The 70,722-nt window shown below is 42.5% G+C and overlaps 1 protein-coding gene across 21 annotated transcripts; it reads right to left on the reverse strand.

Annotated features, from left to right (window-relative positions):
* Positions 1 to 9,406: 9,406 nt before the first annotated feature.
* Positions 9,407 to 43,428, reverse strand: LOC127931170 (octapeptide-repeat protein T2-like). 21 transcript variants are annotated; one of them, XR_008140182.1, is made up of 9 exons: positions 34,128 to 34,163; positions 31,245 to 31,305; positions 30,908 to 30,937; positions 30,435 to 30,790; positions 14,598 to 14,812; positions 10,861 to 11,531; positions 10,295 to 10,830; positions 10,065 to 10,124; positions 9,407 to 9,942 (listed from the first exon to the last, which is right to left on the reverse strand). XR_008140182.1 is itself a non-coding variant. In XM_052522955.1 (6 exons), exons 2-5 carry the CDS (start codon positions 42,760 to 42,762, stop codon positions 38,762 to 38,764), a joined length of 999 nt encoding a protein of 332 aa, XP_052378915.1. In that variant the 5' UTR covers positions 42,763 to 42,770; positions 43,410 to 43,428; the 3' UTR covers positions 36,563 to 36,899; positions 38,729 to 38,761. The 21 variants fall into 21 exon arrangements, 4 of the variants coding, with proteins under 4 accessions (XP_052378915.1, XP_052378922.1, XP_052378931.1 ...); XR_008140173.1 differs by lacking the exons at positions 9,407 to 9,942; positions 10,065 to 10,124; positions 10,295 to 10,830; ... (4 more) ...; positions 31,245 to 31,305; positions 34,128 to 34,163 and adding exons at positions 36,563 to 36,989; positions 38,471 to 38,560; positions 38,609 to 38,668; ... (4 more) ...; positions 42,363 to 42,770; positions 43,410 to 43,428; XR_008140194.1 differs by lacking the exons at positions 30,908 to 30,937; positions 31,245 to 31,305; positions 34,128 to 34,163 and adding an exon at positions 33,200 to 33,222 and having other exon boundaries at positions 30,435 to 30,602; positions 30,729 to 30,790.
* Between the last annotated feature and the right edge of the window lie 27,294 nt (positions 43,429 to 70,722).

Raw genomic sequence — 70,722 nt, forward strand, 5'->3', positions numbered from 1 at the left:
ACAAAGCTGTGTATGCTTGGCTTTCCATCACAGCTCAATTGTAAATGGAATATTTTATTATAAACTGGGTGGTTCAAGCCCTGAATGCTGATTGGTTGACAGCCGTGGTATACCACGGGTATGACAAAACATTTATTTTTACTGATCTAATTCTGTTGGTAACCAGTTTATAATAGCAATAAGGCACATCGGGGGTTTGTGATATATGGCCAATATACCACACCCCCTCAGACATTATTGCTTACATATAGTGTGAGTACAGTGAAAGACTGTTAAAGTAAATGGAAATGTTGAAAAAATAATGTGGACTGAAATATGTTGTTGCAAAATGTTTTAACTGATTGCCCTGTATTGAACAATTCCCAGGTATGCAAAATAGTTACAGGTTTATGCATAGATTTTTGATGAGCGGCTCACATACACACATCTACAGTAAATTACTAGTAGTATCAGCAACCTTCTCTTAAGGATCAAACCGTTTTTCCCCCAATTTTCGCCTAAAATGACATACCCAAATCTAACTGCCTGTAGCTCAGGACCTGAAGCAAGGATATGCGTATTCTTGATACCATTTGAAAGGAAACACTTTGAAGTTTGTGGAAATGTAAAATGAATCTAGGAGACTATAACACATTAGAACAGGTAAAATAGATAATATAAAACCAAAAATGTGTTTTTCTTATTTTTTCCCCCGTCATCTTTGAAATGCAAGAGAAAGGCCATTATATGACTTAGAACTCTAGGCACAATTTAGATTTTGGCCACTAGATGGTAGCAGTGTATGTGCAACGTTTTAGACTGATCCAATGAACCATTGCACTACTGTTCAAAATGTTGTATCAAGTCTGCCCAAATGTGCCTAATTGGTTTATTGATAACAATTTTGTGACAAATTGTTAACAATTTATGCTTATTGTTTTAGTCAGGTGTATTGGATAATTTCTGTTGACTGTGTTGCTCACCTATGTTACCTCTCAGAGAGTTGACATGTATGAAAATATGCAGAAGAGGAGATGGTAAGCACATCGAAATGCACTGTCACTTTCAGGTGACTTACTGTAATAATAAACAATTATGAAATAATGTTAAAAAAACATCTGAATCTCAACTGAACTTCTACTCTACTAGTCAGTCATTTCAACTTTGGTCATTTAGTAAACAGATTGGATCTCTAATCCCTGAGACCAGACACATTATAGAAATATTCAAGATACTCAAAGTAAATTATATGATGAATTATCAAGAATCTTCAATTTCTTGACCATCCATTCCTGGTGGCTATATCAAGTAGTCTTAGACAGACCTAATGAAGTCATTGTGATTCAACTAAAATACTTTGGTAAGGCTTTACATGAAGGTATCCTATTTAGCAGGGTTTTATAAAGGGTTTTTAAGTAGTTTATAGACTGTTCGGATTGCCAGAGTGCTTCGGCTAGCACATCGCTGCATGTATCTGCTATAACGGTGTATTACTGATTTATAAACTATCTTTAAAGGATTCCTTCACCATTAATAAATATGAATAAACTCTACAAAACATATATAAACTCTTCATAAATCAAGTGGGACCAATACTAAGGCTCTTTTTTAAAGAAAACCTGGGTTAACAAGGGGAAACGTAAAAACGTGTTGAGTTGAGCACTCACTCCTCTCTCATCCTATGTCTCTCGATCTCTCTCTCTCAACCCAACCTCTCAGTTGGAGGTTTGGCGTGGTGGAGATGCTGAGTCATCATGCCTGTCAAGTTGTTGGCTCCTTGCAGTAGGCTGCCCCATGGGCAGGAGTTGTGCACACCGCAGGGAAAGCTAGGAGGTTGTATAGTTATCTCCCGGGGTGTAATTCTCAACTATACAACCTACTACCTCAGCCTGGAAGCAAGCAGTACCGCAGTCCTGGAGTCACTGGGTAGCAAGGGACAGCGATGACAGTGAGTTGCAAATTGTGGTCGCAATGGCTCAGTGGGTTGGAGCATGGTGCTGCTGGCAATGCCAGGTTTGTTGGTTCGATTCCTGCACGGCTCACAATAACGTGTACTAAATGTAGCCTACTGGGTCAATGTCACTTTAAGCTGCTATGGATACTGTAAGTGTCTGAATACAAATCTTCTAAATTGCCAATCTTTAAAAAGAGGAGAGACATTCCACCAATGTACTTCACCACCATACCTAATATTTTAGTGCCTGGAACTGTATATTATTTAAGAGTGATCTTAAGATACTATATCAAATCACATTTTATATGACATACCTGTCTCATTACAAAGGCATAGAGAAGAATGCCGTCTTATTGGTTAACACTAATACCTATGGTTTCAAGAGTGCAACAGTTTGGGTGAAGGTCAGCTGTATGGGCCACACAGACAGAGACCTATAGAATCAAGCTTGTGAGGTCAGTTAGCACAAGTTCGGATCTACGGGTTTGTGTCTGTGGGCAGGTTTCTTCCATCCATACGTTGGGTCAACAGTAAGGGGTCAAGAGTAGACAATACCTAATAACATGATGAAACCACTTATTATCTAAATAATATTCTCACAGATAAGCTTGATACGGTGACTAATCGTATCCACAAGGAGGAAATACCTTGCGGCAATAGTAATAACAACAACACAGGCTTACATACACCTTTATCAATGGCAAAAGGTGATATGCAAATTGTTTCATCATCCAATATTTTTTATTTATTTTTATTTTTAAATATGACGGAATTTATGAACCATTTATTAACTACTATTTAACATATAATCGTGCAGCAGTGTCATGGAAATTACAATAAATTATATTTGTAATTGTTATGAATGAGGTTGCTACAGTGACTTCAGTGAATATTAGTCTCCTCTCTAACTTTAAGAGAATACGAGGAAAATATCATGAAATAGATTGTCAGTGTTTCCAATGACAAGTTGATTGTGTCGTGTAGAAGATGTGTTAGGATACAGTCAGGCAGCCACATCGCCTGGAAAAAGAATTACTTTGAAAAGTCGAATCACACAAAATCCTATTTGATCCCAAAGTTACAGTCAATTCTAAGTAAACACTTATAGTACTCAATATCTCTTTGTCAATGCTGACTTTTTAACACATTTGCTTAAATTGAGGTTTTCATACTCGGTACATGTATAGTGAAAATACATTGCAATTCTAAAGAAATGACCTGCTTATTGCTCAAGTGTCACTCTGGGTTTACACATTGAGTGCTGAAAATGGAGTAAATCATAATAAAAAACTTGAGAGGATGTGTGATATTTGAATGGAGTTTCACCTCCAAAAAAATGTATGTACAGGAATTTCAAAAGTACCCCTTTCTGCTATGAATAGATTCTCAAAGCACTCCAAACCACTAATTCAGAAATAGATATTTTACGCAAATGTTTTAAAAACCCAATCCGCTAAAACATCATTCAGTCTTCTTCTTCAATTGCAAGTACACAGCTCAGTGTTATCACTAAGACTGATTCCAGATAGCACTAAGGCTTACAATCATTGCTTCAAACTATGTCCCTACTTGGGAAAGTGCAACTCTTCAAAAATCCAACCCTCCTCTGCTTGTAAAGACCGTTACTAGTTCATATTTCTAGCGATAGATTCTAATTGTCCGTTTTCATACAACAGTAAGACCGAAAGAAAATGTCTACATAAGATAACCACAAATCAGACTAATTGATCAAACATGTACTTGGGCATAGATGTACTCTCAAAAAGCCTCTTGTTCAGAACAGTGTCTTCCCAGAAAATCATGTCTAACCTAGCAATCAAAGTAACTCAATTCAATTGCATTGATAGCAATAAAACATGTAAAACAACAGAGTAACACGTCTCTCGTGAGGATTTACAACAAACACATTGCTTTTTTGGGAACTGATTAAATTGGACACTCCCAACCTAATATAAGCCTTAAACTATGCAGATTTGAGTTGTCCCCATCCTACATGGGCAGAGAATGAATTTAGTAAATCAACTCATTTGTTAATAATTGTAGCCTTTTGGGAAGTTGATCTTGACAAGTCGTTGTGATTGTGAACAAGGTGTCTTTGATGATTGTGTTTCATAATCATTTCCATCATTTGGGGATAATTAACATTGCCTTTCTAAAATGTATTGTTGTTAACTGAACTAAGTGGGGGAAGACAAATGAGCATTGCTGCGATCGAAAAACTCCTTTAAAGAGGTACCACTGTTTGTGTATTACTTACATTATATTTCAAAAAAGGCTAACTGCAGTCATCGCCAATATCCATATTTATGATATTTCATTACTTGTTCTTTAGACAAACCAGTCTGCTGTTTATTTTACCGGCCTGCTCACAGCAGTGAGAGCACATCCCCAGGAAACAGTTATTCATTAAATCACACGAACACTACAAAGCTTAAGTCTAAAATGCCTCACCCCAGGTGTATCAGTGTGTTGACCCGTTTTTCTACCACCTACACAAATCACAATGAAGAAATATACTGGAATCGTTGCTTGTACATAGTTAACAAACCAAAACAGGAATTCTTCAAGGTGCAACGTGAATTGAATAGACTTCAATGGATCCACATGGAATTGCTTCACGTCATGCATTGGTTTTCTACCGTTCTGAAATTGTTAAGATAATCCATCCACCTCTTCATAGATAACAAATACCATATGGAAAATATTTTATTGATCAATATGAGGATGTACGATATTTTAGCAGATAATTCTGTGTTACTGTGAAGTGACAAGCGGCCTAAAAGAAGAAGTCAATTTGAACTTTCAGAGCCCAAATTTGGTTTCTTTCTTGTTTCCCTCCACTTGAGTTGAAATCAACAGATTTGACTTTGAAGCTGCTGCCAAGTTCTTCAAACTGTGTTAGCGGGGCTGTGCCAAGAAGTTAAAAGACACCTTGAGAATAGTGGGACAAAAGGGGCAGCGGGGGCCAACCACACCCTAGAAGCCCAAGCATCAGACCCAGTGGAGCAGAGCCCCTCGCCCCTGCATGGGGGTGGAGAGGTTAAATGCACCAGGGTGTTACCGCGAACACACTCTCAGAGAGACAGAACAGAGCACAGAGCACAGACCCTGAGATCGCTACAGCCACCAGCACCGTCGCTCGACAGCAAGCAAACGCGACAACACTAAGACAATCTGAAACGCAGGGAGATTAAAAGAGAGGTCGGTACGCGACACGTCATCGAAATGCCTAGAAATGCAAACAAAACGTACAGCCAAGAACAGGTAGGCCCTATCGCTTCACTGAAACGTGGAAACACCACAAGAAGAGAAAGTCATAGCTACGGTTGAAACAGTGAGGTTGGAGAAACTATATGAGAGCGAGAGAGAGAGAGAAAGCTGGAAGACGAGGAAGAAGCACCAGCGAGCTTGAAAGCAGGTTAATAATGACTTACCGATTGTCTTTTTATTGTTTCCAAATGTTTTCTCTCTCTACTCAGGGCGCCTACAGCACTTGGCAGAAGGTCCACTGTGACCCACAAGGAAACAAAACACAAACATGCAACTAACGAACCCATCAAAAAGGCAATAGAAAAGAGAGAAAGAGTGAGACAAAGAAAAATAGGCAGAGAGAGAGGAAGGAAGAGGAAGGAAAGGAAAGCGGACAGAGAACTAAAAGGCAAAAAACTAAATAACAAAGATAGATTTCCCTGTTTATAAGAGTTCGATTTTCATCATGATAATGAAACGATAAATAAGAAAGAACATATATTTTCAGCCAGTAAAACCTCTGTGTTCTACTAACCGGGTGCCTGCTTAACGGCCAAATGACAGGCAACATCTGTTTGTAAGAAAGCCAAGATCGACTCTTAAAAAAATGGTCTTGATTCTCTCTTTCACTCTCTCCATCTCTCTCTCTCTCTCTCTCTCTCTCTCTCTCTCTCTATTGCGCTCTTTCACTGCCTCACTCTGTTGAATAAAAGCGAAAGAAAGAAGAGACTGTGGAAATTCATCGAAAGGGAAAATGGAGTTGTGCCCCAGCCCCTTCACCTCTTTAACCTCGCCCCTTCTGCTAAAGCTTCTCTTTCCCAGCTGGAGAGAGAGAGCCCAGGTACACCACAGTCCTCCCCCCAACACACACACCTCTGCCGTTCCCCCACACCTCCCAACAAACACACACACAAGCATAGACACGCACACAACCACATGGGCACAGACACATGCACACACACACACACACACACACACACACACACACACACACACACACACACACACACACACACACACACACACACACACACACACACACACACACACACACACACACACACACACACACACACACACACACACACACACTTGGAAGACTTCCCTGCACCAAAAATAAATACCCAATCTGCAGTTCGCTTTGGCCCCAGACTGATAGAAAAGAAGAAGTAATTTTGTCAGCTTGGCTATCATTACTGTAGCAGATCCCTTCACATAGATGCAAACCGTTCCCCCCACAGTCTGGAAGTAGCTCCAGATACAATATCACTGCTACTGCTAACCCATGTGTCCTCCTGCTATTCTGAACTAAACAAAACACATACTGCCGATATCCAAAACAATGATGGCATAAAGTATTAGTTGTCCTGAACTGTTATTGAGTGTGTGCTATCACTGTCAGTGTTCAGACAGCACAAACACGAGCATGGACACACACACACACACACACACACACACACACACACACACACACACACACACACACACACACACACACACACACACACACACACACACACACACACACACACACACACACAGCAATGCTTATTAACTTGTGTTATATCAAGGCATATCATGTCTTTCTATGTATCAATGTATTTCTACAATGGCTGGTATTTAGCCAGGATCATTATCAAATGATAATAAGACACTATAAGGGGGTTATGAAGGGAGTCTTGTAATGCATCACAACCATTACGACCATATCATAATGCATATAGGCGTTAAGTAAAGTGTTACCGACTTCTCTGAATCCTAGCCTCCGCTTCCCCTTCAATAACCTGACGCTGACACCCTGACATGGGCATAACCCCGGGCTGCCAGACAGCCAGCCAGCCAGCCAGCCAGCCAGCCAGCCAACCGGCACAGTGTTTACTTGAGGGGATTCACACACAGCTAGCAAATGGAGCACAACAACCAAAGAGGTCCTATTAAGATTCCTAATTCTATGACAACAACAGAACACACTGAAGAATACCCATTAGAAATAAACGTGAACCAGCAACCAGCATTCACAGTGTTCTGCATGCTCAATTCTAATGAAGGGTGGAGGGGAAATGGTGTTACATGTGCATTAAAATAAATAAGCAATGAGTGCATGCAGCCTATGAGTGATTGTCTTCATGTTCAATTACAGTAAGAAGACACTGTGTCCCACCCCTTCCAAATTTCCGCCCTCTCCCTCTTCTGCCCCTCTCGCTCTCTCTGATATTCCACTCACGCACTACTGCGGCAGCCCTCCACCAATGCCTTGCATTAATCCACACAGCAGCTCCAAAAGTTTTCCAAGCCACAATCGCTCACCCCAGCGATGTCAATTAGCATGAGTTGGCATTGATTAGTATAGTCTAAAATTCTCCTAATGAGTTTATGATTGTTATCTGGGATCGTCATCAGCGTCTGAGGAATGTGTCCGTCTGGCATTGGGACAGGACACCACTAAGAGGATCATAGGACTCCAGCCAAACTGGAGAGGGCCATATGAGCCAATGTATGGATGGATGCAGAGGGATGAAGTGTGCTTTTGTTCTCCAGTGACTGTGATATCTGTTCTATTGCCACTGCCTGGCTGTATGTCTGTCCAGCCCTGTGGCAAAGAGGACAGAAGAGCCAGAGGAAGACGCACACGCAAACACACAAATTCAGAACCAGGATCCTAACCTCCTTTCCTGCTCCTGCCTCTTCTACAGGGAGTCAGTCAGCTTTCCCTCTCTGCTCCCTCCCTCAGTGTCTCTTTACCTCTCCCTCTTCTTCTCTCTCTCCTCCCTCCTCTCTCTCTCTCTCTCTCTCTCTCCTCTTTCTTCTCTCTCTTCTCCCTCTTCTCTTCTCTCTCTTCTCTTCTCTTCTCTTCTCTCTCTCTCTCTCTCTCTCTGTCCCTCCCTCTCTGTGTGTCCCTAGATGACCTGGCCCAAATGAGCGTCAGTGCACAGTGGGAGAGGGCACAGCTGGTGTTGCGGGCGACTGCCACCGCTGACAGTCTGTCCTTTCACAGCCCTCCCTCTCTACTTAGCAAGCCCGGCATTAGCTGTAGTTGCCAGTCAGGAGAGAGAGAAAAAAAACCTCGCTGGCAACAAATGTTGTCAGCCATATTAGCTAGCTGCTAGGACCTATATCTAGGAGGAGGATGAGGAGGAAGAGGAGGAGACAGAGCATCAATGAGAGTAATGTAAAGTATCAGAAGTGTTATGGTCCAATATGGATTGACAGGTACAGTAGCAGAGGGCAACTGTAATGAGCTTTAGGTGTGTGTGTGTGTGTACAGAAACACAACAAAAATATATCCTGCCAATACAGTGGCCAACAGACTGTTAAATTGCCATCACTAGGCAGCTTCCACATGGTTACTTAACCCTGCACCGTAGAGGCTGCTGCCCCATATACATAGACTTGGAACACTAGTCACTTTAATAATGTTTACATACTGCTTTAGTCATCTCATATGTATATACAGTATTTATTCTACTGTATTTTAGTCTATGCCACTCGGACTTGTACATGGCAGTCGTCATCAGCTGTCACAAATAGTGTCGACCATATAATGTAGTAGCAACAGCTATTTGGAAAATTGGAAAAGAGACATTAATTGTCACACCCGAAACGGTCAATACCAAAACAAAGTTGTATTTGTTTGTGGTAGTGACGCTGTTGTGACACAAACTGCTCTCACACATATTGCATAGCAGCCCCTGATTGACACGTCAACATTATGAAGCGATGTGTGCATTTACATTGAAATCTAACAAACTAATTCCATTCCGTTTGAAGAGAAAGCAGCTATGCTTTTGGCAAGAGAGAAGGAACAGGGGAAACAAATCAATACTGACAGACAAGGTAGGTTCCTTTCTTTTCCTTCTGAACATCAGATTAGGTATAAAAGTACAAATTCAGTAAGCCCAAAAGCAATTCAAGGGCAAACAGTTCAAGCCGTTGGGATAAGAGCATCAGAACACACACAGATTCTTACAGTAGTCTTTTTATTTCTCTTTAACTCATTCTTCATCTCTCCTGCATAACAACCACTCTCAACCCTGAACAGGCTTTATTTTTTACTATACACAGCCCTTTTCCCACTATCTCAGTCCTCCTTTCTTTTTCTCTCTGCCTTTCTTAATCCCTTTACCTCTCTCTCACTGCCTTTCTTCATCCCTTTACCTCTCTCTCCCTGCCTTTCTTCATCCCTATTTCCTCTCTTTCTGCCTTTCTTCATCCCTTTACCTCTCTCTCTGCCTTTCTTCATCCCTACCTCTCTCTCTCTGCCTTTCTTCATCCCTTTACCTCTCTCTCTGCCTTTCTTCATCCCTTTACCTCTCTCTCACTGCCTTTCTTCACCCCTTTTACCTCTCTCCCTGCCTTTATTCATCCTTTCACCTCTCTCCCTGCCTTTCTTCATCCCTTTACCTCTCTCACTGCCTTTCTTCATCCTGCCTTTCTTCATACATAGAATGTATGCACACATGACTGTAAGTCGCTTTGGATAAAAGCGTCTGCTAAATGGCATATATTATTATATTATTATTATCCCTTTACCTCTCTCTCTGCCTTTCTTCATCCTTTTACCTCACTCTCTGCCTTTCTTCATCCCTGTATCTCTCTCTCTGCCTTTCTTCATCCCTGTACCTCTCTCTCTGCCTTTCTTCATCCCTTTACCTCTCATTCTGCCTTTCTCTCTCGCTCTCTGCATTTCTTCATCCCTTTACCTCTCTCTCTGCCTTTCTTCATCCTTTTAACTCTCTCCCTGCCTTTCCTCATCCCTTTACCTCTCTCCCTGCCTTTCTTCATCCCTTTACCTCCCTCACTGCCTTTCTTCATCCTTTTACCTCTCTCCCTGCCTTTCTTCATCCCTTTACCCCTCTCTCCCTGCCTTTATTAATCCTTTCACCTCTCTCCCTGCCTTTCTTCATCCCTTTACCTCTCTCACTGCCTTTCTTCATCCCTTTACCTCTCTCTCTGCCTTTCTTCATCCCTTTACCTCACTCTCTGCCTTTCTTCATCCCTGTATCTCTCTCTCTGCCTTTCTTCATCCCTGTACCTCTCTCTCTGCCTTTCTTCATCCCTTTACCTCTCATTCCGCCTTTCTCTCTCGCTCTCTGCATTTCTTCATCCCTTTACCTCTCTCCCTGCCTTTCTTCATCCCTTTACCTCTCTCTCTCTGCCTTTCTTCATCCTTTTTCCTCTATCCCTGCCTTTCTTCATCCCTTTACCTCTCTCCCTGTCTTTCTTCATCCCTTTACCTCCCTCACTGCCTTTCTTCATCCTTTTACCTCTCTCCCTGCCTTTCTTGATCCCTTTACCTCTCTCTCTCTGCCTTTCTTCATCCCTTTACCTCACTCTCTGCCTTTCTTCATCCCTTTATCTATCTCTCTGCCTTTCTTCATCCCTGTACCTCTCTCTCTGCCTTTCTCTCTCGCTCTCTGCATTTCTTCATCCCTTTACCTCTCTCTCTGCCTTTCTTCATCCTTTTAACTCTCTCCCTGCCTTTCTTCATCCCTTTACCTCTCTCCCTGCCTTTCTTCATCCCTTTACCTCCCTCACTGCCTTTCTTCATCCTTTTACCTCTCTCCCTGCCTTTCTTCATCCCTTTACCCCTCTCTCCCTGCCTTTATTCATCCTTTCACCTCTCTCCCTACCTTTCTTCATCCCTTTACCTCTCTCACTGCCTTTCTTCATCCCTTTACCTCTCTCCCTGCCTTTCTTCATCCCTTTACCTCTCTCTCCCTGCCTTTCTTCATCCCTTTACCTCTCTCCCTGCCTTTCTTCATCCCTTTACCTCCCTCACTGCCTTTCTTCATCCCTTTTACCTCTCTCTGCCTTTCTTTATCCCTTTACCTCTCTCACTGCCTTTCTTCATCCCTATTTCCTCTCTTTCTGCCTTTCTTCATCCCTTTACCTCTCTCTCTGCCTTTCTTCATCCCTTTACCTCTCTCTCTCTGCCTTTCGTCATCCCTTTACCTCTCTCTCTCTGCCTTTCTTCATCCCTTTACCTCTCTCTCTGCCTTTCTTCATCCCTTTACCTCTCTCCCTGCCTTTCTTCATCCCTTTACCTCTCTCTCTGCCTTTCTTCATCCCTTTACCTCACTCTCTGCCTTTCTTCATCCCTTTACCTCTCTCTCTGCCTTTCTTCATCCCTTTACCTCTCTCTCTGCCTTTCTTCATCCCTTTACCTCTCTCTCCCTGCCTTTCTTCATCCCTTTACCTCTCTCACTGCCTTTCTTCATCCCTTTACCTCACTCCCTGCCTTTCTTCATGCCTTTACCTCTCTCTCCCTGCCTTTCTTCATCCCTTTACCTCTCTCACTGCCTTTCTTCATCCTTTTACCTCTCTCTCTGCCTTTCTTCATCCCTTTTACCTCTCTCCCTGCCTTTCTTTATCCCTTTACCTCTCTCCCTGCCTTTCTTCATCCCTTTACCTCTCTCACTGCCTTTCTTCATCCTTTTACCTCTCTCCCTGCCTTTCTTCATCCCTTTTACCTCTCTCCCTGCCTTTCTTCATCCCTTTACCTCTCTCCCTGCCTTTCTTCATCCCTTTACCATCCCTTTACCTCTCCTCTGCTTTCTTCATCTTTTCATCCCATTTTACCTCTCTCTCTGCCTTTCTTCATCCTTTACCTCTCTCTCTGCCTTTCTTCATCCCTTTACCTCTCTCCCTGCCTTTCTTCATCCTTTACTCTCTCTCTGCCTTTCTTCATCCCTTTACCTCTCCCTGCCTTTCTTCATCCCTTTACCTCTCTCTCCTGCCTTTCTTCATCCTTTTCATCCTGCCTTTTTATCCCTCTCTCTGCCTTTCTTCATCCTTTACCTCTCTCCCTTTCTTTATCAATTTACCTCTCTCCCTGCCTTTCTTCATCCCTTTACATCTCTCTCCTGCCTTTCTTCATCCCTTTACTTCTCTCACTGCCTTTCTTCATCCTTTTACCTCTCTCCTGCCTTTCTTCATCCCTTTACCTCTCTCTCTGCCTTTCTTCATCCTTTACCTCTCTCCTGACTATTTATCCTTTTACCTCTCTCTCTCTTTCTGCCTTTCTTCATCCTTTATCCTCTCTCTCTGCCTTTCTTCATCCCTTTACCTCTCTCTCTGCCTTTCTTCATCCCTTTACCTTCTCTCTGCCTTTCTGCCTTTCTGATTATCTTTACCTCTCTCTGCCTTTCTTCATCCTTTTACTCTCTTCTTCTTTCTTCCCTTTACCTCTTCTCTCTGCCTTTCTTCATCCCTTTTTACTGCCTTTCTTCTCTTTTCTCTGCTTTCTTTCCCTTCTCTCCTCTGCCTTTCTTCATCCTTTTACTCTCTCTCTGCCTTTCTTCATCCTTTACCTCACTCTCTGCCTTTCTTCATCCTTTATCTATCTCTCTGCCTTTCTTCATCCCTTTACCTCTCTCTCTGCCTTTCTTCATCCCTTTACCTCTTTCTTCATTTTGCCTTTCCTCTGCCTTTCTCTCCTTTCTTCATCCTTTACCTCTCTCTCTGCCTTTCTTCATCCCTTTACCTCTCTGCTTTCTTCATCCTTTTCTTCATCCCTGCCTTTCTTCTCTCTCTCCTGCCTTTCTTCATCCTTTTACCTCTCTCTCTGCCTTTCTTCATCCCTTTACTCTCTCTCCCTGCCTTTCTTCATCCTTTACCTCTCTCCCTGCCTTTCTTCATCCTTTACCTCTCCCTGCCTTTTCTTTTCTTCATCCTTTACCTCTCCTGCCTTTCTTCATCCCTTACCTCTCTGCCTTTCTTCATCCTTTTTTCTCTGCCTTTCTTCATCCCTTTTACTCCTCTCTTTCTGCCTTTCTTCATCTTCATTTACCTCTCTCTCTGCCTTTCTTCATCCCTTTACCTCTCTCTCTGCTTTCTTCATCCTTTACCTCTCTCTCTGCCTTTCTTCATCCTTTACCTCTCTTCTGCCTTTCTTCATCCCTTTACCTCTTCCTGCCTTTCTTCATCCTTTACCTCTCTCTCTGCCTTTCTTCATCCCTTTACCCTCCTCTCCTTTTTCATCCCTTTACCTCTCTCTGCCTTTCTTCATCCCTTTACCTCTCTCTCTGCCTTTCTTCATCCCTTTACCTCTCTCTCTGCCTTTCTTCATCCTTTACCTCTCTCCTGCCTTTCTTCATCCCTTTACCTCTCCTGCCTTTCTTCATCCTTTTACCTCTCTCCCTGCCTTTCTTCATCCTTTACCTCTCTCACTGCCTTTCTTCATCCCTTTACCTCTCTCTCTGCCTTTCTTCATCCCTTTACCTCTCTCCTGCCTTTCTTCATCCTTTACCTCCTCACTGCCTTTCTTATCCCTTTTACATCTCTCTCCCTGCCTTTCTTCATCCCTTTACTTCTCTCTTTACCTTCTCTCTGCCTTTCTTCATCCTTTTACCTCTTCTGCCTTTCTTCATCTCTCTCTCTGCCTTTCTTCATCCCTTTACCTCTCTCTCTGCCTTTCTTCATCCTTTTACCTCTCTCCTGCCTTTCTTCATCCCTTTACCTCTCTCTCTGCCTTTCTTCATCCCTTTACCTCTCTCTGCCTTTTTCATCTCTCGCTCTCTGCTTTCTTCATCCTTTACCTCTCTCTCTCTGCCTTTCTTCATCCACTCTCTCTTCCCCTTTTTCCTCATCCCTTTACCTCTCTCCCTGCCTTTTCTTCATCCTTTCACCTCTCTCTCTGCCTTTCTTCATCCTTTACTCTCTCTCTGCCTTTCTTCATCCCTTTACCCTCTTCATCTCTGCCTTTCTTCATCCCTTTACCTCTCTCTCTCTCTGCCTTTTCTTCATCCTTTATTTCTCTGCCTTTCTTCATCCCTTTACCTCTCATTCTGCCTTTCTCTCTGCTCTCTGCTTTCTTCATCCCTCTTGCCTTTCTTCATCCTTTTAACTCTCTCTCCTGCCTTTCTCATCCTTTACTCTCTCCCTGCCTTTCTTCATCCTTTCACCTCTCTCCTGCCTTTCTTCATCCCTTTACTCTCTCACTGCCTTTCTTCATCCCTTTTCACTCTGCCTTTCTTCATCCCTGTATCTCTCTCTCTGCCTTTCTTCATCCCTGTACCTCTCTCTCTGCCTTTCTTCATCCTTTACCTCTCATTCTGCCTTTCTCTCTCGCTCTCTGCATTTCTTCATCCCTTTACCTCTCTCCTGCCTTTCTTCATCCCTTTACCTCTCTCTCTCTGCCTTTCTTCATCATTTTTCCTCTATCCCTGCCTTTCTTCATCCCTTTACCTCTCTCCCTGTCTTTCTTCATCCCTTTACCTCCCCTCCTGCCTTTCTTCATCCTTTTACCTCTCTCCCTGCCTTTCTTGATCCTTTACCTCTCTCTCTGCCTTTCTTCATCCCTTTACCTCACTCTCTGCCTTTCTTCATCCCTTTATCTATCTCTCTGCCTTTCTTCATCCCTGTACCTCTCTCTCTGCCTTTCTCTCTCGCTCTCTGCATTTCTTCATCCCTTTACCTCTCTCCCTGCCTTTCTTTATCCCTTTACCTCTCTCACTGCCTTTCTGTATCCCTTTTACATCTCTCTCCCTGCCTTTCTTCATCCCTTTACTTCTCTCACTGCGTTTCTTCATCCTTTTACCTCTCTCCCTGCCTTTCTTCATCCCTTTACCTCTCTCTCCCTGCCTTTCTTCATCCTTTTACCTCTCTCCCTGCCTTTCTTCATCCCTTTACCTCTCTCTCTCTGCCTTTCTTCATCCCTTTACCTCTCATTCTGCCTTTCTCTCTCGCTCTCTGCATTTCTTCATCCCTTTACCTCTCTCTCTGCCTTTCTTCATCCTTTTAACTCTCTCCCTGCCTTTCCTCATCCCTTTACCTCTCTCCCTGCCTTTCACCTCTCTCCCTGCCTTTCTTCATCCCTTTACCTCTCTCACTGCCTTTCTTCATCCCTTTACCTCACTCTCTGCCTTTCTTCATCCCTGTATCTCCCTCTCTGCCTTTCTTCATCCCTGTACCTCTCTCTCTGCCTTTCTTCATCCCTTTACCTCTCATTCTGCCTTTCTCTCTCGCTCTCTGCATTTCTTCATCCCTTTACCTCTCTCCCTGCCTTTCTTCATCCCTTTACCTCTCTCTCTCTGCCTTTCTTCATCCTTTTTCCTCTATCCCTGCCTTTCTTGATCCTTTACCTCTCTCTCTCTGCCTTTCTTCATCCCTTTACTTCTCTCCTGCCTTTCTTCATCCTTTATCTATCTCTCTGCCTTTCTTCATCCCTTTACCTCTCTCTCTGCCTTTCTTCATCTTTATCGCTCTCTGCATTTCTTCATCCTTTACCTCTCTCTCTGCCTTTCTTCATCCTTTTAATCCCTCTCTCTCCTGCCTTTCTTCATCCCTTTACCTCTCTCCTGCCTTTCTTCATCCTTTACCTCCTCCCTGCCTTTCTTCATCCTTTACCCTCTCTCCCTGCCTTTCTTCATCCTTTACCCCTCTCTCCTGCCTTTATTCATCCTTTCACCTCTCTCCTACCTTTCTTCATCCCTTTACCTCTCTCTGCCTTTCTTCATCCCTGTATCTCTCTCTGCCTTTCTCTCTCGCTCTCTGCATTTCTTCATCCTTTACCTCTCTCTCTGCCTTTCTTCATCCTTTTAACTCTCTCCTGCCTTTCTTCATCCTTTTTTACCTCTCTCCCTGCCTTTCTTCATCCCTTTACCTCCCTCAATGCCTTTCTTCATCCTCTCTCTCCTGCCTTTCTTCATCCCTTTACCCCTCTCTCCCTGCCTTTATTCATCCCTTTACCTCTCTCCTACCTTTCTTCATCCCTTTACCTCTCTCCCTGCCTTTCTTCATCCCTTTACCTCTCTCCCTGCCTTTCTTCATCCCTACTCTCTCCTGCCTTTCTTCATCCCTTTACCTCCCTCTGCCTTTCTTCATCCTTTTGCCTCTCTCTCTGCCTTTCTTTATCCTTTACCTCTCTCCTCCTTTCTTCATCCCCTATTTCCTCTCTTTCTGCCTTTTCTTCATCCCTTTACCTCTCTCTCTGCCTTTCTTCATCCCTTTACCTCTCTCTCTGCCTTTCAGTCATCCTTTCTCTCTCTCTCTCCTTTCTTCATCCCTTTATTTCTCTCTGCCTTTCTTCATCCTTTACCTCTCTCCCTGCCTTTTCTTTCCTTTATCCCTTTACCTCTGTTCTCTCTGCCTTTCTTCATCCCTTTACTCTCTCTCTGCCTTTCTTCATCCCTTTACCTCTCTCTGCCTTTCTTCATCCCTTTACCTCTCTCTCTGCCTTTCTTCATCCTTTTACATCTCTCTCCTGCCTTTCTTCATCCTTTACTTCTCTCACTGCCTTTCTTTATTCATCCCTTTTTACCTTTTCCTCCTGCCTTTCTTCATCCCTTTTTCTTCATGCCTTTACTTTTCTCTCTCCTGCCTTTCTTCATCCTTTACCTCTCCTGCCTTTCTTCATCCTTTTACCTCTCTCCTGCCTTTCTGTACCTCTCTCCTGCCTTTTACATCCTCTCCTGCCTTTCTTCATCCTTTACCTTCTCTCTCACTTGTTTCTTCATCCTTTACCTCTTCTGCCTTTCTTCATCCTTTGCCTCTCTCTCTGCCTTTCTTCATCCTTTTACCTCTCTCTCTGCTTTATCCTTTCTTCATCCTTTTTATCCCTGTTTCTCTCTCTCTGCCTTTCTTCATCCCTTTACCTCTTCTCATTCTCATCCTTTCTCTCTCTCTCTGCATTTCTTCATCCCTTTACCTCTCTCTCTGCCTTTCTTCATCCTTTACCTCTCTCTCCTGCCTTTCCTCATCCCTTTGCCTCTCTTTCTGCCTTTCTTCATCCTTTCACCTCTCTCCCTGCCTTTCTTCATCCTTTACCTCTCCTCCTCTCCTGCTTTTTCTTCATCCCTTTATCTCTCTCTCTGCCTTTCTTCATCCCTGTACCTCTCTCTGCCTTTCTTCATCCCTTTACCTCTCATTCTGCCTTTCTCTCTCGCTCTCTGTTTTTCTTCATCCCTTTACCTCTCTCCCTGCCTTTCTTCATCCTTTACCTCTCTCTCTCTGCCTTTCTTCATCCTTTTTCCTCTATCCCTGCCTTTCTTCATCCCTTTACCTCTCTCTGTCTTTCTTCATCCCTTTACCTCCTCCTGCCTTTCTTCATCCTTTTACCTCTCCCTGCCTTTCTTCATCCCTTTACCTCTCTCTCTCTGCCTTTCTTCATCCTTTACCTCTCTCTCTGCCTTTCTTCATCCCTTTATCTATCTCTCTGCCTTTCTTCATCCCTGTACCTCTCTCTCTGCCTTTCTTCTCTCGCTCTCTGCATTTCTTCATCCCTTTATCTCTCTCCTGCCTTTCTTTATCCCTTTACCTCTCTTTCTGCCTTTCTGTCATCCTTTACATCTCTCTCCTGCCTTTCTTCATCCCTTTACTTCTCTCTCTGCGTTTCTTCATCCTTTTTACCTCTCTCTCTCTGCCTTTCTTCATCCCTTTACCTCTCTCCCTGCCTTTCTTCATCCTTTTACCTCTCTCCTGCCTTTCTTCATCCCTTTACCTCTCTCTCTGTTTTTCTTCATCCTTTACCTCTCATTCTGCCTTTCTCTCTCGCTCTCTGCATCCTTTTTTTTGCCTTTCTTCATCCTTTACCTCTCTCTCTGCCTTTCTTCATCCTTTTACCTCTCTCTCCTTTTTCCTTATCCCTTTACCTCTCTCCTGCCTTTTGTCCCTCTCTCCCTGCCTTTCTTCATCCCTTTACCTCTCTCACTGCCTTTCTTCATCCCTTTACCTCCTCTCTGCCTTTCTTCATCCCTGTATCTCTCTCTCTGCCTTTCTTCATCCCTGTACCTCTCTCTCTGCCTTTCTTCATCCCCTTTACCTCTCATTCTGCCTTTTCTCTCCTCGCTCTCTGCATTTCTTCATCCCTTTACCTCTCTCCTGCCTTTCTTCATCCCTTTACCTCTCTCTCTCTGCCTTTCTTCATCCTTTTTTTCTATCTATCCTGCCTTTCTTCATCCCTTTACCTCTCTCCCTGTCTTTCTTCATCCCTTTACCTCCCCTCTGCCTTTCTTCATCCTTTTACCTCTCTCCCTGCCTTTCTTGATCCCTTTACCTCTCTCTCTGCCTTTCTTCATCCTTTACCTCACTCTCTGCCTTTCTTCATCCCTTTATCTATCTCTCTGCCTTTCTTCATCCCTTTACCTCTCTCTCTTTCTTCATCCCTTTCTCGCTCTCTGCCTTTCTTCATCCCTTTACCTCTCTCTCTGCCTTTCTTCATCCTTTACCTTCCTGCCTTTCTCTCTTTATCCTTTTCTTCTCTCCCTCCTGCCTTTCTTCATCCCTTTACCTCTTCTCCTGCCTTTCTTCATCCTTTATTTCTCTCCTGCCTTTCTTTCATCCTTTACTTCCCTCTCCCTGTTTTTTCTTCAAAAATCCCTTTACCTCTCTCTCTGCCTTTCTTCATGTTTTTTATTTTCTCTGCCTTTCTTCATCCTTATACCTCTCTCTTCCTTTATCCCTTTACCTCTATCTCTCTATCTGCCTTTCTTCATCCCTTTATCTTCTCTCTGCCTTCATTCATCCCTTTGCCTCTCTCACTCCTTTCTTCATCCCCATCTCTCCCTGTCTTTCTTCATCCCTTTACCTCCTCCCCTGCCTTTCTTCATGCCTTTACCTGCCTTTTCTTCATCCTTTACCTCTTCTCTCTGCCTTTCTTCATCCTTTTACCTCTCTCCTGCCTTTCTTCATCCTTTACCTCTCTCCCTCATCCTTTTACCTTCCCTCCTTTTTCATCCTTTACCTCTCTCTCTGCCTTTCTTCATCCCTTTTATCTGGTTTTCTTTATCCCTTTTCTCTCTCACTGCCTTTTTTCTTCTATCCTTTTCTTCTCTCTCCTGCCTTTCTTCATCCCTTTACCTTCTTCTGCCTTTCTTCATCCCTTTACCTCTCGTCTTTCTGTTTTTCTTCATCCCTTTTACCTCTTTCTGCCTTTCTTCATCCTTATTTTCTCTCTGTTTTTCTTCATCCCTTTACCTCTTCATCCTTTCTTCATCCCTTTATCCTGCTCTTTCTTTTTTATCCTTTATTTTACCTGCTCTGCCTTTTTCATCCCTTTACCTCTCTCTCTGCCTTTCTTCATCCTTCTGCCTTTCTTCATCCTTTACCTTCTCTCTGCCTTTTTCATCCCTTTACCTCTCTCTGCCTTTCTTCATCCTTTGCCTCCTCTCTCTGCCTTTCTTCATCCTTTACCTCTTCTCTTTCTGCCTTTCTTCATCCTTTACTCCTTCTTCTGTTTTTTCATCCCTTTTTTTTTCTGTTTTTCTTCATCCTTTTTTTTCCCACTTCTTTTTTCTATCCTTTTATTTTCTTTACTGTTTTTCTTTCTTTTTTTATTTTTTTTCTGTTTTATGTTTTTTATTTTCCTTCGTTTTTCTCATCCTTACTTTCTCTTTCTGTTTTTCCTTCATCCTTTTTTCTTCCTCTTCATCTCTGCCTTTCTTCATCCCTTTACTTTCTTTCTATTTTCTCTGTATCCCTTTACATCTCGTTTCCCTCTGCCTCTCTCCCTTCTTCATCCCTTTACCTCTCTCTCTGCCTTTCTTCATCCTTTTGTTTTCTTTCTCCTGTTTTTTCTTATCCCTTTTTTACTTCTCCCTGCTCTTTTCATCCCTTTTCTCTGTTTTCCCTTCTTTCATCCCTGCTTCTTCCTGCCTTTCTGATCCTTTATCTTCTCTTCCTTCCTTATTTCATCCTTACCTCTTCTCTCCTTGTTTTCTTTCCTTTATCCTTTATCCTTGTTTTATCTGTTTTTCATCCTTGTTTTTTTTATCTTTACTTCTTTCATTTTTTTTATCCTTTTCTTCTTCTGTTTTTTTATCCCTTTTTTATCTTTCTGCCTTTATCTTCATCCTTTTTCCTTCTGTTTTTTATCCTTTTATTTTCTGTTTATCCTTTCGTTTTCTGTTCTTATCCTTTTTTATTTTCTGGTTTTTTTATCCTTTATCTTTCTGTTTTTTTATCCTTTTATTTCGCTTCTTTTTATTTTATCCCTTTACCTTTCTGTTTTTCATCCTTTTGATTTTGGTTTTCTGTTTTTTTCTTTATCCTTTATTTTCTTCCTGTTTTCTGATCCTTTTACCGTTTTCTGTTTTCATCCTTTACCTACTTTCTGTTTTTTCATCTTTATCTATCTCTTTCTGTTTTCTTCATCCCTTGTAATTCTTCTTCTGTTTTTCTGTCTTATCCTTTACTTTCATTCTGCCTATCCTTTACTCGCTTCTCTGCATTTCTTCATCCCTTTATTCTTTCTGTTTTTCATTCCTTTTTTTTCTTCCTGTTTCTCATCCCTTTACCTCTCTCCCTGCCTTTCTTATCCTTTATCTTCTCACTGCCTTTTCTTCATACCTTTATCTCTCTCCCTTCTGTTTTTCATCTTTTCTTCTCTTCCCTGTTTTTTCATCCCTTTACTCCTCCTCACTTTGATTTTTATCCTTTATTTTCTGTTTTTCTTTATCCTTTATTTCATCATTTTTTTTTCTATCCTTATTTTTTACTCCTTTTTCTTTTCTTCATCCCTTACTTTCACTTTGCTTCTGTTTTTTCATGCTTTTACTTTCTCCCTGTTTTTATCCTTTATCTTCACTGTTTTTCTTCATCCTTTATCTTCTTCTGTTTTTATCCTTTTTTACTTTTCCCTGTTTTTATCCCTTTTTTATTTTCTGTTTTCTATCCTTTAGATCACTTTGCCTTTTTTCATCCTTTTTATCACTGTTTTTCTTTTTCATCCCTTTTACTTTCTCCTGCCTTTCTTCATCCCTTTTACCTCTCTCGTCTTTCTTCATCCCTTTATTTCTCTCACTGCCTTTCTTTCATCCTTTTACTCTTCTCCCCTGTTTTTCTATCTTATGTTTCTTTCTTTCTTCCTTTTTCCTTTTATCCTTTTATTTTCTTTCTGTTTTTTCATCCTTTTTTACTTTCTCTTCTGTTTTTTTATCCTTTTACTTTTTTCTTCTGTTTTTTTATCCTTTTATCTTACTGTTTTTTTATCCTTTTATATCGCTTTCTGTTTTTTCATCCTTTTTATTTTTACTGTTTTTCTTATCCTTACTTTCTTCTCCTGTTTTTCATCTCCTTTACCTTCTCCTGCTCTTCATCCTTTACCTCTCTCCCTGCTCTTCATCCCTTTACCTCTCTCCCTGCCTTTCTTCATCCTTTTACCTCTCTCCCCTGTCTTTCTTCATATCCCTTTACTCTCTCTCTCTGCCTTTCTTCATCCTTTATCACCTTCCTACTGTTTTTCTTTCATCCCTTTATATTTCTTCTTTCTGTTTTTCTTCATCCCTTTACTTCTCTCTCTTTCTGTTTTTTTTCATCCCTTTATTCGCTTTCTTGTTTTTCTTCATCCTTTACTTTCTGTTTCTATTTTCTTCATCCCTTTATCTTCTTCTTTTCCTTCGTTTTCATCCCTTTATCCTTTACTGCTTTTCGCTTTCTCTGTTTTTCATCCCTTTATTTCTCTCTTCTTCATTCATGTTTTCTTCTTCTCCCTTTTTATTTTACTGGGTTTCACTGTTTTCTTTCATCCCTTTACTTCACTCCCTTCTTTCTTCATCCTTTACTTTCGTTTTTCTGTTTTTCTTTCTTCATCCCTTTATCTCTCTCTTCTCTGCCTTTTTCTTATCCTTTACTCTCTCCCCTGCCTTTCTTCATCCCTTTATCTTCTCTGTCTTTCTTTAATCCTTGTTCTCTCCATCTCTGTTTTCATCCCTTTACCTCTTCTGTTTTCTTTCATCCCTTTTTTACCTTCTTCCTGAACTGTTTTCTTTTATCCTTTATCTTTCTTTCTGTTTTTTTTATCCTTTATTTTTCTTCTGTTTATCTTTTATCCTTTTTTCTGCATCTCTTTATTTTCTTTTATCCTTTATTTCGTTTCTCTTCTGTTTTTCTTTATCCTTTATCTCTTCTTCTGTTTTTTCATCCTTGATTTCTTTCTGTTTTTTTATCCTTGTATTTTCTTTTGTTTTTATCCTGACTTTCTCTGTTTTTCTTATCCTTGATTCTTCTTTCTGTCTTTTTCTTTATCCTTGATTTCTCTCTGTCTTTCTTTCATCCTTGATTCTCTTCTCTGTTTTTTTCATCCTTGATTTTCTTCTCTGTTTTTCATCCTTTTATCTTCTTTTCTGTCTTTTTCTTTATCCTTGATTTTCTTTCTTCTGTTTTTTTCATCCTTGATTTTCTTCTGTTTTTTTATCCTTGATTTTCTTCTGTTTTCTTTTCTTATCCTGTTTTATTTTCTTCTTCTCTGATTTTCTTCTGATCCTTTTATCCTTTCTCTCTGTTTTTTTCTATCCTTGATTTTCTTTCTGTTTTATCCTTGATCTTCTTTCTGTTTTTCTTTATCCTGATCTTTCTTTGTTTTTCATCCTTGATTTTCTTTCTTCTGTTTTTTTATCCTTGATCTTCTTTCTGTTTTTCTTATCCTTTATCTTCTCTGTTTTTCATCCTTGATCTTTCTGTTTTTTTATCCTTGATTTTTCTCTTTCTGTTTTTTTTATCCTGATTTTCTTCTCTGTTTTTTTCTTTATCCTTTTGATTTTCTTTTCTTTCTGTTTTTCTATCCTTGATTTCTTTCTGTTTTTCATCCTTGATTTTCTTTTCGTTTTTCTTATCCTTGACTTTCTGTTTTCTTCTTATCCTTTTATCTTTCTTTCTTCTGTTTTTTTCTTATCCTTTTTATTTCCTTCTTTGTTTTTTTCATCCTTTATTTTCTTCTGTTTTTCATCCTTGATTTTCTTTCTGTTTTTCTTATCCTTGACTCGTTCTGTTTTTCTATCCTTATTTTATTTCTTCTGTTTTTTTTATCCTTGATTTTCTTTCTGTTTTTCTTTCTTCTGTTTTCTTCATCCTTTTTATCTTTCGCTTTCTTCTTTTCTTTTCCTTTTTTATTTTTGTTTTTCTTTATCCTTTTTTCGCTTTCTGGTTTTTCATCCCTTTTTATCTTCGCTCACTGTTTTTTCATCCTTTACCACTTTTCTGCCTTTTTTTTTCTTCATGTTTTTACCTCACTCCCCTGTTTCTTCATCCTTTTACTTCTTTCTCCCTGTTTTTCTTCATCCCTTTACCTCTTCTCCTGCCTTTCTTCTTTATCCCTTTACCTCTCTCACTGCCTTTTCTTCATCCTTTATTCTCTCCCTGTTTTCTTCATCTTTTTTTCTTCTGCTCTTTCATCCCTTTTATCTTCGTCTTTCTGTTTTTTTTTATCCTTCCTTTTCCTGTTTTTTTATCCTTTTACCTCTCTTTGTTTTTTCTATCCTTTATTTTCTTTCTGTTTTTCATCCTTTTTACTTCGCTTTCTTCTGGGTTTTTTCATCCTTTTAGTCGCTTCTTCTGTCTTTTTTCATCCTTTTTATCTCGCTTCTTCATTTTTTTCATCCTTTACCTTCTCTCCCTGCCTTTCTTCATCCTTTATTTTCTCCCTGCCTTTCTTCTTCATCCCTTTTTACTCTCTCCCTTGCCTTTCTTCATCCTTTCTCTCTTCTCTTCTGTTTTCTTTCATCCTTTTTTATCTTGCTTCTTCCTGTTTTTATCCATTTACTTTTCTGTTTTTTTCTTTTCATCCTTATTTCTTCTTTTTTCTATCCTTTTTATCTTTCTCTTTACTGTTTTTTTTCATCCTTTACTCGTTTTCCTGTTTTTTTCATGTTTTTATTTTCTTTTCTGTTTTTATCCTTTTTATTTTTTCTGTTTTTTATCCTTTTTATTTTCTCTTTCTGCTTTTCATCCTTTTACTTATCTTCTGTTTTTTTTTCATCCTTTTATCGCTTTGCTCTTTTTTTCATCCTTTACTTTCTGTTTTTCTTATCCTTTACTCTTCTCCTGTTTTTAATCCTTTTTTATTTTCTTTACTTTTTCTATCCCTTTATCTCTTCTTCTGTTTTTCTTCATCCTTTACTTTCTCTTCTTCTGTTTTTTTCATCCTTTATCTTCTTCTGTTTTTCTTTTATCCTTTACCTCTCTCTCCTTGTCTTTCTTCATCCTTTTACCTCTCTCCCTGCCTTTCTTCATCCCTTTACCTCTCTCTCTGCCTTTCTTTCATCCCTTTTACCTATCTCCCTGTTCTTTATCCATTTACCTCTCCTTCTGCCTTTTCATCCCTTTATCTTTCTGTTTTTCTTTCATCCCTTTTACCTCTCTCTCTTGCCTTTCTTCATCCCTTTACCTCTCTGTTCTGCCTTTTCTTCATCCCTTTACTTTCTGCCTTTTCTTCTTCATCCCTTTACCTCTCTCTGCCTTTCTTCATCCTTTATCTCTCTCTCTGGTTTTCTTCATCCCTTTTACTTTCTCCCTTTTTTTCATCCTTTACTCTATTCTCCTGCTCTTTTATCCTTTACTTTCTCACTGCTCTTTTCATCCCTTTACTTCACTTCTGTTTCATTTTTACTTATCCTTCTGTTTTCATCCCTTTACCTCTGTTTTTCATCCTTTTACCTTCTCCCTGTTTTTATCCTTTTTTATTTCTCTTTCGTTTTTTTTTATCCTTTTTTCTTTCTGTTTCTCTTTGATTTTTTTATCTCTTTGTTTTTCTTTCATCCCCTTGTTTTGCTTTAATCTGTTTTTCTTTTTCTTTACTTTCTTGTTTTATCCTTTATCTTCTTCTTCTTTTCTTTAATCCCTTTACTCGCTTCTCTGTTTTTCTTATCCTTTTTCTATCGTTTTCTGTTTTTCGATCCTTTTTCCGCTTTCTGTTTTTCTTTTTATCCTTTTATCTCTTTCTGTTTTCTTCTTTGATCCCTTTGTCTTTCTTTAATTCTGTTTTTCTTATCCCTTTTTTTTCTTTTTCGATTATCCTTTATTTTCTTTCTGTTTTCTTTCATCCTTTGTTTTTTATCTCTGTTTTTTTTATCCTTTTTTTCTTAATTTCTGTTTTTTTTCTTCTGTTTTTCATCCTTTTTTTTCTTTTTCTTCATCCCTTTTTTTTCTTTCTCTTTTTTCCTCATCCTTTGTCTTTCTGCCTTTCATCCCTTTCTCTTCTCTCTTTTCTCTGCTTTTCTTCATCCTTTTATCTTCATCCCTGCTTTCTTTCATCCTTATCTTCTCTCTCTGTTTTTTTCATCCTTGATCTTCTTCTGTTTTTCTTCTTATCCTTTATCTTCTTCTGTTTTCTTCATCCTTTATCTTCCTGTCTTTCTTTCTATCCTTTTTTATCTTCTTTCCTTGTTTATCTCTTTTATTCTTCTCTCTTCTGTTTTCTTCATCCTTGATCTTCTTTCTGTTTTTTCTTTATCCTTTACTTTCTGATTTTCTTTCTATCCTTATTCTTCTCTTCTCTGTTTTTCTATCCTTGATCTTTCTTCTGTTTTTTTCTATCCTTGATTTTCTTTCTGTCTTTTTTATCCTTTATTTTCTTCTCTGTCTTTTCTTATCCTGTTTATCTATCTTCTGCTTTTTTCATCCTTTATCTTTCTCTTCTGTTTTTTTCTATCCTTTTATCTCTCTTCTGTTTTTTTTATCCTTTACTTTCTCTGTTTTTTTCTCATCCTTTATTTTCTCCTGTTTTTTTATCCATTTACCTCTCTCACTGCCTTTTTCATCCCTTGTTTTATTTTCTCTCTCTGCTGTTTTTTCATCTGTTTTTTCTTTTCTCTGTTTTTCTTTATCCCTTTATTGTTTCTTTCTCTGTTTTTTATCCTTTATCTTTCTTCTTTTTTTTTTTCATCCCTTTTTATTTTCTGTTTTTTCTTATCCTCGATCTTTCTTTTTCTATCCTTTTATTTTCTTTCTTCCTGTTTTTCTTATCCTTCCTTTTTTATCTCTTCTGTTTTTCATCCTTGTTTTTCTTTTTTCTTTTTTCTTATCTCATTTTTATTCTTTGTTTTTCTTTATCCTTTTTTTCTGCTTCTCTTTGTTTTTTTTAGACTCTTCTGTTTTTTCATCCTTTTATTTTCTTTTTTCATTTTTCTTATCCCTGTTTTTCTTTATCCTTTTGTTTTTCTTCTGTTTTTCTATCTTTCGCGACTTCTCTGTTTTTTTCATCCCTTTACTCCTCCTGCTTTTTTCATCCCTTTGTTTTCCCTGCCTTTCTTTCATCCCTTTACCTTTAATCACTGCCTTTCTTCATCCTCTTTTTCTCCTTCTCTTTGTCTTTTTATCCCTTTACCTCACTCCTGCCTTTCTTCATCCCTTTATCTCTTCTAATCTCTGTTTTTCTTCATCCCTTTACCTCTTCCCTGTTTTTTTCATCCCTTTTTTCATTTTCTTTGTTTTTTCTTAATCCCTTTTTATCCTTCTCTTTTCTTTCTTATCCTTTTTTTTATTCTTTCTCTTTGTTTTTTAATCCTTTATTTTCTTTCACTCGTTTTTCATCCTTTACTTCTCTTGTTTTTTTTTCATCCTTTTTTTTTTTTTCTCCCTTTTTCTTCATCCCTTTATCTTTCTCACGTTTTCTCCCTTTTTATTTCACTGACGTTTTTCATCCTTTTTTTTCCTCTGTTTGTTTTCATCCCTTTATCTTCTCTTCTGTTTTTTTTATCCTGATTTTTTATCTTCTATCCTTGTCTTTCTTTATCCTTTATTCTTCTTCCTGTTTTTTCTTATCCTTTTTTCTTTATCCTGATCTTCTCTCTGTTTTTTTTATCCTTTGATTTTCTTTCTGTTTTCATCCTTTGATCTTTCTTCTTGATTTTTCTTTTATCCTTTATTCTTCTTCCTGTCTTTTCTTCATCCTTGATTTTCTCTCTTCTGTTTTTCTTATCCTTACTTTCTCTCTGTTTTTTCATCCTTTATTCTTCTTTCTGTCTTTCTTTATCCCTTTATCTTTCTTTCTGTTTTTCTTTTTCATCCTTTACTTCTCTTTCTGTTTTTTCATCCTTGATTTTCTTTCTGTTTTTCTTATCCTTTTACTTTCTTCTGTTTTCTTTCATATCCTTTTTATCTCTCTTCTGTTTTTTTCATCCTTTACTTTCTCTCTGTCTTTCTTCATCCTTTGATCTTCTCTTCTCTGTTTTTTTCATCCTTTATTTCTCTTTGTCTTTTTCATCCTTTCTTTCGCTTCTCTTTTCCTTTTCTTAATCTCTTTGAATTCTTTCAACCTTTGTCTTCTCTTTGCATCTCTTTCATCCTTTCTTTATCTTCTCTGTTTTCTCTCTTCTCTGTTTTCTTCATCCTTTACCTTCTCCCACTGTTTCTTCATCCCTTTTACCTCTCTCTTCTGCCTTTCTTTTCATCTTTACCTTTCTCTGTTTTCTTTCTTATCCCTTTCTTTGCTTTTCTCTATCTTTATCCTATTTTACTCTCTTTTGTCTTCCTTATCCTTTTAATCTCTTTGTTTTCTTATCTATCTTTGTCTTTCTTTATCTTTCCTTTCTTCATTTTAATTTATCTCTGTTTACTTTCTCTTTTCATCCTTTCTTTATCTTTGTTCCTTTTAATCCTTGTCTTTCTTTCTCCTGTTTTTATCCTTTTTTTTTAATCTTGTTTCTTTAATTGCCTCACTTTCCTTTCTCTTTGCTTATTTTCTCGTTTCTTTCTTTTATCCTTTATCTTCTTCTGTCTTTCTTTTATCCTTATCTTCTTTCTTCTTATCCTTGTTCTCTTTTCTGTTTTTCTTCATCCTTTATCTTCTTCTCTGTTTTTCTTATCCTTTACTTTCTTCTCTGTTTTTCTTCTATCCTTTATCTTTCTGTTTTTTCTTATCCTTTTTCTTTTCTGTCTTTTTATCCTTTGATCTTTCTTTCTGTTTTTATCCTTATTTTTGATCTTCTCTTCCTGTTTTTCTATCCTTTGATCTTTCTTTCTGTTTCTTTTATCCTTTACTTGCTTCTTTCTGTTTTTTCATCCTTTTATTTTCTTCTTGTTTTTCTTATCCTTTACTTTCTTTCTGTTTTTCTTCTTCATCTTTTACTTCCTGTTTTTCTTCTATCCTTTACTTTCTTCTTGCTTTTTTTTATCCTTTTACTTCTTCTTCTTTGTTTTTCTTATCCTTTATCTTTCTTTCTGTTTTTTCTATCCTTTTATCTTCTTTCTACTTTTTTCATCCTTGATTTCTCTCTGTTTTTTTCTTTATCCTTTATCTTTCATTTCTTTCTGTTTTTCTTATCCTTGATTTCTTCTCTTCTCTGTTTTCTTTCATCCTTTTACTTTCTTCTCTTTTTTCATCCTTTTATCTCTTCTCTCTGTTTTTTTATCCTTTTATCTTTCTTTCTGTTTTTTTCATCCTTTATCTTCTTTCTGTTTTTCTTCTGATCCTTTTTTATCTTGCCTGTTTTTTTCATCCTTTGATCTTTCTTCTGTTTTTCTTATCCTGATTTTCTTCTGTTTTTCTTCTCTTGATCTTTCTTTATCTTCTTCTGTTTTTCATCCTTATTCTTTCTCTCTGTTTTTCTTTATCCTTTTATCTTCTTACTGTTTTTCTTCTTATCCTTTTACTTCTTCCTTTCTTTTTCATGTTTCATTTTGCTCTTCTGTCTTTCTTTCATCCTTTATTCTCTCTTCTCTGTTTTTCATCCTTTACTCTCTCTTCCTGCCTTCATCCCTTTACCTTCTCCTGCCTTTTCATCCTTTTACCCTCCCTGCCTTTCTTCATCCTTTATTTCTTTCTGTTTTTCATCCTTTTTGACTTTCTGTTTCATCCCTTTACTCTTCTTCTTTCTGTTTTCTTCTTATCTCTCTTTATCTTCGCTTCTGCTTCCTTTTCTTTATCCTTTACCTTCTCTTTCTCTGTTTTTCTTTTCATCCCTTTTTTTTACTTTCTGTTTTTCTATCCTTTACTCGCTCTTCAGTTTTTCTTCTTTATCCCTTTACTCTTCTCTGTCTTTTCATCCCTTTTTCATCTCTCTTCTCTGCCTTTCTTCATCCCTTTACCTCTCTCTGCCTTTCTTCATCCCTTTACCTCTTCTCTGCCTTTCTTCATCCCTTTACTCTCTCTGTTTTTCTTCTTTCTGTTTTCTTTTCATCCTTTTATCGCTCTCTGCCTTTCTTCAATCCTTTACCTCTCTCTGTTTTTCCCTTTATCCTTTACCTCTCTCTGCCTTTTCTTCATCCCTTTACTCTCTCTTCTCACGCCTTTTCTTCATCCTTTGCCTCACTCCCTGCCTTTCTTCATGCCTTTATCTCTTCTCTCCTGCCTTTCTTCATCCCTTTACTCTCTCACTGTCTTTCTTCATCCTTTTTACTCTCTCCTGCCTTTCTTCATCCTTTACCTCTCTCTCTGCCTTTCTTCATCCTTTTATTTCTCTCCCCTGCCTTTCTTTATCCTTTACCTCTCTCACTGCCTTTCTGTATCCCTATTTCCTCTCTCTCTGCCTTTCTTCATCCCTTTACCTCTCTCTCTGCCTTTCTTCATCCCTTTACCGCTCTCTCTGTCTTTCTTCAATCCTTTTGCCTCTCTCTCTCTGCCTTTCTAGATCCCTTTGCCTCTCTCCCTGCCTTTCTTCATCCCTTTACTCTCTCTCCCTGCCTTTCTTCATCCTTTACCTCTCTCCTGCCTTTCTTCATCCCTTTACCTCTCTCTCTGCCTTTCTTCATCCTTTTTACCTCTGTTTTTCTCTGCCTTTCTTCATCCTTTTACCTCTCTCCCTGCCTTTCTTTATCCATTTACCTCTTCTGTTTTTCTTTCATCCTTTTCCTCTCTCTCTGCTCTTTTCTAATCCTTTACTTTCTCTCTCACTGCTCTTCCATCCTTTACCTCGTCTCTCCTGTTTCTTTTTAAATCCCTTTACCTTTCTTCCTCTGCTCTTTCATCCTTTACCTCTTCTCCTGCCTTTTCTTTGTCCATTTACCTCTCTCTTCCCTGTTTTTCTTCATCCTATTTCCCTCCTGCCTTTCTTCATCCTTTACCTCTCTCTGGCTTTCTTCATCCCTTTTGCCACTCTCTCTCTGCCTTTCTTCATCCCTTTACCTCTCTCTCTGCCTTTCTTCACATCCCTTTAGCTCGCTCTCTTCTCTTTCTTCATCCTTTACCTCTCTCTGCCTTTCTTCATCCTTTTACCTCGCTCTCTGCCTTTCTTCATCCCTTTACCTCTCTCCCTGCCTTTTCTTTATCCATTTACCTACTCTCTGCCTTTCTTCATCCCTTTACCTCTCTCTGCCTTTCTTCATCCTTTACCTCTCTCTCTGCCTTTCTTCATCCTTTACCTCGCTCTCTCTGCCTTTTTCTTCATCCTTTACCTCTCTCTCTGCCTTTCTTCATCCCTTTACCTCTCTCTCTGCCTTTCTTCATCCTTTACCTCGCTCTCTGCCTTTCTTCATCCTTTACCTATCTCTCTGCTCTTTTCTTCATCCTTTACCTCACTCTCTGCCTTTCTTCATCCTTTACCTCTCTCTCTGCCTTTCTTCATCCCTTTACCTCGCTCTCTGCCTTTCTTCATCCCTTTACCTCGCTCTCTGCCTTTCTTCATCCCTTTACCTCTCTCTCTGCCTTTCTTCATCCCTTTACCTCTCTCTCTGCCTTTCTTCATCCCTTTACCTCTCTCTGCCTTTCTCTCTCTCTCTCTGCCTTTCTTCATCCCTTTACCTCGCTCTCTACCTTTCTTCATCCCTTTACCTCTCTCTCTGCCTTTCCTCATCCCTTTACCTTGCTCTCTGCCTTTCTTCATCCCTTTACCTCTCTCTCTCTCACTGCCTTTCTTCATCCCTTTACCTCACTCCCTGCCTTTCTTCATGCCTTTACCTCTCTCTCCCTGCCTTTCTTCATCCCTTTACCTCTCTCACTGCCTTTCTTCATCCTTTTACCTCTCCTGCTCTTTCTTCATCCTTTACCTCTCTCTCCTGCCTTTCTTCATCCTTTACCTCTCTCCCTGCCTTTCTTCATCCCTTTACCTCTCTCTCTGCCTTTCTTCATGCTTTTACCTCTCTCCCTGCCTTTCTTTATCCCTTTACCTCTCTCACTGCCTTTCTGTATCCCTATTTCCTCTCTCTCTGCCTTTCTTCATCCTTTACCTCTCTCTCTGCCTTTCTTCATCCCTTTAGCTCGCTCTCTCTGTCTTTCTTCATCCCTTTACCTCTCTCTCTCTGCCTTTCTAGATCCTTTTACCTCTCTCCCTGCCTTTCTTCATCCCTTTACCTCTCTCTCCCTGCCTTTCTTCATCCTTTTACCTCTCTCCCTGCCTTTCTTCATCCCTTTACCTCTCTCTCTGCCTTTCTTCATCCCTTTTACCTCTCTCCCTGCCTTTCTTTATCCATTTACCTCTCTCACTGCCTTTCTTCATCCCTATTTCCTCTCTCTCTGCCTTTCTTCATCCCTTTACCTCTCTCTCTGCCTTTCTTCATCCCTTTCACCTCATCCTCTCTTCCTTTCTTCATCCTTTACCTCTCTCTCTGCCTTTCTTCATCCCTTTACCTCTCTCTCTGCCTTTCTTCATCCTTATTTACCTCGCTCTCTGCCTTTCTTCATCCTTTACCTCTCTCTCTGCCTTTCTTCATCCTTTTACCTCGCTCTCTGCCTTTCTTCATCCCTTTACCTCTCTCTCTGCCTTTCCTCATCCTTTACCTCTCTCCCTGCCTTTTTCATCCCTTTACCTCTCTCTCTCCCTTTATCCATCTCTCTCTGCCTTTCTTCATCCCTTTACCTCTCTCTCTGCCTTTCTTCATCCCTTTACCTCTCTCTGCCTTTCTCCATCCCTTTACCTCCCTCACTGTCTTTCTTCATCCTTTTCCTTCTCCCTGCCTTTCTTCATCCTTTCATCCTATCTCTCTGCCTTTCTTCAGACCCTTTACCTCACTCTCTGCCTTTCTTCATCCCCTTTATCTCCCTCTCTGCCTTTCTTCATCCTTACCTCTCTTCCCTGCCTTTCTTCATCCCTTTACCCTCTCTCTCTGCCTTTCTTCATCCCTTTACCTCTCTCTCTGCCTTTCTTCATCCATCTCTCTCTCTGCCTTTCTTCATCCCTTTACCTCTCTCTCTCCATCTCCTCCCTTTACCTCTCCCTGCCTTTATCCATCCTTTACCTCTCTCCTGACTTTCTTCATCCCTTTACCTCTCTCCTGCCTTTCTTCATCCCTTTACCTCTCCCTGCCTTTCTTCATCCCTTTACCTCTCTCTCTGTCTTTCTTCATCCTTTACCTCTCTCTCTGCCTTTCTTCATCCCTTTACCTCAACTGCCTTTCTTCATCCTTTACCTCTCTCTCTGCCTTTCTTCATCCTTTGCCCTCTCTCCTCTGCCTTTCTTCATCCCTTTACTCTCATCTCTTCTCCCTGCCTTTCTCCATCCCTTTATCCTCTCTCCTGCCTTTCTTTATCCTTTACCTCTCTCTCTGCCTTTCTTCATCCCTTTACCTCTCTATCTGCCTTCTTCATCCCTTTACCTCTCTCTGCCTTTCTTCATCCCTTTACCTTTCTCTGCCTTTCTTCATCCCTTTACCTCTCTCTCTCTGCCTTTCTTCATCCAGCTTTACCTCTCTCTCTGCCTTTCTTCAACCTTTCAACAGCTCTGCCTTTCTTCATCCCTTTACCTCTCTCTCTGCCTTTCTTCATCCTTTACCTCTCTCTATCCTTTTCTCTTTCTTCATCCCTTTACCTCTCTCTGCCTTTCTTCATCCTTTGTACCTCTCTCTCTGCCTTTCTTCATCCCTTTTACCTCGGCTCTCTGCCTTTCTTCATCCCTTTACCTCTCTCTCTGCCTTTCTTCATCCCTTTACTCTCTCTCCCTGCCTTTCTTCTCTTTACCTCTCTCTGCCTTTCTTCATCCCTTTACTCGCTCTCTACCTTTCTTCATCCTTTTACCTCTCTCTCTGCCTTTCCTCATCCCTTTACCTCTTCTCTGCCTTTCTTCATCCCTTTACCTCTCTCTCTCTCTGCCTTTCTTCATCCCTTTACCTCTCTCCTGCCTTTCTTCATGCCTTTTCCTCTCTCTCCTGCCTTTCTTCATCCCTTTACCTCTCTCTGCACATTTCTTCATCCTTTACCTCTCTCCTGCCTTTCTTCATCCTTTACCTCTCTCTCTGCCTTTCTTCATCCTTTTACCTCTCCCTGCCTTTCTTTATCCCTTTACCTCTCTCACTGCCTTTTTCTGTATCCCTATTTCCTCTCTCTCTGCCTTTCTTCATCCTTTACCTCTCTCTCTCTTTCTTCATCCTTTAGCCGCTCTCTCTGTCTTTCTTCATCCCTTTACCTCTCTCTCCTGCCTTTCTAGATCCTTTTACCTCTCTCCCTGCCTTTCTTCATCCTTTACCTCTCTCTCCTGCCTTTCTTCATCCTTTTACCTCTCTCCTGCTTTCTTCATCCCTTTACCTCTCTCTCTGCCTTTCTTCATCCCTTTTCCTCTCTCTCTGCCTTTTTCTTCATCCTTTTACCTCTCTCCTGCCTTTCTTTATCCATTTACCTCTCTCTCTGCCTTTCTTCATCCTTTTCCTCTCTCTCTCTGCCTTTCTTCATCCCTTTACCTCTCTCTCTCTGCTTTTTCTTCAGATCCTTTACCTCGCTCTCTCTGCCTTTCTTCATCCTTTACCTCTCTCTCTGCCTTTCTTCATCCTTTTACCTCTCTCCCTGCCTTTTTCATCCTTTACCTCTCTCACTGCCTTTCTTCATCCTATTTCCTCTCTCTCTGCCTTTTCTTCATCCCTTTACCTCTCTCTCTCTGCCTTTCTTTATCCATTTACCTCCTCTCTCTGCCTTTCTTCATCCCTTTTCCTCTGCTCTCTGCCTTTCTTCATCCACTAGCTCTCTGCCTTTCTTCATCCTTTACCTATCTCTCTGCCTTTCTTCATCCCTTTACCTCGCTCTCTGCCTTTCTTCATCCCTTACCTCTCTCTGCCTTTCTTCATCCCTTTACCTCGCTCTCTGCCTTTCTTCATCCTTTTACCTCGCTCTCTGCCTTTCTTCATCCCTTTACCTCTCTCTCTGCCTTTCTTCATCCCTTTACCTCCGCTCTCTGCCCTTTTCTTCATCCTTTACTCGCTCTCTCTGCCTTTCTTCATCCCTTTACCTCTCTCTCTCTGCCTTTCTTCATCCCTTTACCTCTCTCTCCCTTTCTTCATCCCTTCCACCTCTCTCTGCCTTTCTTCATCCCTTTACCTCTCTCTCTGCCTTTCTTCATCCCTTTACCTCGCTCTCTGCTCTTCATCCCTTTACCTCTCTCTCTGCCTTTCTTCATCCCTTTACCTCGCTCTCTCTCTGCCTTTCTTCATCTGCCTTTACCTCTCTCTCTGCCTTTCTTCAATCCCTTTACCTCTCTCTACCTTTCTTCATCCCTTTACCTCTCTCTGCCTTTTTCACCTTTACCTTGCTCTCTGTCTTTCTTCATCCCTTTACCTCTCTCTCTCTGCCTTTCTTCATCCCTTTACCTCCTCCTGCCTTTCTTCATCCTTTACCTCTCTCTCTGCCTTTCTTCATCCTTTACCTCTCTCCTGCCTTTCTTCATCCTTTTACCTCTCTCCTGCCTTTCTTCATCACCTCTCTCTCCCTGCCTTTCTTCATCCTTTTACCTCTCCTGCCTTTCTTCATCCCTTTACCTCTCTCTCTGCCTTTCTTCATCCCTTTTACCTCTCTCTCCTGCCTTTCTTTATCCTTTACCTCTCTCACTGCCTTTCTGTATCCCTATTTCCTCTCTCTCTGCACTATTTCATCCTTTACCTCTCTCTCTGCCTTTCTTCATCCCTTTAGCTCGCTCTGCCTGTCTTTCTTCATCCCTTTACCCTCTCTCTCTGCCTTTCTTAGATCCTTTTACCTCTCTCCTGCCTTTCTTCATCCCTACCTCTCTCTCCCTGCCTTTCTTCATCCTTTTACCTCTCTCTCCTGCCTTTCTTCATCCCTTTACCTCTCTCTCTGCCTTTCTTCATCCCTTTTACCTCTCTCCCTGCCTTTCTTTATCCATTTACCTCTCTCACTGCCTTTCTTCATCCCTATTTCCTCTCTCTCTGCCTTTCTTCATCCCTTTACCTCTCTCTCTGCCTTTCTTCATCCCTTTACCTCGCTCTCTCTGCCTTTCTTCATCCCTTTACCTCTCTCTCTGCCTTTCTTCATCCCTTTACCTCTCTCTCTGCCTTTCTTCATCCCTTTACCTCGCTCTCTGCCTTTCTTCATCCCTTTACCTCTCTCTCTGCCTTTCTTCATCCCTTTACCTCCTCTGCCTTCTGCCTTTCTTCATCCCTTTTTTCTCTCTCTGCCTTTCCTCATCCCTTTACCTCTCTCCTGCCTTTCTTCATCCTTTACTCTCTCTCCCTTTACCTCTCTCTCTGCCTTTCTTCATCCCTTTACCTCTCTCTCTGCCTTTCTTCATCCCTTTACCTCTCTCCCTGCCTTTTCTTCATCCCTTTACCTCACTCTCTGTCTTTCTTCATCCTTTGCCTTTCTCCTGCCTTTCTTCATCCTTTCCCTTTACCTATCTCTCTCTGCCTTTCTTCATCCCTTTACCCTCTCTGCCTTTCTTCATCCCTTTCTCTCTCTCTGCCTTTCTTCATCCTGTACCTCCCCTGCCTGTCTTTCATCCTTTACCTCACTCTCTGCCTTTCTTCATCCCTTTACCTCTCTCTCTGCCTTTCTTCATCCTTTACCTCTCTCTCTGCCTTTCTTCATCCCTTTACCTCTCTCTGCCTTTATTCATCCCTTTACCTCTCTCCTGCCTTTCTTCGTCCTTTACCTCTCTCTCTGCCTTTCTTCATCCTTTACCTCACTCCCTGCCTTTCTTCAGCATGCCTTGCCTCGCTCTCCTGTCTTTTTCATCCTTTACCTCTCTCTCTGCCTTTCTTCATCCTTTTCCTCTCTCCTGCCTTTCTTCATCCCTTTACCTCTCTCCTGCCTTTCTTCATCCTTTTTTCTAAATCTCTCTCTCCTTTCTTCATCCCTTTACCTCTCTCTCTGCCTTTCTTCATCCTTTTACCTCTCTCCTGCCTTTCTTTATCCCTTTACCTCTCTCACTGCCTTTCTTCATCCCTATTTCCTCTCTCTCTGCCTTTCTTCATCCCTTACCTCATCTCTGCCTTTCTTCATCCTTTACCTCTCTCTCTCTGCCTTTCTTCATCCTTTACCTCTCTCTCTGCCTTTCTTCATCCCTTTACCTCTCTCTCTGCCTTTCTTCATCCCTTTACCTCGCTCTCTGCCTTTCTTCATCCCTTTACCTCTCTCTCTGCCTTTCCTCATCCTTTACCTCGCTCTCTCTGCCTTTCTTCATCCTTTACCTCTCTCTCTCTCACTGCCTTTTCTTCATCCTTTACCTCACTCCTGCCTTTCTTCATGCCTTTACCTCTCTCTCCTGCCTTTCTTCATCCTTTACCTCTCTCACTGCATTTCTTCATCCTTTTACCTCTCTCCCTGCCTTTCTTCATCCTTTACCTCTCTCTCTGCCTTTCTTCATCCTTTTACCTCTCTCCTGCCTTCTTTATCCTTTACTCTCTCACTGCCTTTCCTATCTATTTCCTCTCTCTCTGCCTTTCTTCATCCCTTTACCTCTCTCTCTGCCTTTCTTCATCCCTTTAGCTCACTCTCTGTCTTTCTTCATCCCTTTACCTCTCTCTCTCTGCCTTTCTAGATCCTTTTACCTCTCTCCCTGCCTTTCTTCATCCCTTTACCTCTCTCTCCCTGCCTTTCTTCATCCTTTTACCTCTCTCCCTGCCTTTCTTCATCCCTTTACCTCTCTCTCTGCCTTTCTTCATCCCTTTTACCTCTCTCTCTGCCTTTCTTCATCCCTTTTACCTCTCTCCCTGCCTTTCTTTATCCATTTACCTCTCTCACTGCCTTTCTTCATCCCTATTTCCTCTCTCTCTGCCTTTCTTCATCCCTTTACCTCTCTCTCTGCCTTTCTTCATCCCTTTACCTCGCTCTCTCTGCCTTTCTTCATCCCTTTACCTCTCTCTCTGCCTTTCTTCATCCCTTTACCTCGCTCTCTGCCTTTCTTCATCCCTTTACCTATCTCTCTGCCTTTCTTCATCCCTTTACCTCGCTCTCTGCCTTTCTTCATCCCTTTACCTCTCTCTCTGCCTTTCTTCATCCCTTTACCTCATCTCTGCCTTTCTTCATCCTTTACCTCTCTCTCTGCCTTTCCCTCATCCCTTTACCTCTCTCCCTGCCTTTCTTCATCCCTTTACCTCTCTCTCTCCCTTTACCTCTCTCTCTGCCTTTCTTCATCCTTTACCTCTCTCTCTGCCTTTCTTCATCCCTTTACCTCTCTCCCTGCCTTTTCTTCATCCCTTTACCTCTCTCTGCCTTTCTTCATCCCTTTTTACCTCTCTCCTGTCTTTCTTTATCCTTTACCTCTCTCACTGCCTTTCTGTATCCCTATTTCCTCTCTCTCTGCCTTTCTTCATCCCTTTACCTCTCTCTGCCTTTCTTCATCCTTTAGCTGCGCTCTCTCTGTCTTTCTTCATCCTTTACCTCTCTCTCTCTGCCTTTCTAGATCCTTTTACCTCTCTCCCTGCCTTTCTTCATCCCTTTACCTCTCTCTCCCTGCCTTTCTTCATCCCTTTACCTCTCTCCTGCCTTTCTTCATCCTTTACCTCTCTCTCTGCCTTTCTTCATCCCTTTTACCTCTCTCTGCCTTTCTTCATCCCTTTTACCTCTCTCTGCCTTTCTTTCCCTTTTCTCTCTCATTTACCTCTCTCACTGCCTTTCTTTATCCTATTTACCTCTCTCTCTGCCTTTCTTCATCCTTTACCTCTCTCTCTGCCTTTCTTCATTTTATCTCTCTCTTTGCCTTTCTTCATCCTTTTACCTCTCTCTCTGCCTTTCTTCATCCTTTACCTCTCTCTGCCTTTTTTTCATCCCTTTACCTCTCGCTCTCTGCCTTTCTTCATCCTCTGCCTTTTTATTTATCTCTGCCTTTCTTCATCCTTTACCTATTCTCTGTTTTCTTTTCATCCCCTTTACCTTTCTCTCTGCCTTTCTTCATCCCTTTACCTCGCTCTCTGCCTTTCTTCATCCCTTTACTCTCTCTCTCTGCCTTTCCTCATCCTTTACCTCTCTCCCTGCCTTTCTTCATCCTTTACCCTCTCTCTCTCCCTTTACCTCTCTCTCTGCCTTTCTTCCATCCCTTTACCTCTCTCTCTGCCTTTCTTCATCCCTTTACCTCCCCTCTGCCTTTCTTCATCCTTTTACCTATCTCTCTCTGCCTTTCTTCATCCTTTATCTCTCTCTGCCTTTCTTCATCCCTGTACCTCTCTCCTGCCTTTCTTCATCCCTTTACCCTCTCTCTCTGCCTTTCTTCATCCTTTACCTATCTCTCTGCCTTTTCTTCATCCTTTACCTCGCTCTCTTACCTTTCTTCATCCTTTTTACCTCTCTCTCTGCCTTTCTTCATCCCTTTACCTCGCTCTCTGCCTTTCTTCATCCCTTTACCCTCTCTCTGCCTTTCTTCATCCTTTACCTCGCTCTCTGCCTTTCTTCATCCTTTACCTATCTCTGCCTTTCTTCATCCCTTTACCTCGCTCTCTGCCTTTCTTCATCCCTTTACCCTCTCTCTCTGCCTTTCTTCATCCCTTTACCTCGCTCTCTGCCTTTCTTCATCCCTTTACCTCTCTCTCTGCCTTTCCTCATCCCTTTACCTCTCTCCCTGCCTTTCTTCATCCCTTTACCTCTCTCTCTCCCTTTACCTCTCTCTCTGCCTTTCTTCATCCCTTTACCTCTCTCTCTGCCTTTCTTCATCCCTTTACCTCTCTCCCTGCCTTTCTTCATCCCTTTACCTCCCTCACTGTCTTTCTTCATCCTTTTACCTTTCTCCCTGCCTTTCTTCATCCCTTTACCTATCTCTCTCTGCCTTTCTTCATCCCTTTACCTCACTCTCTGCCTTTCTTCATCCCTTTATCTCTCTCTCTGCCTTTCTTCATCCCTGTACCTCTCTCCCTGCCTTTCTTCATCCCTTTACCTCTCTCTCTCTGCCTTTCTTCATCCCTTTACCTCACTCTCTGCCTTTCTTCATCCCTTTACCTCTCTCTCTGCCTTCATCCTTTACCTCTCTCTCTGCCTTTCTTCACCTTTTACCTCTCTCCTGCCTTTATTCATCCCTTTACCTCTCTCCTGCCTTTCTTCATCCTTTACCTCTCTCCTGCCTTTCTTCATCCTTTACCTCACTCCTGCCTTTCTTCATGCCTTTACCTCGCTCTCTCTGTCTTTCTTCATCCCTTTACCTCTCTCTCTCTGCCTTTCTTCATCCTTTTACCTCTCTCCCTGCCTTTCTTCATCCCTTTACCTCTCTCTCCCTGCCTTTCTTCATCCTTTTACCTCTCTCCCTGCCTTTCTTCATCCCTTTACCTCTCTCTCTGCCTTTCTTCATCCCTTTAGCTCGCTCTCTCTGTCTTTCTTCATCCCTTTACCTCTCTCTCTCTGCCTTTCTAGATCCTTTTACCTCTCTCCCTGCCTTTCTTCATCCCTTTACCTCTCTCTCCCTGCCTTTCTTCATCCCTTTACCTCTCTCCCTGCCTTTCTTCATCCCTTTACCTCTCTCTCTGCCTTTCTTCATCCCTTTTACTCTCTCTCTGCCTTTCTTCATCCCTTTTACCTCTCTCCCTGCCTTTCTTTATCCATTTACCTCTCTCTGCCTTTCTTCATCCCTATTTCCTCTCTCTCTGCCTTTCTTCATCCCTTTACCTCTCTCTCTGCCTTTCTTCATCCCTTTACCTCTCTCTCTGCCTTTCTTCATCCTTTACCTCTCTCTCTGCCTTTCTTCATTCCTTTACCTCTCTCTCTGCCTTTCTTCATCCCTTTACCTCGCTCTCTCTGCCTTTCTTCATCCTTTACCTATCTCTGCCTTTCTTCATCCTTTACCTCGCTCTCTGCCTTTCTTCATCCTTTACCTCTCTCTGCCTGCTTATTTCATCCTTTACCTCGCTCTCTGCCTTTCTTTTATCCTTTTGCCTCTCTCTCTGCCTTTCCTCATCCTTTACCTCTCTCCCTGCCTTTCTTCATCCCTTTACCTCTCTCTCTCCCTTTACCTCTCTCTCTGCCTTTCTTCATCCCTTTACCTCTCTCTCTGCCTTTCTTCATCCCTTTACCTCCCTCACTGCCTTTCTTCATCCCTTTACCTATCTCTCTCTGCCTTTCTTCATCCCTTTATCTCTCTCTCTGCCTTTCTTCATCCCTGTACCTCTCTCCCTGCCTTTCTTCATCCCTTTACCTCTCTCTCTCTGCCTTTCTTCATCCCTTTACCTATCTCTCTGCCTTTCTTCATCCCTTTACCTCGCTCTCTGCCTTTCTTCATCCCTTTACCTCTCTCTCTGCCTTTCTTCATCCCTTTACCTCGCTCTCTGCCTTTCTTCATCCCTTTACCTCTCTCTCTGCCTTTCTTCATCCCTTTACCTCGCTCTCTGCCTTTCTTCATCCCTTTACCTATCTCTCTGTCTTTCTTCATCCTTTACCTCGCTCTCTGCCTTTCTTCATCCTTTTACCTTCTCTCTCTGCCTTTCTTCATCCCTTTACCTCGCTCTCTGCCTTTCTTCGTCCTTTACCTCCTCTCTCTTTCCTCATCCTTTACCTCTCTCCTGCCTTTCTTCATCCTTTACCCTCTCTCTCTCCCTGTACCTCTCTCTCTGCCTTTCTTCATCCCTTTACTCTCTCTCTGCCTTTCTTCATCCCTTTACCTCTCCCTGCCTTTCTTCATCCTTTACCTCCCTCACTGTCTTTCTTCATCCTTTTACCTTTCTCCCTGCCTTTCTTCATCCCTTTACCTATCTCTCTCTGCCTTTCTTCATCCCTTTACCTCACTCTCTGCCTTTCTTCATCCCTTTATCTCTCTCTCTGCCTTTCTTCATCCCTGTACCTCTCTCCCTGCCTTTCTTCATCCCTTTACCTCTCTCTCTCTGCCTTTCTTCATCCCTTTACCTCACTCTCTGCCTTTCTTCATCCCTTTACCTCTCTCTCTGCCTTTCTTCATCCCTTTACCTCTCTCTCACTGCCTTTCTTCACCCCTTTTACCTCTCTCCCTGCCTTTATTCATCCCTTTACCTCTCTCCCTGCCTTTCTTCATCCCTTTACCTCTCTCACTGCCTTTCTTCATCCCTTTACCTCACTCCCTGCCTTTCTTCATGCCTTTACCTCGCTCTCTCTGTCTTTCTTCATCCCTTTACCTCTCTCTCTCTGCCTTTCTTCATCCTTTTACCTCTCTCCCTGCCTTTCTTCATCCCTTTACCTCTCTCTCCCTGCCTTTCTTCATCCTTTTACCTCTCTCCCTGCCTTTCTTCATCCCTTTACCTCTCTCTCTGCCTTTCTTCATCCCTTTTACCTCTCTCCCTGCCTTTCTTTATCCCTTTACCTCTCTCACTGCCTTTCTTCATCCCTATTTCCTCTCTCTCTGCCTTTCTTCATCCCTTACCTCTCTCTCTGCCTTTCTTCATCCCTTTACCTCTCTCTCTCTGCCTTTCTTCATCCCTTTACCTCTCTCTCTGCCTTTCTTCATCCCTTTACCTCGCTCTCTGCCTTTCTTCATCCCTTTACCTCTCTCTCTGCCTTTCTTCATCCCTTTACCTCGCTCTCTGCCTTTCTTCATCCCTTTACCTCTCTCTCTGCCTTTCTTCATCCCTTTACCTCGCTCTCTGCCTTTCTTCATCCCTTTACCTCTCTCTCTGCCTTTCTTCATCCCTTTACCTCTCTCTCTGCCTTTCTTCATCCCTTTACCTCGCTCTCTACCTTTCTTCATCCCTTTACCTCTCTCTCTGCCTTTCCTCATCCCTTTACCTCGCTCTCTGCCTTTCTTCATCCCTTTACCTCTCTCTCTCTCACTGCCTTTCTTCATCCCTTTACCTCACTCCCTGCCTTTCTTCATGCCTTTACCTCTCTCTCCCTGCCTTTCTTCATCCCTTTACCTCTCTCACTGCATTTCTTCATCCTTTTACCTCTCTCCCTGCCTTTCTTCATCCCTTTACCTCTCTCTCCTGCCTTTCTTCATCCTTTTACCTCTCTCCTGCCTTTCTTCATCCCTTTACCTCTCTCCCTGCCTTTCTTCATCCCTTTACCTCTCTCTCTGCCTTTCTTCATCCCTTTTACCTCTCTCCCTGCCTTTCTTTATCCCTTTACCTCTCTCACTGCCTTTCTGTATCCCTATTTCCTCTCTCTCTGCCTTTCTTCATCCCTTTACCTCTCTCTCTGCCTTTCTTCATCCCTTTAGCTCGCTCTCTCTGTCTTTCTTCATCCCTTTACCTCTCTCTCTCTGCCTTTCTAGATCCTTTTACCTCTCTCCCTGCCTTTCTTCATCCCTTTACCTCTCTCTCCCTGCCTTTCTTCATCCTTTTACCTCTCTCCCTGCCTTTCTTCATCCCTTTACCTCTCTCTCTGCCTTTCTTCATCCCTTTTACCCCTCTCTCTGCCTTTCTTCATCCCTTTTACCTCTCTCACTGCCTTTCTTTATCCATTTTCCTCTCTCTCTGCCTTTCTTCATCCCTTTACCTCTCTCTCTGCCTTTCTTCATCCCTTTACCTCTCTCTCTGCCTTTCTTCATCCCTTTACCTCTCTCTCTGCCTTTCTTCATCCCTTTACCTCTCTCTCTGCCTTTCTTCATCCCTTTACCTCGCTCTCTGCCTTTCTTCATCCCTTTACCTATCTCTCTGCCTTTCTTCATCCCTTTACCTCGCTCTCTGCCTTTCTTCATCCCTTTACCTCTCTCTCTGCCTTTCTTCATCCCTTTACCTCGCTCTCTGCCTTTCTTCATCCCTTTACCTCTCTCTCTGCCTTTCCTCATCCCTTTACCTCTCTCCCTGCCTTTCTTCATCCCTTTACCTCTCTCTCTCCCTTTACCTCTCTCTCTGCCTTTCTTCATCCCTTTACCTCTCTCTCTGCCTTTCTTCATCCCTTTACCTCTCTCCCTGCCTTTCTTCATCCCTTTACCTCTCTCTCTGCCTTTCTTCATCCCTTTTACCTCTCTCCCTGCCTTTCTTTATCCCTTTACCTCTCTCACTGCCTTTCTGTATCCCTATTTCCTCTCTCTCTGCCTTTCTTCATCCCTTTACCTCTCTCTCTGCCTTTCTTCATCCCTTTAGCTCGCTCTCTCTGTCTTTCTTCATCCCTTTACCTCTCTCTCTCTGCCTTTCTAGATCCTTTTACCTCTCTCCCTGCCTTTCTTCATCCCTTTACCTCTCTCTCCCTGCCTTTCTTCATCCCTTTACCTCTCTCCCTGCCTTTCTTCATCCCTTTACCTCTCTCTCTGCCTTTCTTCATCCCTTTTACCTCTCTCTGCCTTTCTTCATCCCTTTTACCTCTCTCCCTGCCTTTCTTTATCCATTTACCTCTCTCACTGCCTTTCTTCATCCCTATTTCCTCTCTCTCTGCCTTTCTTCATCCCTTTACCTCTCTCTCTGCCTTTCTTCATCCCTTTACCTCTCTCTCTGCCTTTCTTCATCCCTTTACCTCTCTCTCTGCCTTTCTTCATCCCTTTACCTCTCTCTCTGCCTTTCTTCATCCCTTTACCTATCTCTCTGCCTTTCTTCATCCCTTTACCTCGCTCTCTGCCTTTCTTCATCCCTTTACCTCTCTCTGCCTTTCTTCATCCCTTTACCTCTCTCTGCCTTTCTTCATCCCTTTACCTCTCTCTCTGCCTTTCTCATCCCTTTACCTCTCTCCCTGCCTTTCTTCATCCCTTTACCTCTCTCTCTGCCTTTCCTTCATCCCTTTACCTTTCTCCACTGCCTTTCTTCACCCCTTTACCTCTCTCTCTGCCTTTCTTCATCCCTTTTACCTCTCTCTCTGCCTTTCTTCATCCCTTTACCTATCTCTGCCTTTCTTCATCCCTTTACCTCTCTCTCTGCCTTTCTTAGATCCTTTTACCTCTCTCCTGCCTTTCTTCATCCCTTTACCTCTCTCTCTGCCTTTCTTCATCCCTTTACCTCTCTCCTCTGCCTTTCTTTCATCCCTTTACCTCTCTCCTGCCTTTCTTCATCCCTTTACCTCTCTCTCTGCCTTTCTTCATCCCTTTACCTCTCTCTCTGCCTTTCTTCATCCCTTTACCTCTCTCACTGCCTTTCTTCATCCCTTTACCTCTCTCTCTGCCTTTCTTCATCCCTTTTACCTCTCTCTCTGCCTTTCTTCATCCCTTTACCTCTCTCTCTGCCTTTCTTCATCCCTTTACCTCTCTCCCTGCCTTTCTTCATCCCTTTACCTCTCTCCCTGCCTTTCTTCATCCCTTTACCTCTCTCCCTGCCTTTCTTCATCCCTTTACCTCTCTCTCTCTGCCTTTCTTCATCCCTTTACCTCTCTCTCTGCCTTTCTTCATCCCTTTACCTCGCTCTCTGCCTTTCTTCATCCCTTTACCTCTCTCTCTGCCTTTCTTCATCCCTTTACCTCTCTCTCTGCCTTTCTTCATCCCTTTACCTCTCTCTCTGCCTTTCTTCATCCCTTTTACCTCTCTCTCTGCCTTTCTTCATCCCTTTACCTCTCTCTCTGCCTTTCTTCATCCCTTTACCTCTCTCTCTGCCTTTCTTCATCCCTTTTACCTCTCTCTCTGCCTTTCTTCATCCCTTTACCTCTCTCTCTGCCTTTCTTCATCCCTTTACCTCTCTCTCTCTGCCTTTCTTCATCCCTTTACCTCTCTCTCTGCCTTTCTTCATCCCTTTACCTCTCTCTCTGCCTTTCTTCATCCCTTTACCTCTCTCTCTGCCTTTCTTCATCCCTTTACCTCTCTCTCTGCCTTTCTTCATCCCTTTACCTCTCTCCCTGCCTTTCTTCATCCCTTTACCTCTCTCTGCCTTTCTTCATCCCTTTACCTCTCTCTCTGCCTTTCTTCATCCCTTTACCTTTCTTCTGCCTTTCTTCTCTCTCTGCCTTTCTTCATCCCTTTACCTCTCTCTCCTGCCTTTCTTCATCCCTTTACCTATCTCTGCCTTTCTTGCCTTTCTTCTCTGCCTTTCTTCATCCTTTTACCTCTCTCTCTGCCTTTCTTCATCCCTTTACCTCTCTCTCTGCCTTTCTTCATCCCTTTTACCTCTCTCCCTGCCTTTCTTCATCCCTTTACCTCTCTCCCTGCCTTTCTTCATCCCTTTACCTCTCTCTCTGCCTTTCTTCATCCCTTTACCTCTCTCTCTGCCTTTCTTCATCCCTTTACCTCTCTCTCTGCCTTTCTTCATCCCTTTACCTCTCTCTCTGCCTTTCTTCATCCCTTTACCTCTCTCTCTGCCTTTCTTCATCCCTTTACCTCTCTCTCTCTGCCTTTCTTCATCCCTTTACCTCTCTCTCTCTGCCTTTCTTCATCCTTTTACCTCTCTCCCTGCCTTTCTTCATCCCTTTTACCTCTCTCACAGCCTTTCTTCATCCCTTTACCTCTCTCACAGCCTTTCTTCATCCCTTTACCTCTCTCACTGCCTTTCTTCATCCCTTTTACCCTCTCCCTGCCTTTCTTTATCCTTTTACCTCTCTCTGCCTTTCTTCATCCCTTTTACCTCTCTCTCTGCCTTTCTTTTTCCTCTCTTAGCCTTTCTTCATCCCTTTACCTCTCTCACAGCCTTTCTTCCCTTTACCTCTCTCAGCCTTTCTCTGCCTTTTCTTCATGCCCTTTACCTCTCTCTCACAGCCTTTCTTCATCCCTTTACCTCTCTCACTCTTTCTTCATCCTTTCTCTCTCTCACAGCCTCTTTCTCTCTCTCTCTCTCTCTCTCTCTCTCTCTCTCTCTCTCTCTCTCTCTCTCTCTCTCTCTCTCTCTCTCTCTCTCTCTCTCTCTCTCTCTCTCTCTCTCTCTCTCTTACAAATCCTCCAGTGAAGGACAGCCCAAGTGAGCTCCATGGCAACCTGGCGCGTAGCCATCTCATTACACTGCCAATTGATTCTGGTCCTCCACCACACTGCTGTCCCCTGCCAGCCCACTTCCCATCATGCACCTGACAGCCACTGAAAAGTAAATGGTAAAAGATATGTTAGATGGTATGTACTGGGTGTACACAAAACAAAAATCTGTAATGTTTATTGAAAGCCGGCAAGTTAAAAGGCATTATGATAGTTATAATGCATAATAAGCACTCCCTTATAATAGCTTACAATGAAATATGATCCTGACTTAATAACAGCTATTAGTGGATGTTAAAAAATCCAGTATTTTAATGCCATGGAAAGATATGATATGCTACATTCCCATTATTTTACGTTACATAATGGAATTCTTGCATCTGTCCATGAGAATAACTTGCTGCTTGGTACAAAAAGTAAATTGTTCATGTAAAAGCTCTCATTATGAGCCCATACCCTGTTAAGTGTTTCCCTTTCATCCTTCCAAAAACCTTTCTAACCAAGCACAGAAATACATACTTGTCTATAGCCATGGCAGAAATCCCTTTTCGAGGTCTGAATAGCAAAAAGAGTTTGCAAGATGTGGCTACAGTATAGCACAAGCTCATCGTTACAAGAGGGGTGGCCTTCGAGAAACCAAACAATGAGAAAAAAAGTAACACATGCATAACTTGTTTCGTAATGGACTTCTCATTCTCCGGGGGTTGTTTCGGAACACAAAGACAGTGCACATCTGGTGCACACAAGAGAGGGGGGAAGCCAGCAGGGAAGATAGTGAGAATGGGACCGAAGAGGTTCCAGCTGAGCCAGATTATCATTCTCAGGGCAACAGGTGGCTCTGCAGCCACCACACTGGAACTCAATACCACGCAGGAGGGCCCCGGGCCCCGGGCCCCAATCCCAGCCCCCGACTCTGGCCCCTGATCAACGGAGCATCTTCCAGAAAGTAGCCAATTAGGTAAAAATGTGAAATGCAGGAACCCATTAGTGTGCGTGTGTGTGTCTGTCTGTGTGTGTGTGTGTGTGTGTGTGTGTGTGTGTTTCACTGTGTGTGTGTGCTTGGCCAAATACAAATAACGATAATAATGATAACGATAAGTACACCGATAAATAGGATGAAAAAAGGGAATTTCATGCTCATCTGAAAATGTGCGGCCATTCTCATCACGTGTCATTATTGTCATTATTGAAATCAACATGTTAACCATAGTTATTGGACAACTGCTCATTTGGGTGGAAATTTATGAAAAGTCAGTGTTGAAAAGGCAACTTTTACATTTCCTTGCTGTATGTAAAACAGTATATAGGCAGATATATCGGTACGTTTTGTCCCCCCAAAAATCGAAATTGGTAGCGAACCCAAATAAACATATCGGTCGGGGTCTAATTGGAAGGCCTTATAGTTTTTCAGTAAGTACTAAACCCAAAGGAAACTGGCTCTATCCATTTTTATTCCCAGAAAATCACTACATAGCTTTCAACTATTTCTTGGAGCACATACAGTTGAAGTCTGAAGTTTACATACAATTACGATGAAGTCATTAAAACTCGTTTTTCAACCACTCCATAAATTTCTTGTTAACAAACTATAGTTTTGACAAGTCGGTTCCGACAATTTTTCCAACAATTATTAACAGACACATTATTTAACTTATAATTCACTGTATCACAATTCCAGTGGGTCAGAAGTTTACATACACTAAGTTTACTGTGCCTTTAAACAGCTTGGAAAATTCCACAAAATTATATCATGGCTTTAAAAACTTCTGATAGGCTAACTGACATAATTTTCGTCCATTGTAGGTGTACCTGTAGATGTATTTCAAGGCCTACCATCAAACGCAGTGCCTCTCTGCTTGACATCATGGGAACATTTTTAAAAATCAGCCAAGACGTCTGAAAAAATATTGTAGACCTCCACAAGTCTGGTTCATCCTTGGGAGCAATTTTCAAACGCCTGAAGGTACCACGTTCATCTGCACGCAAGTATAAACACTATGGGACCACACAGCCGTCATACCACTCAGGAATGAGACGCGTTCTGTCTCCTAGAGATGAACGTACTTTGGTGCGAAAAGTGCAAAACAATCCCAGAACAACAGCAAAGGAAGAAGATGCTGGAGGAAACAGGTACAAAAGTATCTATATCCACCGTAAAACGAGTCCTATATCGACATAACCTGAAAGGCCGCTCAGCAAGGAAGAAGCCACTGCTCCAAAACTGCCATAATAAAGCCAGACTAAGGTTTGCAACTGCACATGGGGACAAAGATCGTAATTTTTTGAGAAATGTCCTCTGGTCTGTTGAAACAAAAATAGAACTGTTTGGCCATAATGACCAGCGTTATGTTTGGAGGAAAAAGGGAGAGGCTTGCAAGCCGAAGAACACCATCCCAACCATGAAGCATGGGGATGGCAGCATCATGTTTTGGGGTGGTTTGCTGTAGGAGGCACTGATGCACTTCACAAAATAGATGACATCATGAGGGTGGAAAATTATGTGGATATATTGAAGCAACATCTCAAGACATCAGTCAGGAAGTTAAAGCTTGGTCACAAATGGGTCTTCCAAATGGACATTGACCACAAGCATACTTCCAAAGTTGTGGCAAAATGGCTTAAAGACAACAACGTCAAGGTATTAGAGTGGCCATCACAAAGTCCTGACCTCAATCCTATAGAATATTTGTGGACAAAACGGAAAAAGGTTTGTGCGAGCAAGGAGGCCTACAAACCTGACTCAATTACACCAGCTCTGTCAGGAGGAATGGGCCAAAATTCACCCAACTTATTGTGGGAAGCTTGTGGAAGGCTACCCATAATGTTTGACCCAAGTTAAACAATTTAAAGGCAATGCTACCAAATACTAATTGAGTGTATGTAAACTTCTGACCCACTGGGAATGTGATGAAATAAATAAAAGTTGAAATAAATAATTCTCTCTACTATTATTCTGACATTTCACATTCTTAAAATAAAGTGGTGATCCTAACTGACCCAAGACAGGGAATTTTTAACAAGGATTAAATGTCAGGAATTGTGAAAAACTGAGTTTAAATATATTTGGCTAAGGTGTATGTAAACTTCCGACTTCAATTGTAGATGTTGTTGAGGACAATTTAGATTGGCTATAGTATAGCAAGGGTTTTACAGCTTACTAATAGTGCATCTCACCACTCTGTACAGGATAACGTGAGGGTAGCACAGTAAAAGTTCATTCAAATCTGTTGAAAATTGATATTGATCTCAATTATCCATTCTCGGAAAGGTGTATACACAGAAGAATTCTGTTCATCTGGAAGGCCTCGCGTATATAAACCATCGATGAATCGATAAATGCTGCTTCGGAGATGGAAAATGGCTGCTGGTCCTGGGAGTCATAGCTGGTTACCAATGCGGGTCCCCATCAGCACATGTCTGAATGTACATGGGTTGTTTGAGGACACGGTAATTTATGCTACTCGATCCTGACAAAAGACAGCCAGCAAGCGAGAGAGGGTGCCTGGCCCTGGGAAGAAGCATGCCAGGAATGTTAAGAGCTGAGACTGCTGGCTCAGTGCTGCCTCCAGATGTGGGAAGAAAGGATTTATGCTGGCTAGCTACCTGGAGAGGAGTGGCTAGCTACCTGGCTGCAGTGCATGCTACTTAGCCTGTCCGTTGAGGTAGGCAGGGAGGGAGCAGAGATGGACTGTGCCTCCAATCACACCCTGTTCCCCATGTAGTGTACTACTTCCTATTGCTTATAGTGCACTAGGCTATCCCCCCCGCTCATCTCCTTCCCTCATGACAATGGCCATGTCCTCTGTTGAGTCCATAGTTCTTACTTGCCTTTGATTGACAACCATAAGCATGTAAACTAAGACTCTCCCAGACCGGTTTCAAACACTGAAAACTTGCTAGCTTACTTGCATTTTGTGTGGGTATCCCCTCTACAAAATGAACAAAACTATTTCGCAACAATAGACACATGATTATAAATAAATATCCAAAGTGTGGGTTGAGAAAATTCTAAAAGACTATAGAGTTTTGATGGCATTTCATTTTGTGTATATTTTGATTGTATGTGTAATGTGTAATTTCAGACCCTCAGCCTCTGCTATGGCTGGGGCTAGGAGAGCCATTACTGAGTAATGGATGTGTGACCTGAAGGTCTACACCTGCTGTGGGGAGTCTCCAACTTCCTCTCTCTCCTCAAGATCTGGAGGAGGCCCATCATTTCTCTTCTGTGAATGACTTCCAGGGCCTCTAAGACAGCAGCAGCCAACAGTCGAGCTCGTTGGGATTCTAGAGTCGGGCAGGGCTGGAGGCACCACTGGGATTTTCACTTATACTTTACCATTAGGAATGATGTACACAGGCACGCACACACTGGGTAGAGCAGAGGTGGCTGGTGGCATCTTCATTTGGGAGGTTGGGCTTATTGTAATGGCTGGAACGGAATTCATGGAATGGTATCAAACACGTAAAATACATGGTTTCTATGTTTTTTAATACCGTTCCATTTATTCCATCTGTTATTGTGACCGTCCTCCCATCACCAGCCTCCTGTGGGGTAGAGGATAGTGTATCTGCCCAGAAAATCAGGGGGTGTCAGCTAAGTTCATCTCAATCACTATCTACAACTGTAGAGATACTCTGTGTCTGTACACTCTTAGAAATAAGGGTTTGAAAAGGGTTATTTATTTGTTCCCATAGGAGAACCCTTTTAGATTCCAGGTAGAACTCGTTTGGGTTCCATGTTGAACCCTCTGTGGAAAGGGTTAGGGTTAGGGAACCCAAAAGGGTTCTCCTATGGGAACACCTGAAGAACCGTTTTAGGTTCTAGATACCTCCTTTTTTTCTAAGAGTGTATGCAGTGAGTGTCGGGAATTGGAAATATTCACCCTAACTCTTGTCATCATATACTATAGGCTAATGGCGATGGTCCGGATTTCTCGAACTTGGGAGAGAGTTTGCTGGCTTCGCTTCCCTCAAAACACATGTTTCCCATTAATTGTCGAAGGGAACGTTTTCCGATTAGAAGAGCCTGGGGGATTCTGATAAAAGGACAAGGTCTCTAAATTGTATTCCATCACACATGAAAACAGAGCTCTGTCATCTTGACACAAACTACAGTATGGTTTTAAAGACCTCCAACTCTCAACCTCTAGAGACCCCTTTCTCAGAAAAATAAAAGCTATTTTTTTAAATAATAGTGGTGGTGGGTATATGATAGCTTTTGAAAAATTACAAAACTTAATTAATACTGAAAATGACATTTGTTTTGGCACTAGACCAGATGCTGCCCACACAGTCAGTTTTGGGGTTATGCGTTGATAATAATCATATGAACATGTTCCGTGAGCCTTCCTGACACATCTACAGTACACAGTATGATGAGAGACTGGGTCAAAAGACTGACGACACTTACACCTGAACCATATTTCTAAAGGTTATTATTATTATTTTTTCTCTCTTTTTTTTAATGGCTCCTGAGTGGCACAGAGGTCTAAGGCACTGCATCCCAGTGGTGGAGGTGTCTATACAGACCCTGGTTCAATTCCAGGCTGTATCTTGGGTGGCTGTGATCCCTTTAGGTGGTGCACAATTGGCCTGGTGTTGTTATGGTTTGGCTGAGGTGGGCTGTCTTTGTAAATAAGAATTTGTTCTTAACTGACTTGCCTAGTTAAATAAATACAATAAAAATATAATATCCCTCTCTCCCTTCCTCTGTCTCTGTCCAAAAGTCTGGTGACACTTTGACCAGAACCCATATACCCCTCTCACTTTTTCTCTCCCTCTCCTTCTCTGTGTCTTTCCATCATGCCAGGCCCCTGCTGGACTAGCTTTGTTTTTTAATAGGGGCTAATACCCAAGCCTGGCTCCTTCCCGTGGGGACAGGCCCTATGAATACCCCCAGTGTGTGCCTGCTCCCTCCCTCTGTTCCTGCTCATTCTCTCAGGGAATGCCAATGCCATGAGGTAAGGAGCCTTTGTACCAGACCAAAGCAACACACACACACACACACACACACACACACACACACACACACACACACACACACACACACACACACACACACACACACACACACACACACACACACACACACACACACACACACACACACACACTGGTCAAGTGGTGCCAATGGCCCTCAGTAGGTACTATTGTAAACTCACTCACTCCCACTCACTCTTTCAAGCAGTACTGAATGTCCGCAGAAAGTGTTTGGAATTTAGGAAGCGCATGAATATTTTTTTCCCCCAACGTGTCCATTGTCCGAATCAATAAAGATTTCGGAAGGTTGAATTCCCACACAGGTTGATGGGAAAAAAAGCAAGGACGATTCCATAAGAGCTGTAACACTTTATAAGACATCATACTATATCAGCTTTTGACGTCATTGCGCTTAAATGTAGATAAGATTTTGGCTTCCGCATACTGTGTTGAGCTCTCGTGGTTTCGAGGGCTCCTCAATCCCACAATACCTCTCATGGGCTCTGATCAGCCAGCAACCGCACAGTGAGTGAGTTTATTAAAACGGCCCCTGATGCAGCTCTGGGGGGCAGAGAGACAGAGTGAAGAGGGCAGTGTGTACCCCCAAGAGGGCATCCAAGGGGGTCTTTGTGTTCACTGGCACTGGAGGAGCATGTTCTCAGGCTAAATGAGGCCAGGCCAGACCAGGCCAAGCTAAACAGGCTGCTAACAGAATGCTGAGCCAGCCATGTCTTTGTGCTTTGACCTCCTCTATCGCAGTGGGGCTTCACATATCTCTCTCTCTCTCTCTCTCTCTCTCTGACTCTCTCTCTGACTCTCTCTCTGACTCTCTCTCTCGTCTCTCTCTCTCGTCTCTCGTCTTCTTTTGGAGGTGGAATCTTTCCCAAGGTCAGTACCAGTGGTTTCAAAGGATGAAAGCGCGCTGGAAAGAGAGAAAGGAGAGGATTGTGTCCTCAATCGACATACAAAAGGACTAGAGACATCCTTGTGGACAGGCATTGGAAGGGTTTGGACTGGAAACTTCGGTTTTGCGTGTCAATGGACCTGACTAGAGGGATGAATGACTTTCAGCTCTTCAGTAATGTTTGGTCATGCTAAACAGGTGGCCCATAGCTGATTATAATAAATACATTTACCTAGTCATTTCGATTGCTGACATTTGGTATTTCTGATAAAACCTCTCGTAACTTTACAATTCATTGTATGTACAGTCGGAAATCGTATTTTGATCGAGTAGGGTAAGTTCGACAGAATAATTACTGAGTATGAATCAAAGTAGGGAAAACAAAGACACGGAGAGTTTCAGAGTAGGCCTAGATATCATGATCCTATCCATATTATCATATACCGGAACAAAATGATGAAATGGGCATCCTCACAAAGGGCACTCAAACAGTGGGAATAGAGAGAACATGCACTGACCTGCCTCCACTCGTCTCCCAGTCTCTACACAGTCCACAGCCTCTAGAGTACAGCATCTGCAAATGGAGACAAAGGTCTGGTCAGATCAGATGAAACAGGCCAAAGTACAGAATTAAATAGAGCATGTTCTCTATAGTATATGGGCCAAAGCATATAACGGAAAAGCTTCCAGAAAATAGATGAAATAATGTTGGGTACCATATCACCATATCAACCCATGTGACCCTACAGTGCTGTGTATACCATTAGTGATGGACCATGTGACCCTACAGTGCTGTGTATACCATTAGTGATGGACCATGTGACCATGCTGCAGCGGTATAGTTGAGCAGGTTGTTGACTCGTTTGGCTAATGGAGGGGAGTACAGTATAGCGACAATAACATTTCCCACTGCTCATTTGCATTAATGCACATTAATAGCAGATCGAAAACCACAAGCAAAGAAGAATTCAAGTAACACTTCCTCCATGTAATACCGCACGACAGACGATATTTCAGGAATTTTCCTGAAATGACAGTGAAATGACAAACTAACACTTAGTCTTTGAAATGTACTTGATCACATGACACCAGGAGAGCCTTCGGTGGTCAATTGTATGTAGCACTAGTAGCGCAATCAAAAGCTCTTAACAGACTCGCTTAACAGACTTGCGTTGACTCTTTCTTTTGACGTAGGCTACTTCACATACTCAGCCTGTGACCTCCGCACATAATACAACCCAACTAATTATCCTCAATGCATGAAGTACCAAGAGAGCATTGTCTGTTCCAGATTGGCTAGGCTCTGGGTTCTACACATAATCCTGTGGTCTGCTAGGCCCTGGGTTCTACACATAATCCTGTGGTCGGCTAGGCTCTGGGTTCTACACATAATCCTGTGGTCGGCTAGGCTCTGGGTTGTACACATAATCCTGTGGTCGGCTAGGCTCTGGGTTCTACACATATTCCCAAGGTCTGCTAGGCTCTGGGTTCTACGCATGGTGGGAAGCCATCAAAAGAACAACCAAAGTAGAGACAAGGAAAAAGACTGTACCCCAGGGAAATGTCAGCATGTATGGTATGGTATGGAAAATTGTAGTTCTCCGATGATCCAAATGCATGGTATAGGATTATGTTCACTAATGTTGGTGTTCATCTATAGCTTTGTCTCCAATCTTGGCTGGTAGTGTCACGCCCTGACCATAGAGAGCTGTTTATTCTCTATGTTGGTTGGGGCGTGACAATGACTAGGGTGGGTTATCCCAGGTGATTAATGATCTATGTTGGCCTGGTATGGTTCCCAGGTCAGAGGCAGCTGTTTATCGTTGTCTCTGATCGGGGATCATATTTAGGCAGCCATTTCCCCATTGTGCTTTGTGGGATCTTGTCTAGGTATAGTTGCCTGCGAGCACTTCATTGTGCTTTGTGGGATCTTGTCTAGGTATAGTTGCCTGTGAGCACTTCATTGAGCTTTGTGGGATCTTGTCTAGGTATAGTTGCCTGCGAGCACTTCATGGTGCTTTGTGGGATCTTGTCTAGGTATAGTTGCCTGCGAGCACTTCATTGTGCTTTGTGGGATCTTGTCTAGGTATAGTTGCATGCGAGCACTTCATTGTGCTTTGTGGGATCTTGTCTAGGTATAGTTGCCTGCGAGCACTTCATTGTGCTTTGTGGGATATTGTCTAGGTATAGTTGCCTGCGAGCACTTCATTGTGCTTTGTGGGATCTTGTCTAGGTACAGTTGCCTGCGAGCACTTCATTGTGCTTTGTGGGATCTTGTCTAGGTATAGTTGCCTGCGAGCACTTCATTGTGCTTTGTGGGATCTTGTCTAGGTATAGTTGCCTGCGAGCACTTCATTGTGCTTTGTGGGATCTTGTCTAGGTATAGTTGCCTGCGAGCACTTCATTGTGCTTTGTGGGATCTTGTCTAGGTATAGTTGCCTGCGAGCACTTCATTGTGCTTTGTGGGATCTTGTCTAGGTATAGTTGCCTGCGAGCACTTCATTGTGCTTTGTGGGATCTTGTCTAGGTATAGTTGCCTGCGAGCACTTCATTGTGCTTTGTGGGATCTTGTCTAGGTATAGTTGCCTGAGAGCACTTCATTGTGCTTTGTGGGATCTTGTCTAGGTATAGTTGCCTGCGAGCACTTCATTGTGCTTTGTGGGATCTTGTCTTGGTATAGTTGCCTGCGAGCACTTCATTGTGCTTTGTGGGATCTTGTCTAGGTATAGTTGCCTGCGAGCACTTCATTGTGCTTTGTGGGATCTTGTCTAGGTATAGTTGCCTGCGAGCACTTCATTGTGCTTTGTGGGATCTTGTCTAGGTATAGTTGCCTGCGAGCACTTCATTGTGCTTTGTGGGATCTTGTCTAGGTATAGTTGCCTGCGAGCACTTCATTGTGCTTTGTGGGATCTTGTCTAGGTATAGTTGCCTGCGAGCACTTCATTGAGCTTCACGTTTCGTTTTACGCTTTGTTTTTTCTTTGAGTTTCTTTTCCTAATAGAGAGGATGGAAACATACCACGCTGCATCTTGGTCCACTCCTTATAACGATCGTGAGAGGTCGCTCTCCTTGCTCCCTAGCTGTTTGGTTGGTGGCATATGCTTTACTGCTTATGGATGTGTTATTAAGTCCTTATGTAAGGTACCCTCAAACAGAGTGTTACCTAATGTAGATTAGTAAGCCAAAAAATGGTATGAAACATCCCCATCGCTATCATTCCAACACAACCACGTATACAGTGCATTCGGAAAGTATTCAGACCTCTTCACTTTTTCCACATTTTGTTATGTTCAGCCTTATTCTAGAATTGATTAAATTCAATTTTCCTCATCACTCTACACACAATACCCCATAATGACAACGCAAAAACAGTTATTTTGTTATTTTTGCACAAAATAAAAAATAAAACATATAATACCTCGAAATTGAGCTCCTTTGATCATCCTTGAGATGTTTCTACAACTTGATTGGAGTCCACCTGTGGTCATTTCAATTGATTGGACATGATTTGGAAAGGCACACATCTGTCTATATAAGGTCCCACAGTCAACAGTGCATGTCAGAGCAAAAACCAAGCCATGAGGTCAAAGGAATTGTCTATTGAGTGCCGAGACAGGATTGTGTTGGGGCACAGATCTGGGGAAGGGTACCAAAAAATGTCTGCAACATTGAAGGTCCCCAAGAACACAGTGGCCTCCATCATTCTTAAATGGAAGAAGTTTGGAACCACCAAGACTCTTCCTAGAGCTGGCCACCGGCCAAACCAATCAATTGGGGGAGAAGGGCCTTGGTCAGGGAAGTGACCAAGACCCCGATGGTCACTCTGACAGAGCTCCAGAGTTCCTCTGTGGAGATGGGAGAACCTTCCAGAAGGACAACCATCTCTGCAGTACTCAACCAATCAGGCCTTTATGTTAGAGCTTCTCTGCAGAGAAGAATGAGAGAAACTCCCCAAATAAAGGTGTGCCAAGCTTGTACCCATACCCATGAAGACTCGAGGCTGTAATCTCTGCCAAAGGTGCTTCAACAAAGTACTGAGTAAAGGGTCTGAATACTTATGAAAATGTGATTTAAGTTTTCATTTTTAATACATTTGCAAAAATGTTTAAAAAACAGTTTTTGCTTTGTCATAATGGGGTGTGTAGATGGATGACAGAAAAAAAAAAACGATTAAATCCATTTTAGCATAATGCTGTAACGTAACAAAATGTGGAAAACGTGAAGGGGTCTTAATAGTTTCCGAATGCACAGTACACACTATAGCACTACAGAAGGCTTTTAATGGCCACCTAAAATGTTTAAGAAGTGACACAGAGGGGGTTAGGACATGGTCTATCTAAGTACATGTTCAGTCCCAACCCAGATGGAAAGCGGGGTCAGTCATGTCTATGAGAAAGGGACTGTGACCGCTTAATGTACAAACAGTTCTGAAGAGAAAACAACACAAGAATACACTAAAATACATTATTCCCATTTGATACTGTTTTAACCTCCAATAATGTGTTTGATCTCTTTTGGAAAAAGCTTTAAAAGCAACATTTGCTGACTTCAACTAAAGTTGAGTGGAGGAGGCCATCACAGCCCCTTGTCTCATTAAAGACAATGACCTTGATCAGCGTGATGGGACATCTTGGCTCCAGATGAGAGGACAGCTATTTCCATACACTCCATTTATTTGTGTATCTGTTTTAAGAGACTTCCAGCAGGCTGTAGGCAGCGCCATGCTGATAAAGCATAAAAAGCCACTGAGTGTTTTCCCCTAGGGCGACAGCGATGGGACAAGTGGATCTGTGCCAGTGACTGACTGTTCAACTGGCGCCCCAGCTCGCTGGGTGCCCGACTAACTGACTGGCTGGCTGTTTAGTGCTTGGCTAGATGACTGACTGACTGGTTGGATGATTGACTTACTGGCTGGCTACCCGACTATTCCACTGATTGACTGACTGACCGACTGGCTGAATGGCGGGTTGGATGACTGAATTTCTGGCTGACCACAGAGAGCTTCGCTCAGCACCACCTCCCTGCCAGCGGGGACAGACTGCCAGAGCAAGTCTAAGAGAATGACCATCTGATAGCCCCTCTGAAAAACTCACTGAGATTTTACTATGGATGGACAATGTTAGAGATAAAGTATGGTATAACAGGGTCATTGTCATGGACTGTTCCATAGAAGAGGCTAGCATGTAATGCTGCATTCAAATGTTACTCTGAATCTCATTTTCTAGTTGGTGAAATCATAAATTGCTTGGTCGGTCTAATGAGATAGCTAGCCATTAAAGTATGAGCCGAAGCTGAGCAAGCTAATGTTGCCCATCATAAATTAGCTTGCTTGCTAGCATTGACAATATAGTTAAACTAGCTAAGTAGCTACATTATTAAGGTTAGAAAATGTGAAAATGTGGAGGGCCGTTCATATCGTTTTTCCAAGTAGAAAAATTACAAGTTTCTGATTATTCCTACACCACTTAAATGCATCATAAACACTTGCAATAAACTCACCAACAATATGTTCAGTGACATTTGCTAAAATGGTTGTAATTCATGATGATGCCAACAACTACTATATGGAAAACTGTGGAACAGCAGCACACATGAAACAACTCATCTTTGTGCCCTCTATTTGATGGCCAATGAAAAACATAGTGGGCAATAACAAACACACAACCATGAAAAGAATCCAGTAGCACATTCCAAACAGTAACCGACCGATCTCATAAAACTCTGCACAGGCCAACCCAATATCCCTCTGGAGCTACACTCCAACAAGAATGAAAAGATATGGAAAACGGGTTGCCGAATTTCTTGGTAGGGATTTTATGTAAAGAAAATCCCATATTTGGTTCAGCATAATAATCCTGTCACTCTAGTGCAGACACCCACTGTATATTCAAAACAATTGTCCAACAGAGACAAATACTTTCCGCTCTGCTGCTTCTCCTAATTACTGGTTACACCTCTCAATCCGAATTTCGGGTGGTCAGCGTCAAACTGAGCATGATAGCGAAGCAATAATTGGTTAATCATTTTGAATCCCGATGGCCAAGGCTGAGTGGGTGCAAGCACGATCGCAATGAACATTTATTGTCATAGAAAATATGTAGCTTCACAAAGAAATGCTGCATAAATTCAACAATGCCACAAAGGCTGGCACTGTGATGCGCAGTCTCCATATTTTTATCCAAAGGACACAAGTCCTCAAGGACAGCTAGAGCCCACTAATAATAATAATCATGAAAATGGCTAGTTCCTGAATCTCAGAAAAGAGCAGTGCTTAGTCATTGAGTTTCCATAATGTTTCCATAATCTGCATTTAATCACATTTAGATCCTTTTCAGAGGAGTTACGTATTAATGGCAGATTTACTTGTGCACGAGATTAACCAAGAGGAGCTGTACTACCTTTTGTCGTTATTTTTAAGTTTCAAGTCTTCCAGCTGGAGAAGGCAAGAGCAACCGCTTCAATAATTCAATTTCTCCTTTATTTGGATATGACTTGCTTAAATCCCTAAAATACGAGTGGATATAATTCAATACATGTAACAGATACTGAGTAACATGTGCTACGACCTTAAGAGTAATCACTAAAGATATGTCTAGCGAGAAGTCCTGGCAAAATCTCAAGAGCTGACAAACTGTAGTGTTTGCGAGCAGCGTTGTTTAAAACTGACAAGACATCTTAATTGCTGTTGGCTGTACAACAAACATACGGCTGTAGTACATGGTATTATGCTTCTATGATAAACATATCCATCCCAGCCTAGTCATTTGGTGTTTATCTTTACTAGAGGAAGCTTCATTGTCAGACTAACCTTACTTCAAATATTCTCTCTATATTACATGACACCCTTGCACTGTAGAAGTCTGAAAAACACTTGTCCACGTGAGGCAGTTGGACAGAGTCTTGACAGTGCCGTTGATCAGACAGACTAAAAGGCTAGCTGTGTTGCTAGCTGATCCTCAGTTTTTCTTGACACTGAGCTGTGAGAGGGCGTTGGTGTTGAGGAGAGTTGAGAAGCCACCGGGTTCTCACCATCACATTACTACTGTAGCTGCAGAGAGAGCGAGGGAGTGGTGGCGGCAGGACCAGATGGCTAGCTCTCTGGACTCAATATACCATCCCTCTGATAAACCCAGACAGAACCGTTACACTTTCCAAAAGAGAGCTGAAAGGAAATACAGGGAGGGAAAAAAGCAAAGGCTCGGCTTTCGCAAATCTTTAATTACCCAACTGTCGACCCCCCAGGCTTGCTCTGCTCAAGGCAGGGAATCAAAACTGTTAAAAAAGGAGGAAAAAACACATAAAAGATATGCAAATACAACTGTCTGGGGGCGACGACGAGCATTAACCGGCATTGGGGTTCTGTCTGGCTATTTTTAGCTGGCGTCTCTTTGCAGACTCTGAAAGGTGTGTGATGACTTCCTTAAGCCCAGTATGTGCTACAGAGACAGCTTGGCTGTGCAGATATGTCAGGAGAAACATTCCCCTTTAATTGAGACACTTCACAAATGAAGCTGTCAAGCCTAGTACAAACAGAATACAGTCCGAGTTCGTGGAAAGAGTTACGTTGGAGTCTTCACTCTTCACACGTAAAAAAGTACAGCGTATAAAGTGCTTAGCGAGGTTCGGAGCTGATCTTACAGAGCCGTTAGGCCGTAGCGCACAGATTCTCTCCCTACCTTGAATATAACCACTGGCAAGTGTACATGGCCCATAAGCAAAGCAAAAGAATAGGGTGTTATTTATGCTACTTCAAAGAAAAAGAACGTACCTGTAGAAGTGGTATGAAATGGGGCTGCGAAGTATCTCTGTCTATAATAAATCCCTTTTGTGGTGAAAAACTCATTCTGATTGGCTGGCCATGGCTCCACGGCGGGAGGGCCTTTCTGCCAATTGGACGGACCTATGTCCTCCCAGGCCCACCCATGGCTGCACCCCTGCCCAGTCATGTGAAATCCATAGATTAGGGCCTGATGAATTTATTAAAACGTCCTTATTTCCTTATATGAACTGTAACTCAGTAAAAATATAGAAAATGTTGCATGCCGTGTTTTTTAAAACATTTTTGTTCAGTATATCAGAGTCGAGGTGGAACTTGTCTGATTGAAGCAGGTGTAAAAGGTGCAAAACCAGCACATTTCTACCAAAGTAGCAACCTGTTCTCTATTGTCATTGTTTACATGAAGTCAAGCCTTGAAAACAGCAAACTAGCTCAAAGCGTGATTCTCCTTTCTACATGCAATACAAAGAGGGTGTAAAATGGGAACTATGATTACATTCAGTACAATACGTCCCAAAACGTGGCGTGTGCGTGTCCTACAGAAGGCACCTTAAACTGGAGCGCCAGCATGAATAGTTCTAGAGGGAGATACTGAGCATCAGATGGGAGGCTTGACGGACCAACGTCAGCGTCCTGACCCAGGCAAACATCCCCAGCAAAGAATCCCAAATCATTGGTCACTCCAATGGACAGGAGCTGTGTCTGCATGCTGACTCAAGGCTGCCCAAACATCTTCAGGTCCATGTCCACGCCAGTGTGGGAATCTAATTAGCATAATCCCCATCAAAAACCGTCTGTTTAACCCTCAAACTACCGAATGGGGTCATTTTGATCATAGCCCAAAGGTGGTTTATTCAATTCTTCCAATCTTTCATGACTTGGTCAATAAAATTGTTCTTAATAAATCAAAAATAATTGTTTCGTGTTTCTGTATTAGTATGGACTTTTGGGGGAATTCCTATATACCCTTCAATATTCTATATTTGAAATGTGTTATGGTATTTGGGTTGCTATAACATTTGGTTTGAAGTGACTGAGGATTTGGGCAGGCTTTTTGAAGGACCCTGGCTCTACCCCTCCCATTGTTTCACTAGCAGTGAAATCATTTGTTATTGGGGTCAAAATGAACCCAGTTATTAATCAATATATGCTAAATATGTTGGTATTAAGATGGTCAAAGCCTTAAACTCTTAGGGGTTATGAGGACACCTGCACCACACTGGCCATTGAAGAAATGACAAAATCGCAAAGACCAACCCGCCAAGAAACCCATTCCCCTCCAAAACTCACTTGCAAGGACTGTGGACAGGTCTGAGACTCCAGAAGCGGCCTGGTCAGCCATAGCTGGACCCACAACAATCAAGCCACCTACGAAACCTGTGAGGAAGAGATTATCCTTGAGGGATTGCCGATGATGCGCACGTGTATGTGTGTGTGTTTGTGTACATGTGTGAGCATGTACAGTATATGTTTTCATGTACGCATGTGTGTGTGTGTGTGTGTGTGTATGTGAATGGCATTTGTATGTGTGTGTGTGCATGTGGACTGGAATGTTTAAGTGTGTCCATATGTGTGTGTGTGTGTGTGTGTGGTATATACAGTAGAACATAAGTGGTGCAGGGCAGCAGCAGACGAGGGGAAGGCCAGTGGGTCTGACAGAAAACAGACCAGCCAGGAAGAGGCAGTGCTGTGGCCTGGGGGGTATGAGTGGTGTGCAGGGGGACAGACGGAGAAAACTGAGCAGCTCTCACTGGGAAACAATATGCAGTTTCATCTGGGAGAGACATTTTGCAGCTCTCTCTCAGAGCCAGAGAGCCGACAGCACAAAGAGCTCCATTGTTTCTTCTGCAGCAACCTCACCGCTCCCAAATAGAGCAGCAGGGTCGAGGCCACACAGGACCTGCCAGGGGCTGTTAGAACCTGCTCCCACTGTGTGTGTGTGTGTGTGTGTGTGTGTGTGTGTGTGTGTGTGTGTGTGTGTGTGTGTGTGTGTGTGTGTGTGTGTGTGTGTGTGTGTGTGTGTGTGTGTGTGTGTGTGTGTGTGTGTGTGTGTGTGTGAATATTGTTTCTCTTCAATATAATGCTTCATTCTAGTTCTTGGTCAGGATTATCATACCGTTACAGTGCATTTAGAAATAATTCAGACCCCTTAACTTTTTACACATTTTTTATACGTTACATACTTATTCTAAAATCCATTAAATAGTATTTTTTTCCTCATCAATCTACACACAATAACCCATAATGACAAAGCAAAAAAAGGTTTCTAGAATTTTTGGGAAAAATACAAATAAAAAACTTAAATACCACATTTACAGAAGGATTCAGACCCTTTACTCAGTGCTTTGTTGAAGCACCTTTGGCAACGATTACAGCCTTGAGTCTTCTTGGGTATGACATTACAAGCTCGACACACCTGTATTTGAGGAGTTTCTCCCATTCTTCTCTGCAGATCCTCTCAAGCTCTCCGTCAGGTTGGATGGGGAGCGTCTCTGCACAGCTAGTTTCAGGTCTCTCAAGAAATGTTAGCTCTGGCTGGGACATTCAAGGACATTCAGAAACTTGTCCTGAAAACACTTGTGCGTTGTCTTGGCTGTGTGGTTAGGGTCGTTGTCCTGTTGGAAGGTGAACCTTTGCGCCAGTCTGAGATCCTGAGCGCTCTGGAGCAGGTTTTCATCAAGGATCTCTTGTATTTTGCTCCGTTCTTCTTTCCCCCGATCCTGCCTAGTCTCCCAGTCCCTGCTCCTGAAAAACATCCCCACAGAATAATGCTGCCACCACCATGCTTCACCGTAGGGATGGTGCCAAGTTTCCTCCTGAAGTGATAGTGACGCTTGGCATTCAGGCCAAAGAGTTCAATCTTGGTTTCATCAGAGCATCTTCATCTTTCATCTTGTTTCTCATGGTCAGAGTCCTTTAGGTGCCTTTTGGCAAACTCCAAGTGGGCTGGCATGTGCCTTTTACCGAGGAGTGGCTTCCATCTGGCCACGCTATAAAGGCCTGATTGGTTGAGTGCTGCAGAGACGGTTGTCCTTCTGAAGGTTCTCCCATCTCCACAGAGGAATTCTGGAGCTCTGTCAGTGACCATCAGGTACTTGGTCACTTCCCTGACCAAGGCCCTTCTCCCTCGATTGCTCAGTTTGGCCGGGCAGCCAGCTCTAGGAAGAGTCTTGGTGGTTCCAAATGGCCACTATGTTCTTGGGTACCTTCAATGCTGCAGAAATGTTTTGGAACCCTTCCCCAGATCTGTGCTTCGACACAATCCTGTCTCTGAGCTCTACAGACAATTTCTTCCAATTCATGGCTTGGTTTTTGCTCTGACATGCACTGTCAACTGTGGGACAGAGCTCAATTTTGAGTCTGAGCTCAATTTCGAGTCTCATTGCAAAGGGTCTGAATACTTATGTAAATAAGGTATTTCTGTTTTTTAATCCATTTTAGAATAAGGCTGTAATGTAACAACATTTGGAAAATGTTAAGGGGTCTGAATACTTTTTGAAGTTACTGTATCCTGTGTTTTTTCTCTACTGTATAAATGAAAGCGAGTTCTAACACTGTACCACACACTGCATGTGGTTCTAATGTTTCAAACAGGGATGTGTTTCAGTGGGTTGTGTCAGTATCAGATCATGGACAGTTAGGACAGATATGCCTCCCTCTGTCCGTCTATCGCTCTCTAACCTGGTTCACCCTCTATCACCGTCTCTCTCTAACACACACTTACAGTATTCGAGCACACACGCACACACACACACACACACACACACACACACACACACACACACACACACACACACACACACACACACACACACACACACACACACACACACACACACACACACACACACACACACACACACACACACACACACACACACACACACACACACACTACAGGACATAATGGAAAATCCTTTCATAAAGAAGTGCAGGTCACATCCTGAGAGGATCCAGCAGAATTCTAGTTTATAATGCTCTGGCAGGCAGGCTCGGTATGTGGAGAGTGGAGGGGAGGAGAGGTAGAGGGAGGGAAAGGGAGAAGAAGGGAGGGGTGGTGAGGTCAGGAGAGGGAGAGAGGGAGGGAATAGATAAGATCAAAGGCTCGATGAGAGAATTCTTCAAACTCAAGGGGCGATGAGAAAATTAAGAGACATGGAGGGCCGCGACTAATCAGCAGTCGGAAAATCCTAATGTTCCACGACCGGGTACTACCGTACTCCCCGTAAAATGTAGAGAGACAAAGGCTTGCATCATTCAGTGAAGTCGAATTCCAATTTCAGAGAGGTGAAAACTAGTATGAGTGTAATAATGAAGGTGATTCGGTGAGCCACGGTAGTGTGTTGAGTAACCTTGTCTGAGACTTGTTGTTCGCTCCCCGAACTAATGCCTAGGCATGAGCTCAGCGAGCTAACAGAGTCGAATAATGAATACAAGCTTTTCTTCAGTACATACAGAGGAAATCAAGGTTACTGCTATCAATCATGGGTTGATAATTCTGTTTGATCAACTAGTTTAGCAGATGGGAAGTAGTTAGCAGTGTGTGTTAGGAACGGTGCGGTAGTGTTTAGCATGTTAGCTAACACCCAGTATTTTGTCCTCACCAACCAAGACCATGGTTTTGGTAGGGTAACGGTTAGAATGCTAGCTTCATTAGCACAAAGTCTCATTGTTGTTGGTGATTGAATCCCGGGTCGGCCTTAAGCATTTATCAGATTCCAAGAACGTTTACTCATCTGTACAGCACTGTTCTAGAATATCGGACCGTTGGCTTTCATTCTGTCCGAAGCAATTTCTCCAACCTTCACCCCATTCAAATGAATAGAAGACGCGTATGCAGAACCCCACTGGTTGGGAATTTTGGGGGTGTACGGGGTCAGGCTGTGCGGGGCCTCAGAGCAGTGTACCGTAGCTAGAGTACAGTGCATTCGGAAAGTATTCCGACCACTTAACTTTTCCCACATTTTGTTACGTTACAGCCTTATACTAAAATAGATTTCAAAAAGTGTAATCCTCATTAATCTACATACAATACCTCATATTTTGACAAAGCGAAAACAGGTTTTTATACATTCTAGGAAGAAAATGTAAATGCATATGGAAAGGGTCAAGGGGTCTGAATACTTTCCGAATGCACTGTATGTCACAATGGGCAACAGACTATGGGGTGTCCGCATCTTTGGACTCAACTGAATTACAGTTTACAGGCATGGTTTACTTCAGGGGTTCTCAAAGAAGGGTCCGCGGACCCCTTGGGGAGGTACTGCAGGGGGTCTGTGGTCAGTAAATATATATATATATCAAATATGAATTACATAAATGTTTTTATGAATATTACTTACAACAACAGATTCACCTAATTTTGGTAAAGGTATCGTGGAACAAGTTTTGAGGTTGTAATGTAATACAACTTAATAATATTAAAGGAGCTATATATTTGTTTTGATTCATTTAACAAGGCAAGTCAGTTAAGAACAAATTCTTATTTACAATGACAGCCTACCCTGACCAAACACAGACCAATTATGCACATCCGTACCCCACCCAATTACAGCCAGATGTGATACACTCTGGATTTGAACCAGAGACTGTAGTGCCACCTTTTGCACTGAGATGCAGTGCCTTAGATGGCTGCACCACACAGGAACCCACATTGCTGTGGGAGGTTCACAGGGATATTGGCTTCCACAGTACTCCACCAATAATAAATTGTTCAACTCAATCATTTTCATAGTCCAGTTAAAAATAATAATAACATCAATGCAATGACATTTAAGCTTTAAAACTGTATTTATTTTTCTCTGCCTCATGGCAAAACAATAAATCATTGCAGGATATTTGCTTTAAAGCCGTAACAACAAAAAGTATCTCTGCCCCATGATAACATTTGTAGAATTAATTTTAAAAAATTGCTTGAAAACGGCAACATTTCTCTCCGATGCCAAGAGGCGGGCCTTTAACATGTTCCTTCCCAGGGTCCAAGACTTGTTTCGTCCGGCCATGCACTGCCAAAGTCATAGTAGAACTCCTTGTATTGTTTATCTCACTCGAGTTGTGTTCTGATTATGAGGGGTGCCCTGATGAATTTGCTATCACAAAAGGGTTCCCTTGGACCCCAAAAGTTTCAGAACCTCTGGTCTACCTAACGTTACACTACCAGTGTCAACAATGTTTCAGGTTATTGTCTTAATATTTCTTTCCTTAAATGCTGATTCACTCATGACAAACATCAAACCTTTGGTAAGTGACGTAGACGCTAGACATGCCACACTCTTTGCCATTATTATCTGAATTAATAGTGTTTCCCTGACCACAGAATACCAAGTAGTTTGCAACATAAACCAATAAAACAATGACTGTATTGGGTATTAGGATTCTGAGTAGAAATGACAACCACATCCTCTGTCAAAAAGAAAAATGCAGACATTCTTGTTTTAAGAGGCAATGGAAGTCCCCCAGCTCTTATTGGATAATGACAGATTATCAGATTCTCTGACTGCCCTCACACAGGCAAGCACTTGAACACACACACACACACACACACACGCGCACACACTCACACACAGGGAACTGCGCTGGTGGTCTTGCTATGGAGGCCTGGTAATGCACAGCACCATGCCAAGCCAGAAGAGAGAGTGCAGAGATAGACGGATGCTATGACGGGGAACAGATACAGTAGACTATATTACATTGAGCCCTTTTTAAACTGACAAGTCAACAGCTGTTCCCATCGTAAAATCCTTCATCTGAAACATGCTCAGAACTGCTGTCTCAGCAGAGTTGTATGTTAATGCCAATAAAACGATGAGCACTAATCATAGTGCTCTGCAGAGGTTCGTCGCCATATCAGCGGTAACTATTCACAAAAGTTATGCATTACATGTTTGGTGCTTAACTTCTCTCATTAGGTTTCAATAACACATTTTCACTTTGCCAGGTTCATTAAAGCCTCTCGAAAATATTCTAAATGTGCCATCGTACATTTAATCTCCAAACAACGCTGCTGCTACTCTCTGTTATTATCATCTATGCATAGTCACTTTAATAACTCTGTCTACATGTACATATTACCTCAATTACCTCAACTCTGTATCGGTACCCCCTGTATATAGCCTCGCTATTGTTATTTTACTGCAGCTCATTAATTATTTGTTACTTTTATTTCATTTTTTAAAAAGGTATTTTTCTTAAAACTGCATTGCTGGTTAAGGGCTTGTAAGAAAGCATTTCACTGTTGTATTCTGTGCATGTGACAAATAAACTTTGATTTGATTTGAGATCCATGTCTCCCTGTAACCAGCAGCACAGCAACTCTGTTACCATTTCAAAGGCTCTCTCTAATTCCCTTTCTCTCTTCCTCTCTTTTCATTCTCTCTCTTCCTCTCTCTCATTCCCTCACTCCCCCCTCTCTCTTACACCCTCTTTCTCTCTCTGCCACAAAACACAGTCAGCTCTTATTGGCTGATAGTCTGTCTCGAACCACGCCAATATTCCCTGACTCATGCGTGGGTATTGGCTGGCGCTGGCTCAGCTAATGGCAGGTGAGGCAGTAGCGCTGTGCTGTGCTGTTGTGTGCCACTTAATCAATGCCCTGCAGAAGTGCCAGACAGCTCAGCACTGGCAGCTCCTTCTGCGTTGGGCATGGCTAACCTTCTGGAGCCAGCAGCGCTGGGGAGGGCATGGCATTTTTACACACAAACAAACACACGGGCATACACGTGGACACACACATACACATTAGTGGTGGACGCACACACGCACAGGGACACGCACACACCCAACCCCTTCCTCTTCAAAACACCCCGCCCCCGCCCCCACCCCCAAACCCCACATCAGCTCTAGTGGTGGGTTGTCAGGTACAGGCAGCGTATGCCAGGCTGGTCTGACGTACCCTACACCCCACGTCGCCCATCCTGCCTTGGATCAGGGACAACATCCAAGATGCCATCTCTCTCTCTGTCTCTCTCTCTCTCTCTCTAGCAGCTGCAGTAGCCATGAGCTGCAGTAAACAGTGGCTCCAGGCCCCAGACTGAAAACCCCTCAGCTTAAAGCTTTCAGCATTATCTCTGTAACCCCAAAGCAATTTGCTAGAGGCACTTGCCCTTTCCCGCCGTCATCAAAATGTATTCCTGGCACCAGGTCTTTATCCCACTTCTCTCTCTTTCGACGACGTGCTGCCGGGCTTTAACCTTGCAATGACTCCTCCTCCTCCGCACCAGGTTAATGCCTGGGATCGTTTGCCACGCTCATTCAGTCAATGACTCCTCCTCCTCCGCACTAGGTTAATGCCTGGGATCGTTTGCCACGCTCATTCAGTCAATGACTCCTCCTCCTCTGCACCAGGTTAATGTCTGGGATCGTTAGCCACGCTCATTCAGTCAAAGCCTTTCAAGCGTTCATCTGCTCAATTCATTGTTCATTTACAAAGAATTGTAATGGATGTCTGTGGTTGCAAGTGTTGTAGACGACATGTACTTGAGGCTGGTTAGTGGGAGATGCCAAAAACAATAAACAGACTGCATTTTAAATTATGAATACTAAAGGTATAGGACTCGTCCAGCTGCTGCTGTCAGAGGCAGCAGGCAAACTCTGCTGGTGTTAGCATTGTGTGTTGGTACAGGAATTGTGTTATCGCTCACAAATAACATCCACGTAATGAGGACTATCCTTATACAGTACTTGTGATTTGGTATGGTAATGGACATACACAACATGACCAAAAGTATGTGGACACTGGTTTGTCGAACATCTCCTTCCAAAATCATGGGCATTAAAATGGAGTTGGTCCCCCTTTGCTGCAATAACAGCCTCCACTCTTCTGGGAAGGCTTTCCACTAGATGTTGGTACATTGCTGCAGGGACTTGCTTCCATTCAGCCACAAGAGCATTAGTGAGGTCGGGCACTGATGTTGGGCGATTAGGCCTGGCTCGCAGTTGGTGTTCCAATTCATCCCAAAGGTGTTCAATGGGGTTGAGGTCAGGGCTCTGTGCAGGCCAGTCAAGTTCTTCCACAACGATCTCGAAAAGACATTTCTGTATGGACCTCGATTTGTGCATGGGGGCATTGTCATACTGAAACAGGAAAGGGCCTTCCCCAAACTGTTGCCACAAAGTTGGAAGCACAGAATCATCAAGAATGTCATTGTATGCTGAACCGTTAAGATTTCCCTTTACTGGAACTGAAGAGCCTGAAACATGAAAAAAAGCCCAAGATCATTACTCCTCCTCCACCAAACTTTACAGTTGGCACTATGCATTGGGGTAGGTAGCATTTTTCTGGCATCCATCGAACCCAGATTTGTCCGTCGGACAGCCAGATAGTGAAGCATGATTCATCACTCCAGAGAACACGTTTCCACTGCTCCAGAGTCCAATGGCGGTGAGCTTTACACCACTCCAACCCAGCGATGCTTGGCATTGAGCATGGTGATCTTAGGCTTGTGTGCGCCATGGAAACCCATTTCTTGAAGCTCCCGACGAACAGTTATTGTGCTGTCGTTGCTTCCAGAGGCAGTTTGGAAGTGAGTGTTGCAACCGATGACAGATGATTTTGACGTGCTTCAGTACTCGGGGGTCCAGTTCTATGAGTTTGAGTGGCCTACTGTACCACTTCACAGCTGAGCCATTGTTGCTCCTAGACCAGGGATCATCAACTAGATTTAGCTGAGGATGGTCGGAAGCCCAAGCAGATATAATGATTGACTAAAACATCATCATTTCAAACCTTGATTACAACCCCTATGTGAGAATGCTGTTCATTGACTACAGCTCAGCGTTCAACACCATAGTGCCCACAAAGCTCATCACTAAGCTAAGGACCCTAGGACTAAACACCTCCCTCTGCAACTGGATCCTGGACTTCCTGACGGGCCACCCCCAGGTGGTAAGGGTAGACAACAACACATATGCCACGCTAATCTTCAACATGAGGATTACACGACTAAGCACGCACCCTCATGGGTGCGTGCTTAGTCCCCTTCTGTATTCCCTGTTCACCCACGACTGAGTGGCCAAGCACGACTCCAACACCATCATTAAATTTGCCAAAGACACTAGGCGGTAGGTAGCCTAGTGGTTAGAGCATTGGGCCAGTAACCGAAAGGTTACTAGATCAAATCCTCGAGCTGACAAGGTAAAAATCTGGCTTGCCTACTTAAACAAAGGTTAGATTTTAAATAAAATTTCAAAACTATGGTACTATAGGCCTGATCACTGACAACAATGAGACAGCCTATAGGAAGGAGGTCAGAGACCTGGCAGTGTGGTGCCAGGACCACAACCTCTCCCTCAACATGAGCAAGACAAAGGAGATGATCGTGGACTACAGGAAAAGGAGGGTCGAATACTTCCCTATTCACAGCGAAGGGGCTGTAGTGGA

Source organism: Oncorhynchus keta, chromosome 1 (genome assembly GCF_023373465.1).
Source record: "Oncorhynchus keta strain PuntledgeMale-10-30-2019 chromosome 1, Oket_V2, whole genome shotgun sequence".
Taxonomy (NCBI): Eukaryota; Metazoa; Chordata; class Actinopteri; order Salmoniformes; family Salmonidae; genus Oncorhynchus; species Oncorhynchus keta.

Coding starts and splice junctions, on each gene's coding strand:
- LOC127931170 (XM_052522952.1), bottom strand. CDS start 42,762: ATGAAGAAAGGCAGAGAGAGAGGTAAAGGGATGAAGAAAGGCAGAGAG. Junction 41,685..42,362: donor GAAGAAAGGCAGAGAGAGAG/GTAAAGGGATGA, acceptor AGAGAGAGAGAG/GTAAAGGGATGAAGAAAGGC. Junction 40,311..41,354: donor GAAGAAAGGCAGAGAGAGAG/GTAAAGGGATGA, acceptor ACAGAGAGATAG/GTAAAGGGATGAAGAAAGGC.